The sequence below is a fragment of the Callospermophilus lateralis genome, chromosome 12 (assembly GCF_048772815.1).
Source record: "Callospermophilus lateralis isolate mCalLat2 chromosome 12, mCalLat2.hap1, whole genome shotgun sequence".
In the NCBI taxonomy this organism is placed as follows: Eukaryota; Metazoa; Chordata; class Mammalia; order Rodentia; family Sciuridae; genus Callospermophilus; species Callospermophilus lateralis.
Window position 1 is genome coordinate 10,623,308 of NC_135316.1, and position 72,089 is coordinate 10,695,396.

Sequence of the window (72,089 nt, forward strand, 5' to 3'; positions counted from 1 at the left end):
GGTCAGGAACCTTACAGAGGAAGGCGACGAACTTCATCCTCAATGACTGCTCTTTGGCAATTAGCTTTTGGATGCACACATGGGATCTTTCTTTAGATCCATCAGGTGCTGAGATCTAAGCCACAGCCTCACTCAGGGCCAAGAGGCTGATTCAGAGACATCCCTTTCCAAAGAAAGTAAGCAGAAAGCCACAGGTGATGCCAATTCATTTCCATTTGAAAACTGTTTTCTTCAGGCTTCACAAAGATTTTGCTTGAGGCAGAGACCTTCCTGACATTCATGGCAACAGAACAATAGGTAAGCAAAAGGCCCAAAGCAGGCTTTCTCCACTGAGACTTTCCTGGTCACACTAATTACTGAGTTTTCTGAGATGCTCCCAATCCCTTCAGCTATCCAGTACATGGCCATGTTACAGAGCTTGGATGTGGTACATATCATGAACACAAAACCATGAGCCTTTTCTGGAGAGTGGCCAGACTTCAGGAAGAAAACAGGAACTTAAAAAGGTTTAGGTGTTGCTCTTCGATAAGGCAAGCCACATTCCTTTCATAAATTGGGCAGGATGGATGCTGGGAAGCTTTCTACTAGACAGGACACATAAATTGATGCTTTCTCTTTTCTAATGTCTACAACCACAGACACACTGGGATACACAGACATAGAAACACTTGCCTTGTCAAATGACTTACTAGAGAGAGTTCACTCCAAACCAAACAAACCGCCTTTCCTACCTTTTCTCAGAACTTGAGACAAAACCACAAACACACAACTACAGCAACAAAGGAATCTCCTTCCCCCAAGTAGGTCTGTGACTATCCGGAGTGTACTCTCACTGGTGAGCCTTACAATGTTCCTTCAAAATGTCCTGTCCTGTCTCAGATCTGGTCTCCTTGGCCAACTCTGTGAAGTTGTCAGGAGCCCGTGGTGAGCCACTACTTGATTTCTCTGCAAAGGCCAGTCTTTAAAGCTTTCCTGGCATTTGGCCATCCTCACATCAGTAGATACCAAGAAAGACTGACTCTGTCTTTGGAATATCCAAACAAGTGAGCCCTCTGGGACTGGGACTGGGACTGGCTCTGGGTGCCTGGATTCCTGGATCGCAAGTTCAGAGAGTTCCATCACCAACAAATTGAGATGAGGTCACTACCTTCAGGAACTGAATGAGGTCACTGCCTATGCAACCACTTTGTCCTAACAGTTGCTTCCAAGGGTCCCATGAGATGGATGCTGCCCCAATTTCCTGTGACACTTTCACAAGTTAGAATGGTATATCACCCATAGCCACCCGGGAACAGCTTTCCATCTCCTCTACATTAGAAGCAGAGAGGCTGATTCAGACACAACCCCTCATGCAGACCAGGTTGTTTGCCATGGAAGATGACTTTTTCTCTCTCAGGTCTTTCATAGCTGCCTTCATCTTCTACAGGGATGATCTCCATGGACCTTTGAGGTTCTCAGCAGGTGGTAGATCCCCTACATTCCTATATTGTAAGAAGAACACTGTCCCTGCTCTTCTATAAAGTTAGAATGACGGAACAGTATATGGTTTGAGTTAATAACATGTTCGATTTGGGTTAGAGATCATTTTGCTCGATGAATAATGGAATTGGGAACCTGAGATATTTATAAGAATATAGAGGTTAAATATGTGTATAAAAACAGAAATCTAAGTAAGATTTGAAGCCCAGAAAGGGATTGGGACCTTGATTGGGAGACTTAACTTTGAAATATGTCCTGCACAGATGTCTCAGATAAATCAATATACAATGGCATCAGACCTTTTACCTTGGATGATTGAATGTCGAAGAGAACATCCATTCAAAAAAGGATAGTCAGTAGGATTTGGGAGATAGTCGGTAGATTCAGAAAGATGAGTGAGTATAGGATTTGGACCAAAAGTTATTTAGCAATTGGGTTTCAAGTAGAGAGTGAATGTAAATGTCAGCACAAATGAACAGTTAGTCAAAATGATGAACTGGGGAAATTATGTAGCAAAGGAGATATCAATAGAGACATTAGGATATCAGGCAAAATATAAAGTGAGTGATAGGATTAGACATTTTCAACAGGGTTGAGTTTGAATATATAATCTTAGAAAGAAACAAATATGTAGTCACGATTTTGATTGACATTTGAGAGTATTAAGCAACCTGGACATGGATGTTTTTAGAAATCCATGCTCACTTTAAATTTAGGCTTTGGTACAATCATAAATGTGACCTTTGCTTTATTTTCCCGAAAATTACTGTCATAAAATGTATAATTAGATCAGGTGACATGAGTATTTCTTCCACCATTTCTTGGAGCAATATTTTGAAGACGTATATCTGAGTATTGGGATTACAAAGAGGTTTACCATCTGTCTATGAATATAGAGATATTGCAAGAATAGACCATTCTGTGAATAAATAATATAACTGGTTCCGCTTTAAATAACGGATTCAATTGATATCTGAAAATATACAGGAAATCTTATATTGATATACAATCATTCATTCAACCAGTTATACTTCTAATGGTAATATTAGGGTTAAATTTTATCATGAAGAGTGTGTGAGTTTTGCTTCAAAAGTGATTATGAAAATCGAAAATAAAGTGTTTAGAAAGAAGTCTCATGAAAAGACCAGTCAAGAAACATGTAGGAATACATGTGTTCTGAAGCAGAAAGTTATTGAAAGTGAAACAAATGCCTTTAAATTTGTTAACTTGTGGATGAAATATATATCATATGATGGGAATAAAATGAAGAAATAGTAATGTACCAGTGTTGACTAAAAATGAACATCAAAATACACATCATGTTCCATTGGAATCAACTTGCATTGATGTTAAACTGGGGCAGTTACTGTAGAAATTCTAGGATGCGTATGCACCATTCACTGAAGTTAGTTTTCAGTTCTAGGAAACAAATATGTGTTTCAGGTAGATGAATATTTCTGAGAATAATCATTTGAAAATTTGATTATAAATCCACATACATGAATATAAATTAATTTAGGGAATGTACAATAAGACACATATATTTCATATTTTGAAAAATCCGGAGAGTATATATATATATATATATATATATATATATATATATATATATATATACACACACACACACACACACACACACACACACACAAACACAGACATTAAAAAATTGCGATATATATGCCAATCAAAATACATCATGAAATGTATATCATCCACTGATCCAAAAGTATTCATGTTACTGAACATGGATTTATTTATCATGTTGTTCATCTATGAAGGTCACCCATAGGATGAATTTTCAGTTCCATCTCTGTTTAGGAGGAGTGATCTCTTCTCCCAATTTGTATCTGCAAAGTCAGACACCTCACAAGAATGTACATGTGATAACAGGTACGATTCTATATGTACATATGAAAATACATGTGCTGAATTGGCTACAGAGAAAGGGAAAGAGAAAATCACATATTTGTTAACTTTAAAAACACATGGAGAACTATTTCATCAAAAAATTGACTAGATTTATAACTCCTACCCTATCTAATGCAAAAGGCAAGTCCAACTATACACAATGCCTCTTCTGAACTGCTTGTATTTCTATTCTGTTTGGGTTATTTTTCTCCATCATATTAGAATTAGTAGTCAGAGTCTAGTAGTGTATACGTTAGTGTCAGGGATTCAGTATTTTGAACGGAAAATAGGAAAATGAATTCAATGTGTATGTAAATATGTGCTACACAAAAATCTTCCCACTCTCATCCAGAACAATGCCTTGACTTTACCTTCATTCCAAGTAAAACACAATTATAGTGGAAGAGTTAGAAAATCTGTGTATACATATCTGGAATGGAATATGCTCAAGAGTTCACAAACTTGAATGTGGTAGAGGAGTTTCCAAAATAAGGGACAGCGTAAAACTCCACTAACATGGAGCTCTTCTGGACTAAAGACTTTTTGAGAAACTGCCTATGAGTTTGGGCACTTGAAATATTTGTTGTTGTCAGGAGCTTTAGCTTCCTTTGTAGAGAGACCATCAAAGCTGGGTATGTATTATGTATCTAAGTGACCTGGAGCACATGGTTTCTTATTTTCTAATGAACATGAAGAAGCAGTGCTGAATTCTCTCTTTGTAGGTAAACTGTGGCCACTGGTGCCTAAGTCTCTCTCCGTGTGGACTGTGAAGCCATTCAGTCATCCTTCACTTGTTGTGGTATTTCTTGCTCCTGCACTGGGAGTTTGGTATTTGCTTCATGAAATACAAAGAGTCCAACTGGGACACAGTGCTGGAGGGAGTTCTGTCACGTGTGGTGTGTCAGGGTCTGCAGGATAATGCACCAACCAGGCTTCAATCCCACATAGCTTGCACCCTTGACCAGAGCAAACTGATTCTAAACATTGCCCTGAAACCTCTCCAAATAACAAGATGCCTTTACATATAAGGGTCTGCTGGCTGCACCATGTCAGTCACAAGCAATTTGGAAGGCAATGGCAGATCCACATGGCCCCACCACAGATATTTTATCACACACCTGCAAACCACTTCTCTAGCCCCACTAATCATCCGGCTCCAAATTACTGGCATCTCTGTTCTACACCATTTTGATGAAACCAAGTCAAGCAAGGCACTGTCTGGTATACTCATGATTAGCAACAGGACATCCAAAGATTGTCCAGTGTCACCTGGACATGGGAATTTCAAAAATTTCATGGTATTTATCTAGCCATTTTTCAAGAATGAAGTTGGAGGCACTTTGGGTTTAAATTCATTCAGGAACAATTACATGGTGAGGAAGCTCATTTCAGTAAAAGCTCTGGAGAACTCTCACAGGCACGGCTTCCCAAAGTGTGGCCACAAAGTCACATGAAGCCAGGCCCATTGAGGTCTACAAGTGTGGTCCATGTGTGTTTTGACTCTCCACTATGGCTGCCAAGTTTTTCAGAATAAAATCCTGAGATTTTCATGCAGACATTCCCAGTGATCTGTGGAAAGCCACCGTGAGCCTAGACCTCAGTTTCCAAGGGCGACTCTCATAAATGGCCTCTTAAAATCCGAACACAATTCATGGGAATTCTTCTCTGAGGGCAGTTCTAGAACTCAGACTCTAAGGGGAATCACAAGAGAGTTCAAGCCCAGGTAGATCCAGTCATCTATACCAACCACCATAAAAATGACCACAATTAAAACTAAAACACTCCCACATGGCCCTCATCTTCTTCCATATAGACACTCATCACAACCTCGGGCTGGAGGTTATCATGAGATACGAAGCCCAAGACAGTGTCCAAAATAAGCTCCATTGCCCCTCATTTGCCTAAAATCAGGGTGGCCTGGACATCCTTCCTGTGAACCAGGAGTGATCAAATAGGCCTGCCATTAGTACTGCTCCACTTCTCCAATTTGAGGCCTACTGACTGTGGGGTTTAGATTCCTTATGTGAATTGGAGTCATGAGAAAACACAAGCACCTGTGGGCTAGCATCTTCAGGGCATTGCAGAACTCATTTGAGCCAAAGGATCCATATTGCACTTTCTGGAGGTCAAAACCTTACAGAGAAAGGCGAGAGACTTCATTCACAATAATTCTTTTTTTGCCATTTTGGATTTGGATACACACATGGGATCTTTCTTTATATCCAACAGTTGTTTATGTATAATGTTGTTCAACTAGGAAGCTCACACATAAGTTGAATATTTAATTCCAATAGCGTTTAGGAGGTGTGATCTCTTCTCACAATTTGTATCTTCTAAGTCAGCCACCTCACAAAAATGTACTTGTGATACCTGATAGGATTCAATATTTGCGTATAAAAATACATGTGCTGAATAGGATACAGAGAAAGGGAGACAGGAATTCACGTATTTTTACCTTTAAAAACACATGGAGAACTATTTCAATTAAAAATTGAATAGATTTATAACACCTACCCTTTATCATGCAGAAGGCAATCCAACTATACAACATTCTTCCTCTTAACTGCTTGTATTTCTGTTCTGTTTGGGTTATTTTTCTCCGTCATATTAGGTTTAGTAGTCAGAGTCTAGAAATATGGGTTAGTGTCATGGATTCAGTATTTCAAATGGAAAATAGAAAAATGAATCCAATGTGTATGCAAATATGTGCTACACAAAAATCTTTCCACTCTCATCCAGAACAATGCCTTGACATTACCTTTGCCCCAAGTAAGACACAATTAGAGGAAACGAGTTAGAAAATCTGTGAATAAATACCTGGAATGAAATATGCTCAGGAGTTCACAATCTTGGAGGTGGTCGAGGAGTTTCCAAACACTACACAAACACGGAGCTCTGTGGGCCTAAAGACTTCTTGAGAAACTGCCTCTGAGGTTGGGCACTTGAAATATGTTGTCAGTAGCTTTTACTTCCTTTGTAGTGAGTCCATCAATGCTGGGTCTGAATCTATGTGATCTGAAGGATATGGTTTCTGATTTTCCAATGAACATGAGGCAACAGTGCTACATTCCCACTTTTAGGTAAACTGTGGCCACATGGGGCTAAGTGTCTCCCCATGTGGACTGTGAAGACATTTGGTCATCCTCCAACTTTCGTGGTGCTTCTTGCTGCTGCACTGAGAGTTTGGTATTTGCTTCATGAAATACAAAGATTTCAAATGGGACACAGTGCTGGAGAGAGTTCTGTCACGTCTTATGTGTCAGTGTCTGCAGGAGAATGCACCAACCAGGGTTCTATCCCACATAGCTTGCCCCCTTTTCCATAGTAACCTGAATCTGAACAGTGCCCTGGAACCTCTCCATATAACAAGATGCCTTTACATATAAGGGTCTGCTGGCTGCACCATGTCAGTCACAATCGATTTGAAAACCAATGGCAGATCCACATGGCCCCACCACAGATATTTTATCACACACCTGCACACCACTACTCTAGGCCCAATACTCACCAGTCTCCAACTTACTGGCATCTCTGTTTTACACCATTTTCGTGAAAACCAGTCAATCAATGCACTGTCTGGTACACTCATGATCAGCAACAAGACATCCAAATGTTCTCCAGTGCCACCTGGTCATGGGAAATTAAAAAATGTCATGGTATTTATCTAGCCATTTTTCAACGATGTAGTTGGAGGCACTGAGGGTTTCAATTCATTCAGGAACCATTAAATGGTGAGGAAGCTCATTTCAATGAAAGATCTGGAGAAATATCACAAGCAAGGCTTCCCAAAGAGTCGCCAAAAGGTCACATGAAGCCAGGCCTATTGCAGTCTACAATGTGAGGTTCATGTGTTTTTTGACTCTCAACTATGTCTGCCATGTCTTTCAGAATAAAACAATGTAATATCCTGGCTGAGATTCCCAGTGCTCTGGGGAAAGCAACCCTGGGCCTAGATCTGGGTTTCCAAGGGCAACTCTCATTTGTGGCCAACTCAAATCCCAACACATTTCATGGTAATACATCTCTGAGGTCATTTCCAGAACTCAGTCTCTAAGAGGAATCACACCAGAGTTCAGCCCATGTGGACCCAGACATATCTTCCAACTACCACACAAATGACTACAATTAAAATCAAAACACTCCCACAGGGCCATCATCTTCTTCCATATATACACACTCATCCAAATCTCTGTCTGGAGGTTTCCATGAGCAGCGAAGCCCAAGACAGTGTCCAAAATAAGCTCCCTTGCCCCTCATTTGCATAAAGTCATGGTGGCCTGGACACCCTTCCTGTGAAAGAGGTGTGATCAAAGAGGCCTGCCCCTAATACGGCTCTGCTTCTCCAATTTGAGGCCTACTGACTGTCAGGTATAGATTTTTTATGTGAATTGGAGTCATGATAAAACCAAGAACCTATGTGCTAGACTCTCCAGGGCTTTGAAGAATTCATTTGACCCAAAGGATCCCGCTTCTCACTTGATGGATGTCAGGAGCCTTACAGAGGAAAGCAAGAGACTTCATCCACAGGGACTGCTATTTTGGCCATTTTGGTTATGGATTCACACATGGAAAGATCCATCAGGTGATGAGAATCTAAGCCACAGCCTCACACAGGGCCATGAGGCTGATTCAGACACATCCTTTTCCAAAGCAATTAAGCAAAGAGCCACTGGTGATTCCCATTCATTTCCATTTGAAAACTGTTTGCTTCAGGCTTCTCAAAGGCGTGGCCTGAGACAAAGACCTTCGTGACATTCAGGGCAAATGAATAATAGGTAAGCAAATGGGCCAAAGCAGGGTTTCTCCACTGAGACTTTAAAAGTCACACTGATGTCTGAGTTTTCTGAGATGCTCCAATTCCCTTCAGCTATCCAGTACATTGCCATGTCACAGAGCTTTGAGGTGGTACATATCTTGGACACAAAATCATGAGCCTATCCTGGAGAGTGGCCAGAATTCAGGAAGAAAGCAGGAACTTAGTAAGATAGTAGTTGTTGCCCATCCATAAGGCAATCCGCAGACCATTCATATATTGGGAAGAATGAATGCTGAGAAGCTTTCTACTAGACATGACACATCCATTGATGCATTCTCTTTTCTAATTTCTACAACCACAGACACAGTGGGATACACAGACTTAGAAACACTCGACTTGTGAAAGGACTTATTAGACACAGTCGATTCCAAGCCAAACATTCTGCTTTTCCTGCCTAATGTCAGAATATGAGACAAAACCACAAACTCACACCCACACCCACAAGTCACCTCCTTTCTCCACGTAGGTCTGTGACTATCCGGAGTGTCCTCTGACTGATTGTCCATACTATGTTCCCATGAAATGGCCTGTCCTGTCTCAGATCTGGTCTCCTTGGCCAACTCTGTGAAGTTCTCAGGTGCCAGTGGTGAGCCATTACATGCTTTCTCAGGAAAGGCTCCACTTCATAGCTGTCCTGGCATTTGGCCATCCTCACAACAGTATGTACCAAGAAAGACTGACACTGTTCTTAGTAAATCCAAACAATGAACCCACTGGGACTGGGACTGGGACTGGCTCTGTGTGGCTGGCTTCCAGTTCAGAGAGTTCCATCACCAAGTAAGTGAGGTAGGACACTGATGGCCTGTGGGAAGCCGGTGGTGGCAGTTTGGTTCTGAAGGTTTTCCTGAGAAGCTTTTTTGTTCCGTGTGTGTGATTCTTAAAATAATGTTCGTTTCTTTTGTCAAATGGCTTCTGAATTGTGCCCAGCCAGACTGAGGCATTTGTTGGGCCACAAGGGGAATGAGTGAAGGTAAGTGATAAGGTAAACTGCTCACCCCTGAAGGCAGGGCGAGGGGATGGGTAGCAATTTTAAGATTCCTCTTTTGTTTTGCTTCACTTTGGTTTTAAGCTGACTGTCCCTTGAGAGGGGTAAGATGGAAGAAAAACCGCTCACATCTGAGGAACAGATAGGGAGAAAGGACGGATGGCCATTTCAAGAGGATAGAAACGCTATTATAATGATTTTCTGTTGTTCCACTTTTGTTTAATTCGGGTTCAGTTTTGTTTGGTGTTATCTTCTTGGGTTGTATTATAGTTATAGTAGAAATATTCAAGTAAAAGAGAAGGTCTCTTGAGCTAGTCAAACAGAGATAAAAATTCAAGTATAAAGTTCTCTCGAGCTAGTCAGTCAGAGGAAAAAATCAAGTAAAAGAGAAAGTCTCTCGAACTAGTCAGACAGAAGAAATAATTCAGTTAAAAGAGAAGGTCTCTCAAACTAGTCAGACAGAGGAAAAATTTCAATTTAAAGAGAAGTCTCTCGAACTAGTCAGACAGAGGAAAAAAATCAAGTAAATGAGAAGGCATCTCAAGCTAGTTAGACAGAGAAAGAAAGTGTAAAGCAGAAAAAGCCATCAGAGGGAAACTTACAACAGGAGACTGCTACTAACACCTTTCTATCACCAGAGTGTGTAAGTGTCCAGCCAACAGCACGACCTCTAATTAGACTGCTACTAACACATTCTATCTCCAAAGGATGTAAGTGTCCAACTAATAAGGACACCTTCATATGCTGGGAGGCCCCCAACCCCGGCAGTTGATAGTTGCGATCCTGAGACAAGATCTCAAATATTAACATGCCCTGTATTTAATGCAGGAGGGCATTGAATTCACCATGATTTAAATTTCAAAACAGTGAAGCAGCTAAAAGAGGCTGTAACAACCTATGGTCCTCAAGCACCCTTCACTATAAGCATGGTCGAATCCATTAACAACTTGAACATGACGCCAGCAGATTGGGCTAATATGTGTAAAGCTGTGCTAAATGGAGGACAATACCTGTTATGGAAGGTTGCCAATGAGGAATTTTGCAAGGAGGCGGCTAGGTGAAATGCAAAAGCTGGTTATCCTCAGAGAAATCTAGATATGTTGTTAGGAAAGGGACCTTATGAGGATCAGCAGCAACAAATTGCATATGATCCTGGTGTATACACACAAATTGCTGTAGATGCAGTTAAGGCATGGAAGACTTTACAAGGACATGGAGGTTTACAAGGTCAATTATCTTAAGTAATACAAGGAGATAATCAACTTATGCTGAATTTGTAGATAGGCATATTCAAACAGCTACCAGAGTTTTTGGGAAATCAGAACAAGCAATGCCATTAATAAAACAACTGGCTTATGAGCAAGCGAATCGATGGTGTAGAGAAATCATTAGACCATGGAAACATGAAGATTTAAATACATATATTAAATTAGGTAGAGACATTAATGAACAAGAGCAACTCGTGGTAGCTACAGTAAAACAGGCTTTAGATGCCAGGCCAAGAACATGCTACAATTGTTAACAAACAGGACATTTTAAAAGGAATTGCCCCATAGGGGGAGGCCTTAAAAAAACTAGGTATCAAAAGAGTAGAATACCAGGTATTCGCCCACGATGCCGTACAGGGAGACATTGGGCTAATGAATGCCGTTCTCAAACCACCATAGAGGGTACTCCATTATCAAAAAACGAACAAGGACCAGGTGTTTATCCATGATATTTTGGAGAAAAGCATCAGGCTACGTTGCCAGAAAATGGACAGGGGAGCCCAATGCTCCGGGGCCCAAAACCACAAATATACGGAGCACTGGAGGAACCACACAACCCCATCAGGGTAGCGCACCAGGAAACATTGTCAATCAGATCCCTCATCAGACAAACCAGAGGGAATGCAGGGTTGTACATGTGCACCTCTGCCAGAGCAGTACTAACTCCAGAGATGGGAGTTCAAGTCATTCCCTCAGGGGTAAAAGGACCTCTTCACCAAGGAACAGTAGGCTTATTATTCAGACACAGCTCTTCTACTCTAAAAGGACTTATGATAAGTCCTGGGGTAATTGATCCCGATTATGAAGGTGAAATGAAAATTATAGCCAGTTCTCCAAAGGTTATATCAGTAATTTCTCCAGGAGATAGAATAGCACAGTTACTAATAATACCAAGCCTACATGATAAATTTTCCAGTCGTGCTCTAGAAAGAGGTTCCAAGGGATTAGGCTCCACAGGTGTAGATTGGGATATGCTTTCTTTAAATTTAGATTCTCGCCCCATGCTAAAACTAAATATTGAATGACATGAATTTAATGGGCTACTGGATACAGGTGCAGTACTTAGCATCATCTTTCGTCAAGATGGCCAAAACATTGGCAATTAAAACAAGCCACTAAAACACTTCGAGGCCCAGAAGTGGCGACTAATCCCCATAGAAGAGCAATGGTAGTACATTGAAAGGATCCTGAAGGATGTATAGGAACTATACAGCCATATGTATTGGATCATCTTCCCGTAAATTTATGGGGATGAGATGTCCTAGGTCAATTAGGTTTGACATTAACAAATAACATCAATCCAAATGCACCCACTATTATGGCTAGACAAGGTTTTAGGAAAGGAAAAAGATTAGAAAAACAAGAACAAGGTATAGCAGTACCCATACAAATAGACCAAGGAACAGATGGACATGGGTTGGATTTTCAGAAAGGGCCACTGAGACAGTAAAAATTACTTGGAAATCAGAAAGACTAGTATCGGTTCCTCAGTGGCCAATGACTAAAGAAAGGATACAAGCAGCCCATGACCTGGTCAAACAACAATTAGCGGAAGGACATATACAATCTCTCTATCCCCCCATTATACTCCCATTTTTGTTATCAAAAAGAAATCTGGTAAATGGAGATTATTGCAAGATTTAAGATCCATTAACAATGAGATTGTTATTATGGGACCTGCTCAATTGGGGATTCCTCAATGTTCTGCTTTGTCGAAAACCTAGTACGTTTTAGTTATAGATATTAAAGATTGTTTTTTTTTTTTTCAATTGCAATTCATCCTGAGGATAGTCCACGTTTTGCATTTACTATCCCTGCACTGAATCATGAAGGTCCTGATCAGAGATACGAATGGAAAGTACTCTCTCAAGGGATGGCTAACAGCCCAACTATGTGTCAAATTTATGTTAACAAAATAATCCAGCCACTTAGAAATCAAAATCCTGAACTACAAATATTTCACTATATGGATGATGTATTATTAGCATAGAAAGATAAAAATACATTGCTAGAATGTCATGCCACACTTAAAAACTTTTTAAAAAATTATAAACTAGTGATAGCAATAGATAAAGTATAATTAAATTTTCCAATTAATTATTTAGGAGTTCTATTATCTTCAACCTTGGTCCGTCCACCAAAAATTCAAATATGAGTAGATTAATTCCAATCAATTAATGACTTTCAAAAGTTATTAGGAGATATTAATTGGATAAGGCCTTATCTAGGATTACCAACAGGAGAGTTGGGACTTTTATTTGATATCCTAAGAAGTCCATCAGATCCAAATTCACCCAGAATGTTAATGCTTGAAGCAGGAAAGGCATTAAAAATCATTAAAACATATAAGGAAAATATGCATTTGGATATAATTGATATAAGTTTGCCTTTATTATTTATTGTACTACCAACAAAAAATATTCCTACCGGAGTATTTTGGCAAGAAGGTCAATTATAATGGATACATTTATCTTATTCTCTTAACACTATTCTTACTCGGTATGCTGAGGCTGTAGGACAATTAATACGCAAAGGAATAAAAGCAGCAAAGGGCGTGTTTGGAATTTCTCCCAATTAAATAATTACTCCATATACTCTGAATAAAATTGATGAGTTAGCTAATGAGTTAAATTCTTGGGCAATAATCATTTGCAAATCTAATGATTCATTTGATAACCACTTACCATCTAATCCTTTATTATCTTTTTGGTCATCGCATCCTGTAATTTTTCCAAAAATGACAAGAAAAACACCTTGTTTTGTAATGGTACAGCAGTAATAGTTATACCTTATCAAACTTTTACATTTTTACTACCCAAACAGCTAGCTCAAAATGTAGAGTTTAATGCAGTATTACAAGCTTTTGTGATGCTTAAAGTATGCCTAAAGTATCTGTATTTAATTTATTTTCCCATAATCAGTATATAGTGAGTGCTATGGTATCACTTTGAAGATGCTGGTAGGATTTCCCCTTCCTCTCCTGTTTTCTCTTTTCTTTCCACAATACAAAGTCTAATCTGGGACAGAAAAGATCCGTTCTTTATAGGGCACATCAGGACATATACAGGATTGCCTGGAGCCCTTAGTTTGGGTAATGATTTAGCAGATAAAACTACACATGACATACATATTTTCTCTACAGTAGAAGAAGCTACAAATTTTCATAAAAAATTCCATGTCAATGCTAATACTATACATAATCTCTTTAAAATAACTAAGGAACAAGCTAGACAAATAATAAAACAATGTCAAAATTGTGTGACCATTTTACCACAAGTTAATCTTGGAGTCAATCCTAGAGGATTGATACCTAACCATATTTGGCAGATGGACGTCAAAAACTTGCCAGAATTTGGAAAATTAAAATATTTGCATGTTACAGTTGATACTTCTTCTGAATTTTTGATGGACTCCCTTCATGCCAGAGAAAAAAAACTAAAGAAGTTAGAGCTCATTGCTTACAAAATTTTGCCACAGTGGGCATTCCAAAACAGTTAAAAACACATGTTGCCCCTTGTTATACTTTTACCTCTTTTAAAGAATTTTGCTCATCATTTTGCATTACTCATATAACAGGAATCCCATACAATCTGCAGGGACAAGGCATAGTAAAATGAGCTCATCAAACTATTAAAAAGTACTAATTGAACCAAAAAAAAAAAAAAAAGGAATTGGGAAGGGGTATATATTCCCCAAAGATAAACTTAAAATAACCCTTTTTACTCTAAACTTTTGAAATTTGGATTCATCAGTGCTTAGTCCTGTGGAAAGGCATATGTGTCCAAAAAATGTACATAAGCCCAAGGTACTTTGGAAGGATATTCTAACAGCACAATGGAAATGTCCTGACCCAGTAATTGTCTGGAGTTGGGGGTCTGTTTGTGTGTTTCCACAGGGAGAACAGCAGCCGATTTGGATTCCAGAGAGACTAACTAAAGCAATTTCTGCAGATTAAAAGAATATGATTTAGCTCAAATCCATAACAGCTGATATCCAGAACTCCAGTTTGGCTATTCTTACATCTGTGACAAAACCAGGATGCTTTTTTCAATATCTATTTTATTATTGCCCTTTCCCATGTCATGAAGTTCTATATTTTTTTTTTTTGAGCTCATACAGACCTAGGTTAATGTTTTTCTGATCAGTTCTATTTTTGGACTATAGAGTTTTTAGACATTGCAATGGAGATTTCACCTGTAAAATGTTATAAGGCCTTTACTCTTATACTGTTATGTTATGTGTTGTACTTATTATATTATGTGTGCACACGTGTGTTTTTTGTTATGTGTTTGAATGTATGGATGTCTATATATCATATATGATGAGCGCTCATGAAAAAATGGATCCAAATATTTTTTTAATACACTTGATGTAAATGTTTTAATTTAAATTGGTTAAACACCTGCTGAGGATTGTTTTAAAATGTGTACAAAAAAGGAGGTTAACATATCTGTTTGTTTACTTTCACCTTTTCTTTTCATTATATTTAATAATTCTCTTCAAGACAATGTAAATTGTTAAGAAAATTGTTTTCTTTTAGTACCTTCTGAAATTTTACAAAATTTTTCTTTACCCATTATTGCCAGAATTCCTATCTTCATACCAGTGCCTGTAAAGACAAAGATAAAACCAATCTATAGCTTCTGCAATAGCCATCACTGAACTGCTTGCAGAACTTGCCTGGACTATGTATCACTTGTATGCATTGTGAACTCACCTGCATGCATTGCGAACAATATGTTGGTGCATCAACTTGTGGTAGTGTTGGGGTATTTTTGCTGATGATGTCATCAGGGGTACAATTTTTCCAAAAGGAGTCGTCAATTGGCTTGGTGTATCTTCCTCCCTTCTGCTGTCATGGTCGTTCAGCTAAAATTTGGGGGCCAAGAGAGGTGAGACAAAGAACCTCACCCCCCGCTGGTACAAAGACCTCTCCACTGGTGTGACTGTATATTGGACCTGTAATTAGTGACGGGTAAGATCCAATTCCAATGGTACCAACCTAAGACTGGAGGCTGACACCTTGAGGTCAGCTCATTCGATAATGGGTAAGAACCATATGTACTATTGGACAACCTAAGGCAGGCATGGTCCCTAAGCCACATGCTTGTTGTTTAAACAGAGAGGGGGAGGTGTTGAGAGGCACAGCCCAAGGGGCCAAACAAACTTTCAGACTGCCAGCTGATGATTGGCTCACAGCGGCCCCAGCAACATCAAGCTAATTGGCTCCTCTGCGGTGATGCTCATTGGAGATGCTCATTGAGCAGTTTCCCCACCCTTTCAGACTGCAAGCTGATGATTGGCTCACAGCAGCCCCAGCAATATCTAGCTGATTGGCTCCTCTGTGGTAATGCCATTGGGCTGTTTCCACACCATTACAGACTACGGAGCTGCTCATTGGGGGACTTTTTGGGCTCTGCCCACACGACCCAGCCAATCGACCTCAAGAGCAGGAGTGTGGAGGTTGAGAGCTTGTGGGAAGCCAGTAGAGGCAGTTGGTCTCTGAGTGTATTTCCCGAAAAGCTATATTTTAGTCATGTGTGGTTCTAAAAGTAAGGTTAGTTTCTTTTGACAAGTGGCTCCTGAATTGTGCCCAGCCAGATTGCAGCAATCCTAAAGTGATGGAGAAAAATAACCCAAACAGAATAGAAATACAAGCAGTTTAGAGAGGCATGGTGTATAGTTGGATTTACCTTTTGCATGATAAAGGGTAGGTGTTATAAATCTAGTCAATTTTAAATTGAAATAGTTCTCCATGTGTTTTATAGTTAACAAATATGTGAATTCCTATCTTCCTTCATCTGTAGCCTATTCAGCACATGCATTTTTGTATGTACATATAGAATACTACCTGGTGTCACATGTACATTTTTGTTAGGTGGCTGACGTGGCAGATACAAATTTTTAGAAGAGGTCACTCCTCCTAAACGTTGTTGGAACTGAAAATTAAAACTATGGGTCAGCTTCCTAGTTGAACAATATAATACATAAATCCATGTTCAGTAAAATGAATATTTTTAGATCTGTGGATGATATATATTTCATGATGAATTTCGATTGGCATATATATTGCTACCTTTTAATGTCTATATATATATATACACACACACACACACTCTCCAGATTTTTCAGAATATAAAATATATGTGTCTTATTATACAATCCCTAAATGCATTCATATTCATGAATGTGGATTTATAACCAAATGTTCACAAAGTTATTTTCCGAAATATTCATCCACCTTAAATACATATTGTATACTAGTACTGAAATCAAAATTCAGTGAATGGTGCATAGAAGTCCTAATTTTTCTACAGTAACTGACCCACTTTAACATCAATGCAAGTAGATTCCTATGGGACATGATGTGTATTTTGACCTTCATTTTTATTCAACACTGTTACATGACTATTTCTTAAGTTTATGCACATCATAGAATATATATTTCATTCACAATTTTGCAAATTGATAGGCTTTTGTTTCACTTCCAATCACTTCTTGCTTCAGTACACAAGTATTCCTCTATGTTTTTTGACTGGTATTTTCATGATACTTCTTTTTATTTTAGATTTCAATAATCACTTTTAAAGCAAAACTCACACACTCTTCATGATAAACCATAAACCTAATATTACCATTAGATGTATAAATGGTTGTAATGAATGTATGTATCTCAATATAAGATTTCCTGTATATTTGCAAATATCAATTCAATCCAATATTTAAAGTTGGAACCAGTAATATTATTTATTCACAGTGTGGTCTATTCATTTATTTTATCTATATTCCTAGACACAGGGAACACCTATTTGTACACCCAATACTAATTTATACACCTTCAAAATATTGCCCACAGAAATGGTGGAAGAAATACTCATGTCACCTGATCTACATATGCACTTTATCACAGTAATATTCTGGAAACAAAATGCAAAGTTCACACTTATGACTGTGCCAAAGCCTAAATGGAAAGTGTGCATGGATTACTAACAATATCCATGTCCAGATTGCCTAATGCTCTCAAATGTCAATCCTATTGGTGACTAAATATTTGTTTCTTTCTAAGATTTTATACTCAACCTCTACCCTGTTGAGATGTCTAATCCTATCACTCAATTTATACTTTGCCTGATTTCTTAATATCTCCATTGATATCTGCTTCCCTATATATTTTCCCCAGTTCATCATTGTGTCTGACTCTTCACATGTGGTGATATTTACATTCACTCTCTACCGCAAACCCTATTGCTAAAGAACTTTTGGTCCAAATCCTATACTCACTTTTCTTCCTAAACTTACTGACTATCTTCCTAATCCTACCAACTATACCTATATGAGTGGATGTTTTCTTCTACATTCAATCATCCAATTTTCAAGGTCCTATGTCATTGTATATCGATTTATCTGAGACATCTGTTCAGAAGATATTTAAAAGCTAAGTATCCCAATCAAGGGCCCAATGCTCTTCTGGGCTTCAAATCTTACCTAGATTTCTGTTTTTATACTTATATTTCACCTATATATTCTTGTAAATATTACAGGTTCCCAATACCATTATTCATCCAGCAGAATGATTCCTAAGCCAAATCAAACCTGTTATTACCCTAACCATACACTGTTCCCTCAATCTAACATTACAGAACAGCAGGGACAGAGTTGGTCTTACAATACAGGAATGTAGGGGATCTTCCACCTTCTGAGATCCTCATAGAACCATGCAGAAATGATTTCTGGAGAAGTTGTAGGCAGCAATGAAGGACCTGAGGGAGGAAAACTCAACTTCCATGGTAAACAACCTGGTCAGGATGAAGGGATGTGTCTTTATCAGCCTCTATCAACTTAATGTAGAGAAGACTGACCAAACCAGGCCTGTGTGGAGAGCTGTTCTCGGGTGCCTATGGTTGATATACCATTCTAACATGTGAAAATGTCACAGGAAGTAGGGGCACCCTCCATCTCATGGGACCATTGGAAGCAACTCTTAGGACAAAGTGTTTGCCAAGGCAGTGACTTCATTCACTTCCTGATTGAGGTTACTTCACATAACGTCCTGGGTATGGAACTCTCTAAACGTGGGATTCAGAAAGCCAGGCAAGCACAACCAGTCCCAGTCCCAGTCCCAGTGGTCTCATATTTTTGGATTTACCAAGGACAGAGTCTGTCTTTCTTGGTACCTACTGATGTGAGAATGGCCAAAAGACAGGAAAGCTAAGAAGAGGGGCCTTTCCTGAAAAAGCAGGTAGTAGCTCACCACTGGCTTCTGACAACTTCACAGAGTTGGCCAAGGAGACCAGAACTGAGACAGCACAATCCATTTTAGGGAAACATAATATGGCCCACCATTCAGAGGACACTCCGGATAGTCACAGACCTACATAGGGGAAGGAGGCGCCTTTGTGGGTGTGGATGTGAATTTCTGGTTTTGTCTCATGTTCTTAGAATAGGTAGGAAAGGCGTTTTGTTTGGTTTGTAGTGGACTGTTTCTAGTATGTCCTTTGACAAGGTGAGTGTTTCTATTTCTGTGTATCCCACTCTGTCCGTGGTTGTAGTATTAGAAAAGAGAATGCATCAAAGGATGTGTCCTGTCTAGTAGAAAGCTTCCCAGCATTCATCCTGCCAATTTATGAATGGACTGTGGCTAGCCTTATCAATGGGAAAAACCTACTATCTTCTTAAGTTCCTGTATTCTTCCTGAATTCTCCAGAATAGGCTCATGGTTTTATGTCCAAGATATGTACTACCTCCAAGCTCTGTCATATGGCCATGTACTGGATAGCTGAAGGGAATGGGAGCATCTCAGAAAACTCAGATATCAGTGTGACCAGGAAAGTCTCAGTGGAGAAACCCTGCTTTGGGCCATTTGCTTGCCTATTGTTCTGTTACCCTGAATGTAAGGAAGGTCTTTGGCTCAGGCCACCCCTTTGTGAAGCCTGAAGAAAACAGTATTCAAATGGAAATGAAGGGGCATCACCTGTGGGTCTTTGCTTAATTGCTTTGGAGAGGGATGAGTCTGTATAAGGCTCTTGTCCCTTTGTGAGGCTGTGGCTTAGATTTTCAGCACCTGATGGATGTAAGGAAAGATCCCATGTGTGCAACCATAACCAAAATTCAAAAAGACCAGTCTTTGTGGATGAAGTCTCTCACCTTCCTCTGTTAGGTTCCTAAACTCCATCAAGTGTGAATAGGGACCCTTGGGTCAAATGAGTTCTTCCAAGCCCTGCAGATGTGCTAGTGCTTTCTCATGACTTCAAATCACATAAAGAATCTATACCTGACAGTCAGTAGGCCTCAAATAGTAGAAGCAGAGCAGTATTAATGGCAGGCTTATTTGATCAATCCTCGTTCACAGGAAGGGTGTCCAGGCCACCCTGACTTTAGGCAAATGAGGGGCAAGGGATTTTATTTTGGACACTGTCTTGAGCTGCGCCACTCATGGAAACCTCCAGCCAGAGGTTATGATGAGTGTCTATATAAAAGCAAATGAGGGCCATGTGGGAGTATTTTGGTTATAATACTGCTCATTTGTGTGGCACTTGGAAGAGATGACTGGGTCCACCAGGGATTGAAGTCTTGTGTGATTCTGATTATGGACTGTGTTCTGGAACTGACCTCAGTGAAGTATTGCGATGAATTGTGTTGGGATTTAAAAGGCCACAGATGATAGTCACCCTTGGAATCTGAAATCTAGGCCGAGGTTGGTTTTCCACAGATCACTGGGAATATCAGCCAGGGTATCACATGATTTTATTCTGAAAAACTTGGCAGCCATAGTTGAGAGTCAAAACACACATGGACCTCACATTGTAGACCTCAATGGGCCTGGCTTCATGTGACGTTTTGGCCACTCTTTGGGGAGCCTTACCTGTGAGAGTTCTCCGGAGATTTTATTGAAATGAGCTTCCTAACCATTTAATGGTTCCCGAATGAACTGAAACCCACAGTGCCTCCAACTTCATCCTTGAAAAATGGCTAGATAAATACCCTAAAATGTTTGAAATTCCCATGACCAGTTAGCACTGGTGAAACTTTGAATGTCCTGTTGCTGATCATTAGTATATCATACAGTGCAAGGGGGCAAGCTATGTGGGATAGAGGCCTGGTTGGTTCATTCTGCGGACCCTGACCCACCACACCTGAAAGAACTCCCTCCAGCACTGTGTCCCATTTGAACTCCTTGTATTTCGTGAAGCAAATACCAAACTACCAGTGCAACTGCAAGAAACACCACAAAAAGTGGAAAATGACCAAATGGTTTCACAGTCCCCACAGGGAGACACTTAGCCCCCAGTGGCCACAGTTTACCTACAAAGAGAGAATTCAGCACTGCTGCCTCATGTTCATTGGAAAATAAGAAACAATGTCCTTCAGGTCACATAGATGCAGAACCAGCTTCAATGGTCTCACTACAAAGGACTACAAAGCTCCTGAAAACAACATATATTTCAAGTGCCCAATCACAGATGGAGTTTCTCAAGAATTTTTTAGGCCAGCAAAGCTCCATTTTTGTGGAGGGTTTACCCTGTTCTTTACTATTTTAAACTCCACCTCCAAGTTTGTGAACAACTGAGCATATTCCATTCCATATATGTATTCACAGATTTTCGAACTCTACTCCTCTAATTGTGTTTTACTTGGGGCGAAGGTAATGTCAAGGCACTGTTCTGGATGAGAGTGGGATGATTTTTCGTAGCACATATTTACAAACACATTGGATACCTTTTCCAATTTTCCATTCGAAATACTGAATCCCTGACACTAACCAATAGCCCTCAAGACTCTGACTACTTATCCTAATATGATGGAGAAAAATAATCCAAACAGAATATAAATACAAGCAGTTCAGAGGAGGCATGGTGTATAGTTGGATTTGCCTTTTGCATTATATAGTGTAGGAGTTATAAATCTAGTCAATTTTTTGTTGAAATTGTTCTCCATGTGATTTTATAGTTAACAAATATGTGAATTCCTGTCTCCCTTTCTCTGTAGCCAATTTGCACATGTATTTTTATATGCAAATATAGAATCCTACAAGGTACGAAAAGTACATTCTTGTGAGGTGGCTGACTTGGAAGATACATATTGTGAGAAGAAATCACTTCTCCTAAAGGCTGTTGGAAGTGAAAATTCGACCTTTTGGTGAGCTTCCTAGTTGAACAACACTATACATAAATCCATGTTCAGTAAAATGAGTATTTTTGGATCCGTGGATGATATATATTTCATGGTGAATTTTGATTGGCATATATATTTCTACTTTTTAATGTCTGTGTGCGTGTGTGTGTGTGTGTGTGTGTGTGTGTGTGTATATATATATATATATATATATATATATATATATATATATATATATATATATAGAATCTCCAGATTTTTCAAAATATGAAATACATGTGTCTTATTATACATTCCCTAAAATCATTCATATTCATATATGTAGATTTATAATCAACTTTTCACAAGATAATCCTCAGAAATATTCATCCACCTGAAATACATATTTGCTTCCTAGTACTGAAAACTATCTTCAGTGAATGGTGCATACAAACCCTAATATTAATACACTAACTGACCAAGGCTAACATCAATGCAAATTGATTCCTATGGGACATGATGTGTATTTTGAAGTTCATTTTAATTCAAAACTGGTACATTACTATTTCTTCAATTTATGCACATGATAGGATTTATATTTCATCCACAAGTTCGCTAATTTAGAGGCATTTGTTTCACTTTCAATCACTTCCTGCTTCAGAACACATGTATTCTTCCATGTTTCTTGACTGGTCTTTTCATGAGACTTCTTTCTAAACACATTATTTTCCATTTCCATAATCACTTTTGAAGCAAAATTCACACACCTTTCATGATAAACCATAACCTTAATTTGACCAATAGATGTATAACTAGTTTGAATGAATGTAAGTATATCAATATAAGATTTCTTATATATTTTAAAACATGAATACAATGCATTATTTAAAGTGGAACCAGTTATATTATGTATTCACAGTGTGGTCTATTCATGCATTATTTCTATATTAATAGACACAGGGTACACCTCTTTGTACCCCCAATACTAACTTATTCATCTTCAAAATATTGCTCCCAGAAATGGTGGAAGAATTACTCATGTCACCTGATCTACATATACATTTGTCACAGTAATATTCTGGACACAAAATGCAAAGGTCACACTTATTATTGTACCAAAGCCTAAATTGAAAGTGAACATGGATTAATAAACACAGCCATGTCCAGGTTGCCTAATGCTCTCAAATATCAATCAAATTGGTGACTACATATTGTTCTCTTCCTAAGATCATATATTCAAATTCAACCCTGTTGAAAATGTGTAATCCTATCACCCACTTTATACTTTGCCTGATTTTGTAATGGCTCTATTGATATCTGTTTTCCTACATATTTTCTCTGGTTCACCATTGTGACTGACTCTTCACATGGGCTGACATTTACATTCACACTCTTAAAGAAACCCTATTGCTAAAGAACATTTTTTTTCCAAAACCTATTCTCACTCTTCTTCATTAACCTAACAATGAACTTCCTAAACCTACCAACTATCTCTTTTGACTGGATGTTCTCTTCTACATTCAATCATCCAAGTAAACATTGGGCGAGCTTCGGAGGAAGAGACCACCAAAAGATTATCTCATGCAACAGCAAAGGGTTTATTGGGGGTCCAGCATGCAGGGGATCAGAGCTCACTTGAACAGAGCAGAGAGCCCTGAGAAGAGCTTAAGCAGAGCTTATATACTTTCCTTGGGGAGGGCAGGGAGGGAAGTTTATTGATGGGTCAGGGTGAGTGGGTGGTTTGCGTTCAACCGGGTGAGGGAGTACATTCTGCAGTTTGGCAGTTGGGGACATGACATTCTGGGAACAAGATTAGCAAACAGTTCTCAAGATTTCAACAGTGTTTTGTTAAGCATACAGAAAAACAGGAAGTGAAAAGTACCTATTTTATTAACCTTTCATTCCCCATTTCTTCTTCTTGCTACTTTTAATCATAAAAGTGATCATTGGGGGATGTCATATTCTATGTCTGCTAGTGAGGTATTACCATAATTTTAACTTGTCCAATTTAAGCTTGGAGAAAAGAAATTACATGGTTGAGCAAACAAGGTTTTATAGTTAGCAATAATATAAAAAGCTGTTTTTGTTTCTGTTTTTTTCTCTGTTCTGGGCAAGTTAACTTTTCAAGGACAACTGGGTGGGGGAGAGCTTTTACTTCCCTTTCTTTTTTTCCCCCTGCCAGCTGTTACCATGGAGCCCAGATGGTAACTTCTTTATCTTAGAAATGTTGCCATCTCTGTGAAGCCCCAGCTCAAGGCCAGAGGAATTGTTCACATATTTTGTGAAAACCTAGTAAGGGCGTGTCTAGCTTAGGAGTGCTGATTTTTTTTAGCCAGTGGCCAAGTGGAACAGGGCAACATTAAAAGAGGAAGGTTATCTACACTGAAATCGTTTATAGGGACTTTTTTGCTTAAAGTCCTAATGTCAGCCATGGTGAAGACTCCTGGAGAAGGTCAGTGAAAACTTTTCTGTAGGCCTGGTACAGAGGGGGGAGATGGAGAAGTCGGGGCTTAGAGCAGCTTCATGGATCTGAGAATGAGAAAGGAGAGATGTAAAAGAATAATGGGAAAGGGGTTTGGGATATTCCTAGCAACAAAACTTGAGCAGTTTTACAGGTAGAGCAGAGGGGAAGAAGGGAGTGAGCATCCACAAAGCCTCTGGGGGACTTTAAATTTTTAGTAACCTGTTTCAGTGATGAAAAAGCAACTTTAAAGGCCATTTTAATTACATTTGGATAGGGGTCTGAGGGCTATCCTCAGCTGGTTTGAGCTATGGGTTAGCTGGTAAGAGGACCTGGTGGGACCCAGTGCGGGCAGTGACAAGAGAAGAGAGGAGTGAGTCGGTGGAGGGGTACCTCAGTACCTGCTTCTCAGCCAGGGGGCAATGGTCTGAGAACCGGTGTTGGTTTGGGTTTTTGATATAGTAATTGAAGGGAAGAAATCAGGTTGCTGAGTTTGGAGTGACAGCAGATAGTCTGGAGAAGAAGGCTGAGGGTGAGGATCTATTGGAGAAGCATAGTTCAGGATGTGAGCGAAGGAGGGAAAAGGCCTCCACATAGGGGAATCTCCTTTTACCCTTTTGAGCACTTGCAGAAGTTAAAAAGGTCACACAGTATTTGACGATCTAAAGACCCCTCTGGGGGCCATGGGTTTTGGTTATCTAATTGGTCATATGGCCAATGCTGTGTACAGAATTTGATGAGTTCGGGTTCCATCAGGCACCCCCTGTATGCTCACATCCCCATGACTTACAGAAGAAATTGGCTTTTCCCCCACACAGCTGTTGCTGTTTGTGGCTTTGATTGTCTGCCGGGCAAACATAGTAATCTAGGCTAGTCAACCTGCACCTGGCTTACCTGTCCTTACATCCATAATGTTTGTTTCCATTATCTATGGTATGGAAGGTATTTAATGGAATTTTAGTGGGATCCTCTTCATCAGGGATATCCTAATAGGAAAGACCTATAGCCAGCTAACAAATGTCTGGGTGGAGAAATGGCCACCAGGTCCCAAAGTGGGCTATATGTGAGATAGATTATACTTCTTGTCCAGTAGGATTTGTGATCAGCCATCTCTGCTGAAAGGGCTGATGAGGGTTAGGACTACTGGTGGTCAAGGGGAGACTCTATAGCCTCATCCACCTGGCGAATACACAATTTGAAAGGGTTACCAGTCTTTTCCAGTTTCCAGGCAGAGTCTGGACAGGGTGCAGGCTTGAGATGAGAGGCCTGGATCCAGGAAGTGATTCTGTCTACATTTACCACTCTAGGTGTTATATGTAGCACCTGCTATGGTCCTTTCCAGTGGGGTTCCAGGGATGACAACTGATGTTGTCTTACATAGACAAAGTCTCTTACTTGATATTGATGTGGAGTCCCCTCATCTCCAGGTTGGTAGGCAGTGGCCAGCTGTTTTCACAGGTATCGCTGAGTTCTTTCAAGAGCTTTAACTCTGTCAAGCAAGGGGGTGTGGAAGGGATTGTTAGGTCTTAGAGTTGGGGTTAGGTCCCTTACTGGAATAGGGGCCCCATAGGGAATTTCATAGTGGGTGAGGTTACACAAAGAAACAGAGGAAGAATTTCTTGCATGAAACATTGCATAAGGCAGAAGCATTGTCCAATCTTTTATGCCAGTCTCTAAGCTTAATTTCATTAAGGTCTCTTTAATGGTTCTATTCATTCTTTCTACCTGTCCTGAACTCTGTGGTCTATAAGCACAATGTAATCCCCAGGGTACTGGCTAACCCCTACGGTACCTGGGTCACGAATGCAGGTCCATTATCAGACCCTGTTACCTTAGGCAGGTCGTATCTTGGAAAAAAATCTTCCAGGATCTTCTTGACCACCATTTGTGCTGTTTCTTTCTTTTTTTTTTTTTTTGGTGGGAAAGGCTTCAATCCATCCTGAAAATGTATCTACAAAGACTAGGAGATATTTAAGTCCATACCTTGCATGCTTAATTTCAGTAAAGTTCACTTCCCAGAATTGTCCTGGTATTTTTCCTCCTAGGTGCTTTCCTCCAGGAAGCTTGGAAGGGTAAGTATTAACCAATTGATGGACCCGACAGGCTTTTGTTACCCATTCAGTCCTTTTGCTGTGATTTGGTTAGTGGAAAACTCTGTTCTTGATCCTTTAGGAATGCCTGCAGTTTCTTTGAACCAAGTTGAGTGAGTTGATGTACATTTTCTACTGACATAGTTAGAGCCATGACTATAGGAGTTTTTACTGAAGGATTTAGAAATCCCACTTGGTTGCCTTCAGGGTTAAAAGTTATTTTGGCCCAGAGCTTGGTGAGCAGATCTCTGCCCATCAATGGGGCCAGGCATTCTGCGATTACTAGGAAGGATTGATGGATTTTCCTTTTCCCAGGTCCATGGTCCTCTTAGTTGTCCAAGCCCGATACTTACTGCCATTTGCCCCTTGAACTAGAGACCTTTTATTTGATAGATGGCCCAATGGGGCCTTAAGGGCTGAGTATATTGCCCCTGTATCCACTTCAAAGTTTACTGGGGTCCCCTACACTTCAAAAGTTACCCTGAGCTCGGGGAGGGGATGTGAGCCCCGACTTTCGGAGTCATCCTCAAGAGTCAGAATGGCTGGCTGGAGTGGCTGTCTCTTTCTTTCTAGGGCACTCTTTGACCCAGTGTCCTTTTTCTTTACAGTAGGCACAGTGATCTGAGGCAAGCAGTGGCCTCTGGCGTGGGCCCAGGTATCCCTTCCTGTCTCCCTGTTTCTTAATTTCTGGCCTATTTGTTGTTGTGACCAGGACCTTAGTCAGCGCCTTATTCTGTCTTTTGTTTCTTTTATCCTCCCTTTGCTCCCTTCTCTTCCTCAGTTTCTCTCTTAAAGTATACCTTCTCGGCTTCTCTGACTAAATCTCTCAAAGTCATATCTTGTAATCCATCTAAGCATTTTAACTTTCTTTTAATATCCGGGGCAGCTTGCCCAATAAAAGCCATTGTGACAGATGCCTTTTGATCCTCTGCCTGAGGATTGAAAGGAGTATATCTTCTATATGCCTCTATAATTTTCTCTAGAAACATAGAGAGAGGTTCTTCAGGCCCTTGAATAATCTCTCTTACCTTGGCCTAATTAGTTGGTCGCCTAGCGGCCGCACGAAAGCCCACTATTAGAGCACGGCGATAAGTGAACAGATGCTCCCTACCTTCAAAGATTTTGGGACCACAGTTGGGTTGGTTCAAAGGAAAGCTGGCTTTGATTATCTTGGGAAGTTGTGTCAGTCACGCATCTGGTCAGGGTATATTTTTTTCCAGCTTCCAGGAGTATTCTATTTTGATCCCCTGTCATGAAGACAGTCCCTATGAGTTGTTGGCAGTCATCCCAAGTAGGCTAGTGTGAAAACATCAATGACTCAACCAGACCTGTGTGCCAGGTGGGGTCCTCAGAAAAAGGGGGATTGTTATATTTCCAATTATGTACGTCTGAAGAGGAGAATGGCCAAAACTGGTAGGCTTGCATTTTTTCCCCCATGGCCATGGTCAATCATTGGCCCATAGGGATGGAGGGGGAGCTTCATGGGAGTTCCAGGGTTTTCAACCATTCGCTGCTGGCGAGTTCCTATAACCGGACCAGCTTCTTCAAGGGAAGGAAGGGCTGTGTGTGCCACTGGGGAGCTATCTGGAGGGCGCTGTGCTCCTCCAATTGCAGAGAGGCTGAGTCAACAGCAGGGGAATCACTTAGAGGGTGTTGGGGGTTGGGGAAAGAGGGCAGGGGATAAGGAGGGGGAGGAGAATCCAGTAGAGTCAAATCGTGTGACCCAGGGAGAACAGAGGGTGCAGAAGGAAGAAGAGCAGAGGGTTTGAGAGATCATGAGGGAAGGAGTAGGAGCAGGGGCACCGGTAAGGAAAGGCTTCACCCATGGAGGAGGAGATTTGCAGAGGTCCTGCAAAGTTCAGATATATGGCTGTTGATCCAGATGGCTATGTGGCCCTAGCTAAAAGACAATATCTCTGACTTTTTATATTAGTGGGAAGTAGAAAGATCCTTCTAGAGGCCATCCAACTCCAAAGGTGGGCCATTCTGAGGCACAGAGCGTCTTCCAGGTCCAGTGTTTTACTAAATAAAAAAGATTCTGAGCCCTTTAGTGGACTTTGGGCCAGTGATCAATGGTCAGGGACAGAGGCATTGAAGTGCTCTGTCCCATAATGAAAGATACACAAACAGTGAAAGCCATGACACATGGGGTCTCACATCCGCCGCTGCTGGATTTCAGTGGAACCTCCATATAAAAAGGTCGGGCGAGCCTCGGAGGAAGAGACCACAAAGAGATTGTCACATGCAACAGCAAAGGGTTTATTGGGGGTCCAGCATGCTGGGGCTCAGAGCTCAATTGAAAAGAGATGAGAGCCCTGAGAACACCTTAAGCAGAGTTTATATAATTTTCTCAGAGAGGGCAGAGAGGAAAGTTTATTGATGGGTCCGGGTGAGTGGGCAGTTTGCGTGCACACGGGTGAGGGAGTACATTCTGCAGTTTGGCAGTTGGGGAGAGCACATTCTGAGAACAAGATTAGCAAAGACTTCTCAAGATTTCAAAAGTGTTTTGTTAAGCATACAGAAAAACAGTAAGTGACAAGTACCTATTTTATTAACCTTTCACTACGGACTATCCCTTTTTGACTGGATGTTCTCTTCTACATTCAATCATCCAAGGAACAAGGTCCTATGCCATTTAATATTGATTAATCTGACACATCTGTGCAGAACCTAATTCAAAGCTAAGTATCCCAATCAAGGGCCCAATTCTCTTCTGGGCTTCAAATCTTACCTAGATTTCTGTGTTCATACATATATTTCACCTATATATTCTCATACATATCACAGGTTCCCAATACCATTATTCATCCAGCAGAATGATTCCTAACCCAAATTGAAAATGTTATTAACCCTAACCGTACACTTTTCCCTCAATCTAACATTACAGAGAGGAGGGACAGAGATAGTCTTACAATAGAGGAATGTAGTGGATCTTCCACCTGCTGAGAACCTCAAAGGTCCATGGAGAAATGATCTCTGGAGAAGACGTAGGCAGCTATGAAGGACCTGGGAGAGTAAAAGTCATCTTACATGACAAACAACCTGGCCAGGATGAGGGGTTGTGTCCAAATCAGCCTCTCTCGTCCTAATGTAGAGAAGATGGACCAAACCAGGCCTCTGTGGAGAGCTGTTCCCGGGTTCCTGTGGTTGATATACCAATCTAACTTGTGAAAGTGTCACAGGAAGTTGGAGCAGCCACCATCTCATGTGACCCTTGGAAGCAACTGTTAGGACAAAGTGGTTGCCAAGCCAGTGAACTTATTCAGTTCCTCAAGGAAGTGACCTCACCTCACTTCCTTGGTGATGGAACTCTCTGAACATGGAATCCAGGAAGCCAGGCATCCAAGCCAGTCTCAGTCCCAGTCCCTGTGGGCTCACTTGTTTTGATTTACCAAGGACAGAGTCAGTCTTTCTTGGTACCTACTGATGTGAGAATGGCCAAATACCAGAAAATCTCTGAAGAGGGACCATTCCTGAGAAAGCAGGTAGTGGCTCACCGCTAGCTCCTGACAACTTCACAGAGTTGGCCAAGGAGACAAGATCTGAAAAAGGACAGGCCATTTTGGGAGAACATAGTATGGTCCAGAAGTCAGAAGACACTCCGGATAGTCACAGACCTACTTGAGGGAAGCAGGTGCCTTTTTGGGTGTTGGTGTGGGTTTGTGGTTTTGTCTCATGTTCTGAGAATAGGTAGGAAAGACGGTTTTGTGGTTTGGAGTGAAATGTTTCTACTAAGTCGTTTCACAGGGCGTGTGTTTCTATGTCTGTGTATTTCACTGTGTCCGTGGTTGTAGACATTAGAAAAAAGAATGCATCAATGGATGTGTCCTGTCTATTAGAAAGCTTCCCAGCATTCATCCTGCACAATTAATGAATGGACCAGGGCTTGCATAATCAATGGGTAACACCTGCTATATTCCTAAGTTCCAGTTTTCTTCCTGAATTCTGGCCACTCTCCAGAATAGGCTCATGGTTTTGTGTCCAAGATATGTACCACCACCAAGCTCTGTCACATGGCCATATACTGGATAGCTGAAGGGAATGGCGAGCATCTCAGAAAACTCAGATATCAGTGTGACTACTAACATCTCAGTGGAGAAACCTTGGTTGGGCCTTTTGCTTAACAATTGTTCTTTTCCCCGGAGTCAGGAAGGACTTTGCCTCAGGCCAACCCGTTTGTGAAGCCTGAAGAAAACCGTTTTCAAATGGAAATGAATGGGCATCACCTGTGTCTCTTTGCTTAATTGCTTTGGAAAGGGATGTGTCTGAATCAGGCTCTTGGCCCTGTGTGAGGCTGTGGCTTAGATTGTCAGCACCTGATGGATGTAAAGAAAGATCCCATGTATGAATCCAACACCAAAATGGCCAAAAGAGCAGTCATTGTGGGTGAATTCTCTTGTTTTCCTCTGTAAGGTTCCTGACCTCCATCAAGTGAGAATAAGGATCCTTTGGGTCTAATGAGTTATTTAAAGCCCTGCAGAGGCTAGCCCATTGGTGCTTGGGTTTTATCATGACACCAATACACATAAATAATCTAAATTCCACAGTCAGTAGGCCTCAAATTGGAGAAGTGGAGCAGTATTAAATGCAGGCCTATTGGATCACTCCTGTTTCACAGGAAGGGTGTCCAGGCCACTCAAACTTTAGGCAAACGAGGGGCAAGGGAGCTTATTTTGGATACTGTCTTGTACTGTGCTCCTCATGGAAACCTCTAGCAAGAAGTTATGTTCATTGTCTATATGGAAAAAAATGAGGGCCATGTGGGATTTTTTTGGTTTCAATTGTTTTCATTTGGTGGCAGTTGGAAGAGGTGACTGGGTCCACCTGGGCTTGAACACTGGTGTGATTCCCCTTAGAGACTGAGTTCTGAAACTGACCTCAGAGAAGTATTGCCATGACTTGTGTTGGGATTTTAGGAGGACACGCATGAGAGTCGCCCATGGAAACTGAGATATAGGCCCAGGGTGCCTTTCCACAGAGCACTGGGAATCTCAGCCAGGATATCACATGATTTTATTCTTAAAGGCATGTCAGCCATAGTTGAGAATAAAAACAAACATGGACCTCACATCATAGACCTCAATGAGCCTGGCTTCATGTGACCTTTTGGCCACTCTTTGGAAAGCCTTGCCTGTGAGAGTTCTCCGTAGCGTTCATTGAAATGAGCATCCTCACCATTTAATGGTTCCCGAATGAATTAAAACCCACAGTGCCTCCAACTTCATCCTTGAAAAATGCCTAGATAAATACCATAAATTTTTGAATTTCCCATGACCTGGTCGCACTGGGAACCTTTGGATGTCCTACGTCATTCATGATTGTATCAGGCAGTGCCTTGATTGACTGGGATTCATAAAAATGGTGTAGAACAGAGATACCAGTAATTTGGAGCCTACTGAGTGGTGGGCCTAGAGCAGAGGTGGGAAGGTGTATGATAAAACATCTGTGTGGTGCCATGTCAATCTGCCATTAGCTTCCAAATGGCTTGTTATTGACATGGTGCAGCCAGCCGAATGTTCTATGAAAAGGCATATTGTTATATGGAGAGGTTTCAGGGCAATGTTCAGAACCAGGTTGCTATGGACAAGGGGGCAAGCTATGAGGCATAGAAGCATGCTTGGTGCATTCTCCTGAGAACCCTGACCCACCGCACAAGACAGAACTCCCTCCAGCACTGTGTCCCATTCGAACTCCTTGTATATCGTGAAGCAAATACCAAAGTCCCAGTACAGCAGCCAAGAAACACCATGAAAATTGGAGGATGACCAAATGGCTTCACGGTCCCCACAGGGAGACACTTAACACACAATGGCCACAGTTTACCTACAAAGAGAGAATTCAGCACTGCTGCCTCATGTACATTGGAAAATAAGAATGCATGTCCTCCAGGTCACATAGATGCAGACCCAGCTTTGATGGTCTCACTAGAAAGAAAGCAAAAGCTCCTGACAACAATATATATTTCAAGTGCCCAACCACATAGGCAGTTTCCCAAGAAGTCTTTAGGACACCAGAGCTCCACGTTTGTGGAATGTTTACCGTGTCCCTTACTTTGGGAAACTCCACTAACACCTCCAAGGTTGTGAACTCCTGAGCATATTCCATTCCATATATGTATTCACAGATTTTCTAACTCTTCTCCTCTAATTGTGTATTACTTGGGGCGGAGTTAATTACAATAAATTTTTCTGGAAGAGATTGGGAAGATTTTTGTGTAGCACATATTTGCATACACATTGTGTTCATTTTTCAATTTTCCATTCAAAATACTGATTCCTTGACACTAACCCATAGCCTACTAGACTCTGACTACTAATCCTAATGTGATGGAGAAAAATAACTCAAACAGAATAGTAATACAAGCAGTTCAGAGGAGGGGTGGTGTATAGTTGGGCTTGCCTTTTGCAATATATAGGTTTGGAGTTATAAATCTAGTCAATTTTTAATTGAAGTAGTTCTCCATGTGTTTTTAAAGTTAACAAATATGTGAATTCCTGTCTCCCTTTCTCTGTAGCCTATTCAGCACATGTATTTGTATATGCACATATTGAATCCTACCTGGTATCACACGTACATAATTGTGAGTTGGCTAACTTCAACCTATGGGGGAGCTTCCTAGTTGAACAACATTATATATGAATCCATGCTCAGTAAAATAAATATTTTTGGATATGTGGACGATATAAATTTCACGATGAATTTTGATTGGCATATATATTGCTACTTTTTAATTTCTCTGTGTGAGTTTTGTGTGTGTATATATATATATATATATATATATATATATATATATATATATATATATATATATATTCTCCAGATTTTTCAAAATGTTAAATATATGTGTCTTATTATACACTCCTAAATTCATTATTGTTCATGTATTTGGATTTCTAATCAACTTTTCACAAGATTATTCTCAGAAATATTCATCCACCTGAACTACATATCTGTTTCCTAGTACTGAAAACTAAATTCAGTGAATGGTATATACAAATACTAATATTTCTACAGTAACTTACCCAGTTTAACATCAGTGCAAGTAGATTCCTATGTTCCATGATGTCTATTTTGACGTTCATTTTTATTCAACACTGGTATATTAGTTTTCTTCATTTTATGCACATCATACGATATATATTTCTTCCACAATTTAGCAAATTTATAGGCATTTGTTTCACTTTCAATCACTTCCTGCTTCAGAACACATGTATTCCTCCAGCTTTCTTGACTGGTTTTTTCATGAGACTTCTTTCCGAACACATTGTTTTCGATTTCCATAATCACTTTTGGGGCAAACTCACACACCCATCATGATAAACCATAACACTATTATTACCATTAGATGTATAACTGTTTGGAATGAATGATTGTATATCAACATAAAATTTCTAATGTATTTTCAGATATCAATTCAATCCAATATTAAAAGTGGAACCTGTTATATTATTTATTCACAGTATGGTCTATTAAGGCATCATCTCTATATTCATAGACCCAGGGTCTACGTATTTGTATCCCCAATACTAATTTATAAGTCTTTAAAATATTGCTTTCAGAAATGGTGGAAAAAATACTCTAGTCACCTGATATACATATACATTTCATCACAGTAATATTCCTGACACAAAATGCAAGGGTCACACTTATGACTGTACCAAAGCCTAAACTGAATGTGAGCATGTATTACTAACAACATCCATGTCCTTGTGAAGCCAGATTTAAAGTTAGGTAGTCAGTGTAGTTAGGTAAATCCGGTCTAATATCGAGTGAAATCTAAAATGGAGGCCATGCTGGGAATGACTCAGGGAAAACGCAGGACAACTCATGGAATGTTAATGAAGTCCTGTAAAGGCCCTAGGCCAAAGTCCACCTCAAAGAAATGTTAATGGAGCCCGGGAAAACAGCCCCTACAGACTTGGAGATAGCCCATCCCAAAAGGTGATAATTAAGCCCACCTGTAGGCCTCCAACCTACATTCCATCACTGAAAGAACTATAAAAAGGGGAAAGAACAGCCCTTCCACGGATTCCACGTCTTGGGTCCCCTTCTTCCTCCAGGAGAAGTCTTTTTTGCTGTCCTTTAATAAACTTCTGATTTCTATTCTGACCTTGCCTCGGCGTGCTTCTTTGGTGTTATTCTTCAACATTGGGGAAGCAAGAACTCATCACCGGTCAACTGCGGTTTCATATTGGAGGTCCCATACCGAGATTCTACACCAAGGTAAGTGCACGCACCCCATGTCTGTTTGAGGTGTATCTTTCTCTCTCTTTCTCTCTGGAGGGTAAGGTGGGCACCCATCGGCTACTTAAATGCAACTAGTGCAGCCGCCACTCTTCAAGACTCGGGTGAGAGGTTTCTCGGCCTAGGCAGCTCTTAATCACCTGTTCGATACAGAGCAGACATGTTGGGTTCTGCCAAAGCCGCTACCAACTTTTCTGTCTGGGCCCGGAGAGCAATTGGCGTGAGTACACAGTGTCCCGAATCCTGATCTGCCTCGGATGCGTGGAGGTGGGGAAGGAGTTTGGAACAACTGCGGAATTCCGGTCTGGGCTACTCTCAGACAATTCTTAAGGTTCCTTTCTCTTGAGCCTCCTCCCGACAGCCCCCAGGGGTATCTAGGGTGATCGGTAGATGAATGACACTGAGGGATAGTCCCAATCACATTTGCCTCCGTATGGGCTACGCAACACTCCAAACCCCGCATCCAATCCCTCCTGAATGCTCCCCTTCCTTCACAGGTCAGAAATGTTAGCAATTCGGGTTGAGACTGAGAAAGGCATGAGATAATTAGTAAAATCTGCCTAGGTTCCCTAAGGTGCATAGGTAACTTTCAATAGTCTGTTTTACCGCCCAATGTTTAAAATGGGCTGTGTTCTCTTTAAACTGCTAGAGAGGCATTTTTAGAATCAACTCCTCAGGTAATCTGCTAATCTACAAAGCAAAGGCAACAAAAGAGAGCATGTTTCTCTTTACAATGGGTTTTTAGTGGCCAGGAGGATACAGTAATGCCCTTAAGTCTGAATCCTCCCAGGGTCTCTGGCACAGGGCAAACTGAGACCCTAGCACTTTGCTAAAGGGGACCAGAAACCCCTTGGCAAAGCAAGGTGAGAGACGGGTTTTCTGGACCGTTTAGGAAGCTCAAACCTAGGGAGACGTCCCTAATGAGAACAGTTTTCTCTGGCGCAGCAGCGTGGGCTCCTGAGTCCTGTTTTCTTCTCACTCAGACGGGAGCTTCTCTCCAATACGCCAGGTGCACCACTAGCCTGGGTATTGAAAAATTGGGACAGTTTGATAAAATTTACAAAACGGAAATGGTGTGAGGTGCTGTATGTTCAGATTTTCGTTGCTCTAAGGGAAGATCCTAAATTATGCCAACAGTGTAAAGTAGACTTAGCTATGATATCTGCAATCAAGAGAGAAATTTGAGCCGATCAAAGTACATACCCTCTTCCCCCTTCAAGACCTAAGGCAGATGAAAACTGACTCTACTGGAAAAGTTAGGAGATATGCCAGATTGCCTGGGATTGGGTCTATCCAAAGGTGCTAATCCTATAAGTAAAGGGGAAACTGAGGATTTCTCAGCAGCTGCCAGAGCCACCTTCGCTCTGGGGAAATTCCTCATTCTTTCCCTGCACTGCAAGGATTACTCCACCTGAATGCAGTAAAGTCAGTCACACTGAGGCCCTTAATTTTACACCTATAGTTGCCCCTATGTGAAAACATCTGGTCCACTCATGGGAAAATCTATGGTGCCACTGATAGGAGTCATAATTAAATGGAAGTTCAAAACCTGGAGAGATATTTTCTTATCTAGTTGTCTGATTGTTTCTTGGGGATAATCTAGGCTAAATGTGTGTCTAAAAGATGTTTCATTGTAACATCTGGTATCTAAATGAGTTTGAAGCATTGCACAATCTTGCAGTAAAAAGTTAGGGTTAGGTAATTATTTAGTTTGTGATTTCAGATAATTCATGCCAGAGAACTTACATACTTAGGATAGAAAATTAAATTAAAAGAACTCTACTTCCAAGTTGGCAAGTAACTCCCAATCATTCAGTTTTATTTTTTTCATCAATTTTGAACTGGGTAGCCTGAAAAGATTTCACTAGGTGTACCAGTGCATTAATTTGGGCAAGGATAGTAAATTATGATTTGGTATCTGTTCCCCTTAGTGTGTAAGATTCAGGAAAAGAAAATGTTGGATTGGGACGTTGGTCTGGCTTATTGAAATAACATTGAATAGCAACAGTCTTGGAAATTTTTAAAGCTTAATTTTGGATATACATGTAGTATGTAGTTCTTTTAAAATTTTTTCAGGTGATTTAATGTAACTTAATACTACTTTAGAAACTTCAGAACAAAGAAAGTGGCTTAATGATCCTGAAGGGATCTCTTCTGATGGTAGCTTTATATTATTAAGCATGATCCTATTTTCAGTTTTGTGTGAGCAAGTTTTTCTAGTGTAGAAAGATGTAAAGGTATGAAATTTTATAAATTGTATCTTAAACTTGTATCATAATTTTCAACATCCAAACCTGGAAATTGTGACTTATGGTTAAAATGCCTTAGGCATGAGGTTTGTGCTCAAAATTCCAGTTTTCCCAGACCTCAGCCAGGACTTAAGCTGATATGCAAATAGAAGAAGCCTGGAGCACTCAGTAGGAGACAGATCTGAGGCCCAAGAAGAAAAAATAGTAAAAGTGTCTTTTTATGGGAACTCAAACTAGATTAAACCAAAGAGTAATTACAGGCCGGTCAATTTTTTCTAGGACTTTTGCTTTTTTCTTAGATTCTGTATTTTTTTTGAGCTCATGATTTTGATCCTACAGACAAGTTAATGTTTTTCTGATAAGTTCTATTTTTGATCAACTATGGAGTTTTTAAACATTGCAATGAGATTTCACCTGAGAAAGCAACAAGGCTTTTACTATTGTGTTACATGTTGTATGTCAGTATGTCTGTATGTGTGTATGTATGTTCATATATCATGCAGTGATACGCCAATTGACAGATTGAAAAATTTTAAAAATGGATCCAAATATCTTTGATTCACGTGATTCAAATGGCTCAATTTAAATTAGGTAAACAGATGAAAGTAAAGATGTCTTTAAAATTAAGCTCATTATAAGTTTTTCTAGGTGTTCAAAAATAAAACCTAACACAATGTTGATGTGTATAAAATAATCTGATTAAATTCAAAATTTACAAGTATTGTTTCAAAATGTGAACAGGAGGTTAACAGATAAAAAAGAAACTAGAAGGTTCTAGGTATGGATTTCATAGAGGGAAAATGTGTTTCTGGATAAGAGTCTATATGATTAAGTAATTAAAAGAGTTTAAGTAAATGATAAGAAGAAGGTCTGTGTAAGTTGCTTACAAATATAAGTTTTTGAGCAAGTAATCTTAAAGAAATTAAACAGCTGGTTAAACAAGTGCTATTGTTTTAGAGAATTGTGCTGTTATCTCTTTAAAAGCTAAACTTGGTTAATATAAAAACATCAATGTAATTGGTGCTATTAGTGTGTTCACATCTTCCAGGTATACAAGTCTGTTAGGTAGAAGCTTTAGAAAGAGCATTATATCAAGCTGTGTTCTAAAGTTGTATGGTAATTTTAGGCTTAAAAGAAAGACATGTTTGAGATATAATTAAATCATTTGTGTTCTACAACTGGGCTTGTTATCAATAAGATATGTACAGTTCTATGTTACCTTTTTACACTGAGATACAACAAGTGAATTTTTAAGTTAATGAGGGCTTAATCTGTGTAAAGGTTTTATTGTAAAACACAAAAGTACTTTGCTACTTTTCTACAAAAGGTTAGAAGCTTTCAGCCTTTCTTTTATTCATGTTTTAGTTGTGATATTATGTTATGTTTGCTCAAGTTCACAACAATTTATGTAGGCTTTGTAAAATAATGTTTAAAAAGCAAAGATCAGTTTCAGAACTATAGTATTTAAGATCTATGAAGAGCCCCACCTTACTTGAGATAAGGCTCTGTCTCATCTCACTGCATGTGAAAGTGACTATGAAAGAAGTAGGCTAGATTTCAGTACTTTTAAAGTTGTGTCCAAAAGTTGTTTTTTGTCAAGATTACTAGGATCTCAAACAGGGGATATAATATATAACTCCGCCAAAATTCAAGGTAGCTATTATATGAACTAAATATGTTTTTACTCTTGATAATTATCTTGTAGTTTTCAAAATGGCTTAAAGATTGTCTGTTAATGTTTTGCAGAGGTACTGATTTAAGAACTCACAACCTGGGTTAATGTAAGATAAAGAGTTATCACCTACAGGATAGAGAGATAGACATTAAAGCCCAGTGCTCTTAATATAAGGCTGTTAAAACTTATTTGCTGGATGTTTAAGATTAAGTTTTAAAATAAAAATTTGGCTCTTGCCCTCTGAGTCAGTCTGAGTCAGGGGATAGGGGACTTTTCCAAAGAGCTTTGCAACTCTAGGCCACATAACCTCCCGATCAGGGAGATTAATGAGACCAGTGGAGTACAGAAAGCCAATCAGTGCATTTGCTGTGAAGAGGAGGGTCATCAGAAAAGGGAGACACCCCTGATGCTTCCGAGGGAAGCCACATGGTCAAGCAAGGCCTGGACCCATCCTAGCGCAAATGGCACTAGCAGATCTGAGAAGCTGCTGTAAGTTCCCGAGGACTCCCAAGGAAACTCAGCTGACTGTTAACAATAGATGGAAAAAAAACTCAGTTTGACTTGCTTCATCTTAAACACTTAGCAAAGACAGTCAAAGCCAAAACACAGCTATTCCTGGGCATTTTTAAATAAAATAATAGTTAAATGTAACTTCCATAAATAAGTAAACTGGAGGCTTCAAAAGAGATTCTCAGACAGGAATGCCTGATAACCATCAAAAGGAACTGCCAGAGTAGTTTTTAGTTCAAGGCCTTTATTTGCTAGTATAGTTATCCAGCCCTAAGTAACAGAATTAAATATTTCTCTATTAGACACAGAGGTCATACTAGTAAAAGGATTTTGCAAGTCAGATGACATTAAGTTATTAAACTGTATCTTAAGGAAAAGGACATCTGTAACCCTAAAAGTTAAATGTTGTGTTTACATCCCTGACAATTCTGGCAATGTGACAAATATCCTTAAAGATTTACATGCTCAGATAGAAGCCATGTCCTCAGCAACTTTGTCATGGAAACAATATCTTAGCTCCTGGTTCTTGGTACTTCCTGGTGGATAACATTGTTAGTCTTTGTCTTTGCCATCATACTCATTGGCATATTCCTGTGCTATGGGATTTATTGCTGCATCAATCTGGTTCCAGTACTAATGAATTCTTGTTTCTCTTATAGACCACCCATCACTAAAATGGCCCTCCAGTCTATTACTTCTCAATCAGACTTCTATCATCTATCACAACATTGACTCGATTTTTAAAGGGGGACTCCAAACTGCTTGCCCCACACCGTCCCTTTTCAGCCTGAAGAAGCCAGAGAGATTTTCTTCGCCCCCCATCCTTACAGCAGTAAGGAGTTCCCAAATTAGAGGGGGGAATGAAGCCAGATTTAAAGTTAGGTAGTCAGTGTAGTTAGGTAAATCCGGTCTAATATCGAGTGAAATCTAAAATGGAGGCCATGCTGGGAATGACTCAGGGAAAACGCAGGACAACTCATGGAATGTTAATGAAGTCCTGTAAAGGCCCTAGGCCAAAGTCCACCTCAAAGAAATGTTAATGGAGCCCGGGAAAACAGCCCCTACAGACTTGGAGATAGCCCATCCCAAAAGGTGATAATTAAGCCCACCTGTAGGCCTCCAACCTACATTCCATCACTGAAAGAACTATAAAAAGGGGAAAGAACAGCCCTTCCACGGATTCCACCTCTTGGGTCCCCTTCTTCCTCCGGGAGAAGTCTTTTTTGCTGTCCTTTAATAAACTTCTGATTTCTATTCTGACCTTGCCTCGGCGTGCTTCTTTGGTGTTATTCTTCAACATTGGGGAAGCAAGAACTCGTCACTGGTCAACAGCGGTTTCACTGGTTCCCTAATGCTCTCAAATATTATTCATATTGGTGACTACATATCTGTTTCTTCCTAAGATTATATATTCAAACTCAACCCTGTTAATAATGTCTTATCCTACCACTCACTTTGTACTTTGCCTGATTTCCTAATGTCTCCATTGATATCTGCTTTCAAATACCTTTTCTCCAGTTCTTCATTGGGAATGACCCTTCAAATGTGCTGACATTTACATTTACTCTCTCACCAAAACCGTATTGCTAAAGAACTTTTGGTCCAACTCCTAGACTCACTCAAATGGGTTCTTCAAAGCCCTGCAGAGGGCAGCCCAGAGATTCTTGGGTTTTCTCATGACTCCAATTCACATAAAGTATCTAAACCCCACAGTCAGTAGGCCTCAAATTTGAGAAGCAGAGCAGCATTAATGGCAGGCCTATTTGATCACTCCTGGTTCACAGGAAGGGTGCCCAGGCCACCCTGACTTTAGGCAAATGAGGGGGAAGGGAGCTTATTTTGGACACTGTCTTGGACTGTGTCCCTCATGGAAACCTCTAGCAAGAGGTTATGATGAGTGTCTACATGGAAGAAAATGAGGGCCATGTGGGAGTGTTTTTTTTTTAATTGTGGTCACTTGTGTGGCGGTTGGAAGAGATGAATGGGTCCACCTGGGCTTGAACTCGGGTGTGATTCCCCTTAGAAATGGAGTTTTTTAAATGACCTTAGAGATGTATTGCCATGAATTGTGTTGGGATTTTTGGAGGCCATGCATGAGAGTCGCCCACGCATGACAATACGCCTCAAATTGGAGAAGCAGAACTTAATGTCCAAATCCTTTACTCACCCTTCTTTTTAATCGTACCGTCTATCTTCCTAATCCCAGATAAATACCATGATATATTTGAAATTCCTATGACCAGGTGGCACTGGAGAATCTTTGGATGTCCTGTTTCTGATCATGAGTGTACCAGACAGTGGCTTAATTGACTTGGTTTTATGAAAATGGTGTAGAAGAGGGATGCCAGTAAGTTGGAGCCTGTTGAGTAGTGGGCCTAGAGCAGTGGTGTGCAGATGTGTGATAAAACATGTGTGGTGGGGTCATGTGGATCTTCCATTGGCTTCCAAATGGCTTGTGACTGAAATAGTGTAGCCAGCAGACCCTTATATGTAAAGGCATCTCGTTATATGGGGAGGTTTAACGTCAATTTTAAGAAACAGGTTGCTATGGTCAAGGGGACAAGCTATGTTGGATAAAAGACTTGTTGGTGCATTCTCCTGGAGAACCTGACCCACCACACGTGACAGAACTCCCTCTAGCATTTTGTCCCAGTTGAACTCATTGTATTTCGTGAAGTAAATACCATACTCCCAGTGCAGCAGCAAGAAACACCACAAAAAGTGGAGGATGACCAAATGGCTTCACAGTCCACATGGGGAGACACTTAGCCGCGAGTGGCCACAGTTTACCTACAAAGAGAGAATTCAGCACTGCTCTCTTATGTTCATTAAAAAAAAAAAGAAACCATGTTCTCCAGGTCACATAGATGCAGACCCATCTTTGATGGTCTCACTACAAATGAAGGTAAAGCTTCTGACAACAATATATATTTCAAGTGCCCGAACTCAGAGACAGTTTCTCAAGAAGTTTTTAGGCCAGCAGAGCTCCATGTTTGTGGAGTGTTTACCCTGACCCTAACTTTTGGAAACTCCTCTTCCACCTCTAAGGTTGTGAACTCCTGATTATGTTACATTCCATATATGTATTCAAAGATTTTCTAACTCTTCTCGTCTAATTGTGTCTTATTTGGGGTGAAGGTAATGTCAATTAATTGTTCTGGATGAGAGTGGGAATATTTTTGTGTGGCACATATTTGCATACACATTGGATTCATTTTATTATTTTCCAATTAAAATACTGAAACCATGACACTAACCCATGCCCTACTAGACTCTGACTACTAATCCAAATATGATGGAGGAAAAATAACCAAAACAAAATAGAAATACATGCAGTTCAGTGGAGGCATGGTGTATATTTGGACTTGCCTTTTACATGATAAAGGGTAGGTGTTATAAATCTAGTCAATTTTTGGTTAAAATAATTCTCCATGTGTTTTTAAAATTAACAAATATGTGAATTCCTGTCTCCCTTTCTCTATAGACTATTCAGCACATGTGTATTTATATTCACATATAGAATCCTACCTGGTATCACACGTTAATTTTTGTGTGTTGTCTGACTTGGAAGATACAAATTGTGAGAAGAGATCCCTCCTCCTAAACGCTGTTGAAACTGAAAATTCAGCCTATGGGTGAGCTTCCTAATTGAAAATCATTATACAAAAATCCATGTTCAGTAAAATAATTATTTTTGCATATGTGAATTATATATATTTAATGATGAATTTCGATTAGCATATGTATTGCTACTTTTTATAGTCTGTGTGTATGTTTTGTGTATATATATAATATATATATATATATATATATATATATATATATATATATATATACTCTCCAGATTTTTCAAAATATGAAATATATGTGTGTTATATACACTCCCTAAATTTATTCATGTTCATTATTTAGATTTATAATTGATTTTTCACAAGATTATTCTCAGAATTATTCATCAACGTGAAATATATATTTGTTCCCTAGTACTGAAAACTAACTTCAGTGAAAGCTGCATACAAATCCTAATCTTTCTAGAGTAACTGACCCAGGTTAATATCAATGCAAGTAGACTCCTATGGGACATGATATATAATTTGACGTTCATTTTTATTCAACACTGGTACATTACTATTTCTGCAGTTTATGCACATCATAGAATATATATTTTATCCACAAGTTCACAAATTTTTAGACATTTGTTTCAATGTCAATCACTTCCTGCTTCAGAAAACAAGTATTCCTCCATGTTTCTTGACTGGTCTTTTCATGAGACTTCTTTCCAAAAATATTATATTTGATTTCCATAATCAGTTTGAAGCAAAACTCACACACACTTCAGGATAAACCACAACCCTAAAATTACCATTAGATGTATAACTGGTTGAAATGAATGTATGTATATCAATATAAGATTTCCTGAATATTTTTAGATATCAATTTAATCCATTATTTAAAGTTGGAACAAGTAATATTATTTATTCACACTATGGTCTATTCATGCATTATCTCTATATTCATAGACACAGGGTACCTCTGTTTTTACCCACAATACTAATTTATATTTATTCAAAATTGGCTCCAAGAAATGGTGGAAGAAATACTCATGTCACCTGATCCACATATACATTTTATCACAGTAAAATTCTGAACAAAAAATGTAAAGGTCACACTTATGATTGTACCAAAGTCTAAATGGAAAATGAACATGGATTACTAAAAACATCCATGTCCAGGTTGCCTAATCCTCCCACTTGTCAATCTTGTTGGGGAATACATATTTGTTTTTTCCTAATATTATATATTCAAACTTAATCATATTGAAAATGTCTAATCCTATCACTCACTTTACACTTTGCATGATTTCCAAATGTCTCTATGGATATCTGCTTTCCTATATATTTTCCCCAGTTCATCATTGTGACTGATTCTTCACACGTTCTGACATTCATATTCACTCTCTACCCGAAACCCTATTGCTAAAGAATTTTTGGTCCAAATCCTATACTCACTCTTCTTTTTAAACTTACCAACTTTCTTCCTAATACTACCAACTATCCCTTTTAGCCTCGATGTTCTCTTCGACATTCAATCATCCAAGGTACAAGGTCCTATAACATTTTATATCGATTTATCTGAGACATCTGTGCAGAACATAATTCAAAGCTAAGTATCCCAATGAAGGTCCCAATGTCCTTCTGGGCTTCAAATCATACCTAGATTTCTGTTTCCATACTTATATTTTACCTATATATTCTTGTAAATATCGCAGGTTCCCAATACCATTATTCATCCAACAGAATGACTCCTCACCAAAATCGAACCTGTTATTAACCCTAACCATACACTGTTCCCTCAATCTACCTTTACAGAAGAGCAGGGACAGAGTTTGTCTTACAATACAGGAATGTAGGGGATCTTTCACCTGCTTAGAAACTCAATGGTCCAAGCAGAAATGATCCCTGGAGAAGTATTAGGCAGCTATGTAGGACCTGAGAGAGCAAAAGTCATCTTCCATGGCAAACAACCTTGTCAGGATGAACGGTTTTGTCTGAATCAGCCTCTCTATTCTTAACGGAGAGAATATGGACCACACCAGGACTATGTGGAGAGCTGTTCCTGGTTCCATATGGTTGATATACCATTCTAACTAGTGAAAGTGTCAGAGGAAGTAGGGTAGCCTACATCTCATGGGACCCTTGGAAGCAACTGTTAGAACAAAGTGGTTGCCAAGGCAGTGAACTCATTAAATTCTTGAAATAAGTGACCTACCTTACTTCCTTGGTGATGGAACTCTCTGAATTTGGGATCCAGGAAGCCAGGCACACAGAGCCAGTCCCAGTCTCAGTCCCAGTGGGATCACATGTTTGGATTTACCAAGGACAGAGTCTGTCTTTTTTGGTACCTACTGATGTGAGGATGGCCAAATGCGAGGAGAGTTCTGAAGACGGGCCTTCCCTGAGAAAGCATGTAGTGGTCAGAACAGGCACCTGACAACTTCACAGTGTTTGACAAGGAGACCAGATCTAAGACAAGACAGGCCATTTCGGGGGAACATAAAATGGCCCACCAGTCAAAGGACACTCTGGATAGTCACAGACTTACTTGGGGGAAGGAGGTGCCTTTTTGAGTGTGTGTGTGAGTTTGTGGTTTTGTCTCATGTTCTGAGAATAGGTAGGAAAGGCGGTTTGTTTGGTTTGGAGTGGACTATTTCTAGAAAGAACTTTGACAAGGCAAGTGTTTCTGTGTCTGTGTCTCCCACTGTGTCCATGGTTGTAGACATTAGAAAAGAGAATGCATCAATGGATGTGTCCTGTCAGTAGAAAGCTTCCCAGCATTCATCCTGTCCATTTTAGTAATGGACTGCAGGTTGCCTTATCGATGGGAAACACCTACTATCTTACTAAGTTCCTTTTTTCTTCCTGAATTTTGGCCACTCTCCAGAATAGGCTCATGGTTTTGTGTCCAAGATATGTACCACCTCCAAACTCTGTGACATGGCTATGTTCTGGATAGCTGAAGGGAATGGGAGCATCTCAGAAAACTCAGATATCAGTGTGACCAGAAAAGCCTCAGTGGAGAATCCCTGCTTTGGGCCTTTTGCTAACCTATTGTTCTTTTGCCCTGAATGTCAGGAAGGTCTTTGCCTCAGGCCACCCTTTGTGAAGCCTGAAGGAAACAGTTTTCAAATGGAAATAAATTGGCATCACCTGTGGCTCTTTGCTTAATTGCTTTGGAAAGCCATGTGTTTGAATCAGCCTCTTAGCCCTGTGTGAGGCTGTGGCTTAGATTTTCAGTGCCTGATGGATCTAAAGAAACATCCAATGTGTGCATCCAAAACCAAAATGGCAAAAACATCAGTCATTGTGGATGATGTCTCTTGCCTTCCTCTGTTAGGTTCCTGACCTCCTTCAAGGGAGTATAGGGATTTTTTGGGTCAAATGAGTTCTTCCAAGCTCTGCAGAGGTGCTTGGGTTTAATCATGAATCCAAATCACATAAGGAATTTATATCTGACAGTCAGTAGGCCTCTAATTGGAGAAGTAGAGCAGTATTAACGGCAGACCTATGTGATCAATCCTAGTTCACAGGAAGGGTGTCCAGGCCACCCTGAGGTTAGGCAAATGAGGGGCAAGGGAGCTTATTTTGGACACTCTCTTGAGCTGCGCCATTCAAGGAATCCTCCAGCCAGAGGTTATGATGAGTGACTATATGGAAGAAGATGAGGGCCATGTGGGATTGTTTTGGTTTTAATTGTGGTAATTTATGTGGTGGTTGGAAAAGATGACTGGGTGCACCTAGCCTTGAATACTGGTGTGATTCTCCTCAGAGACTGAGTTCTGTAACTGACCTCAGAGTAGTAATTGCTTTGAAAATGGTTGTGTCTTAATTAGCCTATTGGCCCTTTGTGAGTCTGTGACTTAGATTATCAGCACCAGATGGATCAAAAGAAAGATCCCATGTGTGCATCCAAAACCAAAATGGCCAAAAGAGCAGTCATTGTGGATTAAGTCTCTCGCCTTTCTCTGTAAGGTTCTGAAAGAATAAAAGAAATTGAAATTGAAATTGAAATGTAAAGAACCAGGTTTGTAAACTTTCCAAGCTGCACTTTCCTGTGGCAGTTTAGACAATTCCCGGATCTGCCCATTAGATGTGTGTTGAAATCTTCCCTGACTACCTAGTTACTTAACAACCCTTGCCCAGAATACCTGCAGCTCAGCAAGTATACATCTCAGGGATTCAACCAATCAGTTTAAATGTATACCCCGTCTTAGGGCTGACCAATCACCACCTGCCCGAATTGTTCCCGCAAATGAATGTGCTAATCATGCTTTAGAGTTGTTATTTGATTTTCCCATGGTATATGATGAATTGCTAAAGGAGGCTATGATGTATGTAAAGTCCCTGTCCTCTCTAAAGAATGTATATAAACTCTGCTCAAGTTGTTCTCAAGGCTCTTTGTTCTTTGATCCTCTAAAGTGAGCTCTGAGCCCCAGCATGCTGGACCCCCAATAAACCCTTTGCTGTTGCATGAGAAAGCCTCTTGGTGGTCTTCTCCTCTGACGTTCGCCCCACCTATTCATCTGGAGGCCCCAGGTGAGATATCCGGCAGCGGCGGACAAAAGACCCCAATGGGCTCCTTTTGGGGTAAGTAAGGCACCTCTTTCTGGTTTTGGGTTTCAGGTTATGGATTGGCAAAGTGGCTGTCAGTGAAGAGCATTAGCTCTCTCTGATGGTGGCTGACAGATGTGTCACAGAGCTACAGGCCACATTCCTGGGGGACACTCCAGAGGACTAGAGAAATCAAGGAATACTAATTTCCTCAACTTGGTTATATTTTGCTTCAGGATTCGGTTTGCCAGCCCATCAGGTTTTGCCGGCTACTCAGTTTTGGTCATTGTTCTGAACTCATGTTGAGTTTACGGGCTGTCTTTATTGTCTAAACCATCAGGTTTTGCCAGGTACTCAGTTCTAATCTTTGTCTTGGACTCATGTTAAACGTTTACTGTTTGTCTTTGTCTGTGTTGCGTTTGTGTCTTCACTGTCCCTGTTTGAGTAACTCTCATTATGGGAAAAAGCACTTCCACTTCTCTGTCCCTGAACCTTGATCATTGGACTGATGTCCGCTCAAGGGCCCAGAATCTTTCTTTTTCAGTAAAATGCCGTACCTGGCAGACTCTCTGTGCTTCTGAATGGCCCATTCTCGGAGTCGGGTGGCCCCCAGAAGGATCCTTCTACTTCCCTCTAATCCGAAAAGTCAGCAATATTGTCTTTCAGCCTGGGCCACGTGGTCACCCAGATCAACAGCCATATACCCCTTCCCCCAGCATCCTATCATTCAAACCTTCCACTCCTCCCCCTCTTCCTTCCATTCTCCCTGAGTCACAAGACTGGACACTCTTCCCCCTCCTTATCCTCTACCCTCGCTCTCCAACCCCCAACACGTTCCAGATGATATTCTCGCTGCTGACTCAGCCTCTCCACCGCTAGAGGCAATTGGGCCAGACCCAAGCCCTCCAGGGGACTTCTCTGCAGCAGCAGCAACCCCTCCTCCCCTGGAGGAAGCTGGGCCACCTAAAGGAACCCGCCGGCGACGGATAAGAGAAAACTTGGAAGCCCCTATGATGCTTCCTCTCCGTCCCTACGGGCCAATGAACCGATCCAACTGGCACCCAAACACCTTTGAAGGTAGGTAGCATCTGTCCACTTATCGCCGGACTCTAATAGCGGGTCTCCGAGTGGCTGCCAGAGGGCCGACTAATTTGGCCAAGGTAAGAGAGATTATCCAAGGGCCTAATGAGTCTGCCTCTATGTTTCTGGAGAGAATTATGGAAGCATATAGGAAATATACTCCTTTTGATCCTCAGGCAGAGGATGAACAAGCATCTGTTGCAATGGCCTTTATTGAGCAGGCTGCCCTAGATATTAAGAGAAAGTTACAAGGTCTAGATGTATTACAAGATAAGACCTTGAGAGATTTAGTAAGAGAAGCTTGGAAAGTATATTATAAGAGAGAAACTGAGGAGGAAAGAGAACAGAGGAGAGAGACGGAAAGGGAACAAAAGGAGGATGAAAGGAGCAAAAGGCAGACTAAAGCATTGACTAAGGTTCTGGTCAGAGCACCAAATATGCCAGAAGTTAAAAAGCAGGGAGACAGAAAGGGATACCTGTGCCCCCGCCAATGGCTGCCCCTGGCCTCAGATCAGTGTGCCTACTGTAAATAAAAAAGGACACTAGGCCAAAGAGTGCCCCAAAAAGAAGCAGAGATGCCAGCCCGCCGGGCTGACTCTAGAAGAGGAATAGGAAAGTCGGGGCTCGGATACCCTCTCCAAGCTCAGGGTAACATTTTAAGTGGAGGGGACCCCAGTGAACTTTGAAGTGGATACAGGAGAAGTATAATCAACCTTTAAGAACCCACTGGGCCCCCTATCAAATAAATGGTCCCTTGTTAAAGGTACTAATGGCAGTAGATATTGGGCTTGGACAACTAAGAGGACTATGGACCTAAAAAATGGAAAAGTCCACCACGCTTTCCAAGTAATCCAAGAATGCCCAGCCCCATTGATGGGCAGGGATCTGCTTACCTAACTCTGGGCTAGAATAACCTTTAACCCTGATTGTCCCCAAGTGGAGTTTCTAAAGCCTTCAGTAAAAACTCCCATAGTCACGGCTTTGACAACATTCGTAGAAGATGAACATCAACACTTCGCGCCTCCTAGGACTGATCAAACAGGCAAACTACCCCAGAAATGGATAAAAGATTATCCTAATGCCTGGGCAGAAACTGCTGGGTTAGGTCTAGCCATATAACAACCTCCAATAGTAGTAGAATTAAAAGCCTCTACCTCTCCAATCAGTGTTAAACAATATCCTCTAATCAAAGAAGCTAAGGATAGGATAAGGGCCCATATTCGAAATACCTGCCTCTTGGGGTCTTAAGGCCCTGTCATTTGTCCTAGAATATCCCCCTGCTACCAGTAAGAAAGCCAGGAACTGGGGACTACCGGACGCTTCAATACCTAAGAGAGATCAACAACAGAGTGCAGGACATTCACCCCACGGTACCGAATCCATATAATTTGCTTAGCACTCTGAATCTGGAGCGGAAATGGTACAGTGTGTTAGACTTAAAAGATGCTCACTTCTGCTTGCCCCTACATAAGGACAGTCAGTTGCTGTTTGTTTTTGAGTGGATAGACCCCGAAAAAGGAACATCTGTCCAACTATCCTGGACTAGACTCCCACAGAGGTTCAAAAACTTTCCCACTCTCTTTGATGAACCCCTCCACAAGGACTTCAATGACTTCAGAACTGCACACCCCGATGTCACCATACTCCAATATGTGGATGGTCTGCTACTGGCAGCCGACACCAAAGAGAACTATGAGTCTGGGACCCAAGCATTATTTTCCAAGCTTGATCGGCTTGGATATAGGGCTTCTGCCAAAAAGGCGCAAATTTGTCAGCAAGAAGTAATCTTCCTGGGTTATTCTCTTAGGGGTGGCAAAGGATGGCTCACTGAGCCCACAAAATGAACCTTTGTGCAGATACTGCCCCCATCTAATAAGAGACAACTCAGAGAGTTTCTTGGGACTGCCGGCTTTTGCAGGTTATGGATTCCTGGGTTCGCGTCTCTGGCTGCCCCTTTATACCCCTGATAAAGGGGGATGCCCACTTCCAATGGACCCCTGAGCACCAACAAGCTCTTGATAATGTCAGAAAAAAGGTGCTGCTATCTGCTCCGGCCTTAGCACTCTCAGATATAGAAAAACCCTTCACTCTCTACATCGAGGAAAAGAAAGGAATAGCACGGGTTGTGCTAACTGAGACTTTGGGACCTTGGAAAAGGCCGGTAGAATACTTATCAAATAAACTGGACCCAGTGGCTAGTGGGTCGCCACATTGCTTAAGAGCTATAGCAGCGGCAGCCCTTCTAATAAAAGATGCTGATAAATTAACGTTGGGACAGAAGCTAACGATTATAGTCCCCCATGCCCTGGAGTGCATCATCTGTCAGCCTCCAGAGATGTGGCTATCAAACTCTAGAATAACCCCCTACCAGAGCCTCTTGCTTGACAAAGAGAGAATCACGCTGGGACCCGCTGCTCCACTCAACCCGGCTACACTGCTGCCAGAAGAATCATCAGGACCTGTCGCTCATGAGTGTCAACATATACTGGCAGAGGAAACCAGTATACGACGAGACTTGAAGGATCAGCCACTGACTTGCCCTGAACTTGTATGGTTTATGGATGGCAGCAGCTTCCTCCAAGATGGTAAGCGGTGGGCTGGAGCAGCAGTAGTTAGCAAAATTAATGTCATCTGTTCCTCTGGTCTCCCAGAAGGGACATCAGCCCAAAAAGCAGAACTGATTGCCCTTACGAAAGCATTGGAACTAGCAACAGGCAAAAGGGCCACCATATACACTGATAGCCGCTATGCATTTGCCACTGCAAATGTGCACGGGGCTATTTACCAGCAAAGGGGGTTATTAACCACCACCTGGAAAGAAATAAAGAACAAAGATGAGATCCTCCAACTTCTCTCAGCAGTGCAGGGCACTAAGGAACTAGCTATAGTGTACTGCCCAGGGCACCAGAAGGGAAACGACCCTGTGGCGGTTGGAAACAGAAGGGCAGATGAGGAAGCTTAATTGGCAGCCCTAAATGGAGTGACTGTGTTAACTTTTTCCACACCAGGGGAAACAACATTCAGGAGACTTGACCGCACCGGAACATTCAGGCAACTTATCATCTGAGGAGACAGATACAGAACTCTGGGATCCTACAGAGCCAAGTTTACAATTTCAAAAAGCCCACCTTTATGTCAAAGACATACACCAGCTCACCCACTTAGACTCAGAGAAGATATAGGCACTCTTAAAGGACCAGAGAAAGGACTTATTATTGACTGACTCACAGAGGAAAGAAATAGCTGAGCTGGTGACTAGAGCTTGTCAAGTCTGCCAATTAGTTAATGCTTACCCATCCAAGCTTCCTGCAGGGAAGCGCTTATGAGGAACCAGACAAGGACAATTCTGGGAATTGAACTTTACTGAAATTAAGCCAGCAAGGTATGGACTTAAATATCTCCTAGTCTTTGCAGATACTTTTTCAGAATGGGTCGAAGCCTTCCCCATGAAGAAAGAAACGGCTCAGATGGTAGTCAAAAAGATCCTAGAAGACATTTTTCCAAGGTTCAGCCTGCCTAAGGTAATAGGGTCCGATAATGGACCGGCATTCATTCCCCAGGAAAGACAGGGATTTGCCAGGACCCTGGGGATTAATTGGAAGTTACATTGTGCTTATAGACCCCAGAGCTCAGGACAGGTAGAAAGGATGAATAGAACCATCAAAGAGATCTTAACAAAATTAAGCTTGGAGACTGGCATAAAAAATTGGACTATGCTCCAACCTTATGCACTGTTTTGTGAAAGAAATACCCCCTCCGCCTCTTTGTGTAACCTCACCTCTTATGAAATTCTCAATGGTGCCCTTCCTCCAGTAGGGGACCTAACCCCAACTATGAGACTTAATGATTCCTTCACACCCCCTTGCTTGACAGACTTAAAGCCCTTGAACAAACCCAGCACCCAGCGATACCTGTGAAACATTTGTCCTCTGCTTATCAGACTGGAGACGAGGGAACCCCACATTGATATCAAGTGGGAGGCTTCATCTACGTGAGATGGCGTCAGGTGTCATCCCTGGAACTCCACTGGAAAACACCATACCAGGTGCAGCTTATAACACAGACAGTGGTGAAAGTGGATGGGATCACTTCCTGGATCAATGCCTCCCATCTCATGTCTGAGCCCTGTACAGACTCTGGCTGGAAACTGCTACAGACTGGTATCCATCTCAAGTTGCGTGTCTGTCATGTGGGTAGGGCTATGGATTCTTCCCATGACCACCAGCAGTCCTAATCCCCATCAGCCTGTTCAGCAACAAGGGCAAGTAATGAATCCTAATGGGCAAGTAGTGTGATCTATTTCACAAACAGTCACCTTATGGACTTGGTGGCCATCTCTCCACCCGGACATTTGTCAGCTTGCAATAGGATTCCCTGACTGGGATCTCCCTGACATAGAGGACCCCACACAGATCCCACTCAAACCCTAACCAGGGCAACATAGACCACCTTAACCCATGAATTATGGATGTCATCTCCCCCAGCTCAGGTGTAAACTAGCCAGTCTTGACTATTATGTGTGCCCACCTGATTTCCAAAGTCATAAAACAGGCCCAAACCTGTGGAGGACCCAGTGACTTTTATTGTAGATCTTGGGGTTGTGAACAAACGAAAGCTGAATGGTGGAACCCAAACTCCCCAGAAAGTATGATTCTGGTAGGATGAAATGACACCTGGATTAATCCCAAGAAATGTGCCGCTAGCCCAGTGGTGTCAAAAACTCGCTGTGGAAAGAATACTCTATGTTACCCCCTCAATATAACTTTCACTTCCAAAGGAAGGGGCTACCTCAGAAAAACCTGGCCCTTGGGAAATACGTGGGAAATGCGATTCTATATTTATGGCCCAGGTGATGACTTTGGTCTCTGGTTCACCATCCGGCTTAAAAAGAAAGAAAATCCCACAGCAATAGGACCCAATCCCCTCAAGCCATGAATTAAGCCTCCTAAACCTTCCATGCCTAGATCTACCAGAATCCCTCTACCATCTCATACTTCCTGGATTCCGTCTTTGCCTACTTCCCCAGTCGAGAGTACAGCTGACTCCTCCCCCTGGGAACTAATTAAAGGAACCTTGATGGTACTGAACTCCACACAGTCAGAACTCCTTGAATTTCAGCCCAGTTATTTGACAGCCCTGTAAATTATTATGTAATGGTGCAGATACTCCCCAGGGTACTATATCATAATGCAGAATCATTTGATGGTCTACTAGGGGGACAAACAACCTGATATCAAGGGTAGCCATTGTCCCTTACTCTAGCCATCCTATTTGGGATAGGAGCTGCTGCAGGAGTGGGTATGGGAACAGCTGCTATGATCCGTGGGTCACAACAAATGGCCCAATTAGAAACAGCAATAAATCAAGACTTGAAGACGTTAGAGACCTCCATCACAGCTTTGCAGGAATCCTTAACCTCTCTCTCTGAAGTTGTTTTACAGAACAGGTGAGGATTAGACCTCCTCTTCATGAGGGAGAGGGCCTCTGTGTTGCACTGGGAGAAGAATGTTGTTTTTATGCTGACCATACTGGAGTTGCAAAATAATCCATGAGTAAAATAAGAAAATACCTTGAAGAGTGCCAGAGAGAAAGGGAGATTCAACAAGGGTGCTTTGAGTCATGGTTAACCCAGTACCCCTGGTAACTACACTAATATCAGACTTAGCTGGACCCCTTATCATCCTTATGGTGTTGCTAACTGTGGGATCTTGTTTGCTTAACCGCATAATTTCCTTTCTCCAGGCTCAGATTAGGCAGGTGAAACTCATGATAATCAGACAGAAATATGCTGCACTGCCAGAAATAGAATGTGAAACCCCAAAATAATTATGATTCCTTACTTTTAAGATTAAAAGTATTCAGAAAAAGGGGTGGGAAATGAAAGAATAAAAGAAATTGAAATTGAAACGTAAAGAACCAGGTTTTGTACAGTTTCCAAGCTGCACTCAGAACCTGAAATTCCTGTGGCACTTAAGACAATTCTCGGATCTTCCCATTAGATGTGTGTTGAAATCTTCCCTGACAACCTCGTTACTTAACAACCCCTTCCCAGAAACCATGCAGATCTGCAGGTATACATCTCAGTGCTTCAACCAATCAGTTTAAATGTATACTCCTTCTCACGGCTGACCAATCACCCGCTGCCCAACCTGTTCCCGCCAATGAATGTGCTAATCATGTTTTAGAGTTGTTATTTGATTTTCCCGTGGTATATGATGATTTTCTAAAGGAGGCTATGATGTATGTAAACTCCCTGCCCTCTCTAAAGAATGTATATAAACTCTGCTCAAGTTGTTCTCGGGGCTCTTTGTTCTTTGCTCCTCTGAAGTGAGCTCTGAGCCTCAGCATGCTGGACCCCCAATAAACCCTTTGCTGTGGCATGAGACAGTCTCTTGGTGGTCTTTTCCTCCAAAGTTCGCCCAACCTTTTCAGTTCCTGACTTCCATCAAGTGAGAATAGGGATCATTTGGGTCAAATGAGTTCTTCAAAGCCCTACAGTGGATAGCCCATAGGTGCTTGGGTTTTCTCATGACTCCAAATCACATAAAAAATCTACACCTGACAGTAATTAGGCCTCAAATTGGAGAAGCAGAGCAGTATTAAAGACAGGCTTATTTGATCACTCCTGGTTCAAAGGAAGGGTGTTTAGGCCACCCTGACTCTTGGCAAATGAGGGGCAATGGAGCTTATTTTGGACACTGTCTTGGGCTGCACCCCTCATGGAAACTTCCAGCCAGAGGTTATGATGCGTGTCTATGTAGAAGAAGATGAGGCCCATGTGGGAGTGTTTTGATTTAAATTGTGGTCCTGTGTGTGGCGGCTGGAAGAGATTACTGGGTCCTCCTGGGCCTGAACTCTGGTGTGACTCCTTTTAGACACTGTGTCCTGGAACTGAGCTTAGTGAAGTATTGCCATGAGTTGTGTTGGGATTTGAGGAGGCCATGCATGAGAGTTGCCCTTGGAACCTGAGATGTAGGCCCAGGGTAGCTTTCCACAGAGCACTGGGAATCTCAGTCAGGATACCACAAGATTTTATTCTGAAAGACTTGGCAGCCATAGTTGAGATCAAAACACTCATGGATCTCAATTGTTGACCTCAATGAGCCTGGCTTCAGGTGACCTTTTGGACACTCTTTGGGAAGCCTTGCCTGTGAGAGTTCTCCAGAGTTTTCATTGAAATGATCATACTCACCATTTAATGGTTCCTGCATGAATTGAAATCCACTGTGCCTCCAACTTCATCCTTGATAAATGGCTAGATAAACAGTTTAAATTTTTGAAATTCCCATGAACAGGTGGCATACAGAACCTTTGGATGTCCTATTTATGATCATGAGTGTACCAGACAGTGCTTTGATTGATTGGGTTTAATGAAAATGGTGTAGAACCGAGATGCCAGTAATTTGGAGCTTGATGAGTAGAGGGACTAGAGCAGCGGTGGGCAGGTGTGTGATAAAACATCTGTGATGGGGCCATGTGGATCTGCCTTTGGATTCCAAATGTCATGAGACAGATATGGTGCAGCCAGGAGACCATTATAAGTAAACACATCTTGTTATATGGAGAGGTTTTAGGGTAATTTACAGAATCAGGTTGCTATGGTCAAGGGAGCAAGCTATGTGGTATAGAGGCCGGTTTCATGAATGCTCATGCATACCCTGACCCACCACACGTGATAGAACTCCCTCCAGCACTGTGGCCCAGTTGAACTCCTTGTATTTCATGAAGCAAATACAAAACTCCCAGTGCAGCAGCAAAAACACCAGGAAAAGTGGAGGATAACTAAATGGCTTCACAGTCCACAAGGGCAGACACTGAGACCACTGTGTCCCAGTTGAACTCCATGTATTTCGTGAAGCAAATACCAAAGTTGCAGTGCAGCAGCAAGAAACACAATGAAGAGTGGAAGAGGAACAAATGAATATACAGTCCAAGCGGGGACACACTTAGCCCCAAGTGACCATAGTATACCTACAAAGAGAGAATTCAGCACTGCTCCCTCATGTTCATTGGAATATTACAATTTATGTCCTCCAGGTCACATAGATGCTGACCCAGCATTGATCGTCTCACTAGAAGGAAGCAAAAGCTCCTGAAAACAACATATATTTCAAGTGCCCAAACTCAGAGGCAGTTTCTCAAGAAGTCTTTAGGCCAGCAGAGCTCCGTGATTGTGGAGTGCTTACCCTGTCCCTTACTTTTGAAAACTCCTCTACCACCTCCATGGTTGTGAACTCCTGATCAAATTCCATTTCAGATATGTATTCACATATTTTCTATCTCTTTTCCTCTAATTGTGTCTTACTTGGGGCGAAGGTAATGTCAAGGGATTGTTCTGGATGAGAGTGGGAAGATTTTTCTGAAGCACATATTTGCATACACATTGGATTCATTTTCCTATTTTCCATTCAAAATACTGAATCCCTGACATTAACACATACCCTACTAGACTCTGACTACTAATCCTAATATGTTGGAGAAAAATACCTCCAAAAGAGTAGAACTACAAGCAGTTCAGAGGAGGCATGGTGTATAGTTGGGCTTGCCTTTTGAATTATGTAGGGTAGGAGTTTTAAATCTTGTCAATTTTTTTTTTGAAATAGTTCTCCATGTGTTTTAAAAGTTAAGAAATATGTGAATTCCTGTCTCCCTTACTCTGAAGCCTATTCAGCACCTGTATTTTTATATGCACATTTAGAATCCTACCTGTTACCACACGTACATTCTTGTGTGGTGGCTGAATTGGCAGATACAAATTGTGACAAGGGATCACTCCTCCTAAACGCTGTTGGAACTGAAAATTCAACCTGTGGGTGAGCTTCCTAGTTGAACAACATTATACATAAATCAATGTACAGAAAAATGAATTTATTTGGATCTGTGGATGATATATATTTCATGGTGATTTTAAATTGGCATATAGTGCTACTTTTTAATGTCTGTGAATGTTTGTGTGTGTGTATATATATATATATATATATATATATATATATATATATATACACTCTCCAGATTTTTCAAAATATGAAATATATGTGTATTATTTTACACTTCCTAAATTTTTCATATTCATGAATGTGGATTTATAATCATCTTTTCACAAGATTATTCTCAGAAATATTCACATACCCTACTAGACTCTGACTACTAATCCTAATATGATGGAGAAAAGTAACGCAAACAGAATAGAAATACAAGCAGTTCAGAGGAGGCATGTTGGATAGTTGGACTTGCCTTTTCCATGATAAACAGTAGGTGTTATAAATCTAGTCAATTTTCAATTGAAATAGTTCTCCATGTGTTTTTAAAATTAACAAATATATGAATTCCTGTCTCCCTTTCTCTGTAGCCTATTCATCACATGTATTTTCATATGCACTTATGGAATCCTACCTGGCATCACATGTACATTTTTGTGAGTTGGCTGACTTGGTAGATACAAATTGTGAGAAGAGATCACTCTTCCAAATCGTTGTTGGAACTGAAAATTCCACCTATAGGGGAGCTTCCTAGTAGAACAACATTATACATAAACTCATGTTCAGTAAAAAAATATTTTTGCATCTTTGGATGATATATATTTATAGATGAATTTTGATTGGCATATATATTGCTACTTTTTAATGTCTGTGTGTGTGTTTTGTGTAAATATATATATATATATATATATATATATATATATATATATATATATATACTCTCCAGATTTATGAAAATATTTTTGAAAATATGAAATATATGTGTCTTATTTACACTCGCTAAATTCATTCATGTTCATGGACTTGGATTTATAATCAACTTTTCACAAGATTATTCTCAGAAATATTCATCCACCTTAAAAACAGATTTAACTAATATTTCTACAGTAACTGACCAAGTTTAACATCAATGCACCTCGATTCCGATAGGACAAGCTGTGCATTTTGACGTTCATTTTTATTAAACCCTGGTACATTAATATTTATTCGTATTATGGACATCATAGGATATATATTTCATCCACAAATTCACAAATTTATGGGCATTTGTTTCACTTTCAATCAATTCCTGCTTCAGAACACATGTATTTCTCCAGGTGTTTTGACTGGTCTTTTCATGTGACTTCTATCCAAACACATTATTTTCGATTTCCATAATCAATTTTGAAGCAAAACTCACACCCTTTATGATAAACCATAACCCTAATATTACAATTAGATGTATAATTGGTTTGAATGAATATATGTACATCAATATAAAATTTTCTTTATATTTTCAGATATCACTTCAATCCATTTTTTAAAGTTGAAACCAATTATATTCTTTATTCACACGATTGTCTATTCATAAATTTTCTCTATATTCAGAGACACAGGGTGCACCTATTTGTACCCCCAATACTAATTTATATGTCTTCAACATATTGCTTCCAGAAATGGTGGAAGAAATACTCATGTCACCTGATCTACATATACATTTTTTCAGTGTAATATTCTGGATACAAAACGCAAATGTCACACTTATGATTGTACCAAATCCTAAATAGGAATTTAGGACATCCATGTCCAGGTTGCCTAATGCTCTCAAATGTCTATCCTGTCGGTGACTACATATTTGTTTCTTCATAAGATTATATATTAAATCTCAAGCCTGTTGAAAATGTCTAATCCTACCACTCACTTTATACTTTGCCTGATTTCCTAATGTTTCTATTGATAAATGCTTTCCTACATATTTTTTTCCAGTTCATCACTGTGATCAACTCTTCACATGTGCTGACATTTACATTCACACTCTAACCAAAACTCTATTGCTAAAGTACTTTTGGTCCAAATCCTATTCTCACTCTTCTTTCTAAACCTACACTATCTTCCTAATCCTACCGACTATCCCTTTTTGACTGGATGTTTTCTTAGACATTCAATCAACCAAGGTACATGGTCCTTTGCCATTGTATATCGATTTATCTGAGATATCTGTGCAGAACATTGTTCAAAGCTAAGTTTCCCACTACAGTGCCCAGTGCACTTCTGGGCTTCAAATCTTATCTAGAATTCCGTTGGCATACTTATATTTCACTTCTATATTCTTATAAATACCACAGGATCCCAATATTCTTATTCATCCAGCAGAATGATTCCTAACACAAATCGAGCCAGTTATTAACCCTAACCATATACTGTTCCCTCAATCTAACTTTACAAAAGAGCAGGACTGAGTTGGTCTTACAATACAAAAATGTAGGGAGACTTTCACCTGCTGAGAAGCTCAAAGGTCCATGCAGATATGATCCCTGGAGAAGATATAGGGAACTATGAAGTACCTGAGAAAGAAAAAGTCATCTTCAATTGCAAAAAACCTGGTCATGATGAAGGGACGTGTCTGAATCAGCCTCTATCTTCTTAATGTAGAGAAGATGGACCAAACCAGGCCTGTGTAGAGAGCTGTTCCCAGGTGCCTATGGTTGATATAACTTTCAATCTTGTGAAATTGTAACAGGAAATAGGGGCATCCTCCATCTCATGAGACCCTTGGAAGCAACTGTTAGGACAAAGTGGTTGCAAAGGCAGCAAACTCAATCAGTTCAATAAAGAAGTGACCTCACCTAATTTCTTTGGTGAAGGAACACTCTAAACTTGGAATCCAGGAAGCCAGGCACCCAGAAGCAGTCCCAGTTCCAGTCCCAGTGGGCTCACTTGTTTAGATTTACCGAGGACAGAGTCCATCTTTCTTGGTAAATACTGATGTGAGTATGGCCAAATGCCAGGTGAGCTCTGAAGAGGGGCCTTTCCTGAAAAAGCAGGTAGTGTCTCACTGCTGGTCCCGGACAATTTCACAGAGTTAACCAAAGAGACCAGATCTGAGACAGGAGAGGCCGTTTTGGGGGAACATAAAATGGTCCACCAGTCAGAGGACTCTCCAGATAGTCACATACCTACTTGGAGGAAGGAGGTGCCTTTGTGGTTGTGGGTGTGAGTTTGTGGTTTTGTCTCATGTTCTGAGAATAGGTAGGAAAGGCAGTTTCTTTGGTTTGGAATGGACTATGTCTACTGAGTCCTTTGACAAGGCATGTGTTTCTATGTCTGTGTATCCGACTGTGTCTGTGGTTGTAGACATTAGAAAAGAGAATGCATCAATGGATGTGTCATGTCTAGTAGAAAGCTTCTCAGCATTCATCCTTCCTAATTTATGAATGGACTGTGACTTGCCTTATGGATGTGCAACACCTACTATCTTCCTAAGTTCCTGTTTTCTTCAGAGAATTATGGCCACTCTTCAGAATAGGCTTATAATTTTATGTCCACCATATGAACCACCTCCAAGCTCTGTGACATGGCTGTGTACTGGATAGCTGAAGGGAATGAGAGCATGTCAGAAAACTCAGATATCATTGGGACCAGGAGAGTCTCAATGGAGAAACCCTGCTTTGGGTCTTTTGCTTACCTATTTGTCTGTTGCCCTGAATGTCAGGAAGTTCTTTGACTCAGGACACCCCTTTTTGAAGCCTGAAGAAAACAGTTTTCAAATGAAAATGAATGGGCATCACCTTGGGCTCTTTGCTTAATTGCTTTGGAATGGGATGTGACTGAATCAGCCTCTTGGCCCTGTGTGAGGCTGTGGCTTTGATTCTCAGCACATGATGGGTCTAAAGAAAGATCCCATGTGTGCATCCAAACAAAAATGGCCAAATGAGCTGTCATTGTGGATGGAGTCTCTCGTCTTCCTCTGAAATGTTCCTGCCTCCATCAAGTGAGAATAGGGATCCTTTGGGTCAAATGAGTTCTTCAAAGCCCTGCAGAGTCTAGCCCATAGGTGCTTGGGTTTTCTCATGACTCCCATTCACATAAAGAATCTAAACCCCACAGTCACTAGGCCACAAATTGGAGAAGTGGAACAGTATTAACTTCAGGCCTATTTGATCACTCCTGGTTCACAGGAAGGGAGTCTGGCCCTTTAGGCATATGAGGGGTAAGGAAGCTTCTTTTGGACATTGTCTTGGGCTGTGTCCCTCATTGAAACCTCCAGCCAGAGGTAATGATGAGTGTCTATATGGAAGAAGATGAGGTCCATGTGGGAGTGTTTTGGTTTTAATTGTGGTCACTTGTGTGGCGGTTGGAAGAGATGAATTGGTCCACCTGGACTCTAACTCTGGCGTAATTACTCTTAGAGACTGCATTCTGGAACTGATCTTTGAGAAGTATTGCATGAATTGTGTTGGGATTTTAGGAGGCCACGCATGAGGGTAGTCCTTGGAAAATGAGTCTTGACTCAGGGTTGCTTTCCACAGAGCACTGGGAATCTCAGCCAGGATATCACATGATTTTATTCTGAAAGACTTGGCAGCAATAGTTGAGAGTCAAAACAAACATGGACCTCATATTGTAGACTTCAATGGGACTGGTTTCATGTGAACTTTTGGCCACTCTTTTGGAAGCCTTGCTGTGAGAGTTTTCGAGAGCTTTCATTAAAATGAGTTTCCTCAACATTTAATGGTTCCTGAATGAATTGAAACCCACAGTGCCTCCAACTTCATTCTTTAAAAATGGTTAGATAAATACCATAAAATGTTTAAAATTCCCATGAGCAGGTGGCACTGGAGAACCTTTGGATGTCCTGTTTCTGATCATGAGTATACCAGAAGGTGCCTTGATTGACTGGTATAGAAAATGAAAATGGTATAGAAAAGAGAATGAAAATGGTATAGAAAAGAGTTGCCAGTAAGTTGGAGCCTGCTGAGTAGTGGACCTAGAGAAGTTGTGGGCAGGTGTGTGATAAAAAATCTGTGGTGTGGCCATGTGGATCTGCCTTTGGCTTCCAAATAGATTATGACTGATATGGTGCAGCCAGCAGACCCTTCTCTGAAAAGGCATCTTGTTATATGTAGGAGTTTCAGAGCAATGTTAAGAATCAGGTTGCTATGCTCAAGGAGGCAAGCTGGTGGGATAGAAGCATGGTTGGTGCATTTTCCTGCAGACCCTGACCCACCACATGTGACAGAACTCTCTCCAGCACTGTATCCCAGTTGAACTCCTTGTTTCATGAAGCAAATGTCAAACTCCGAGTGCAGCAGCAAGAAACAGTCGAAAAGTGGAGGATGACCAAATGGGTTCACAGTGCACACGGGGAGACACTTAGCCCCCAGTGGCCACAGTTTACCTACAAAGAGAGAATTTAGCAATGCTGCCTCATGTTCATTGAAAAACAAGAAACCATGTGCTCACAAAGGTCACAAAGATGCAGACCCAGCTTTGATGGTCTCACTACAATGGAAGCTAAAGCTCTTGACAACAACATATATTTCATGTGCCCAACCTCAGAGGCAGTTTCTTAAGAACTCTTTAGGCCAGCAGAGCTCCATGTTTGTGGAGGGTTTACATTGTCCATTAATTTTGGAAACTCCTCTACCTTCTCCATTTTTGTGAAAATTCAGCAGTTTCCATTGCAGATATGTATTCACAGATTTTTCTAACTCTTCTCCTCTAATTGTGTCATACTTAGGGCGAAGGTAATGTCAAGCCATTGCTCTGGATGAGAGTGGGAAGATATTTGTGTAGCACATATTTGCATACACATTGAATTCATTTTCAATTTTCTATTCGAAATACTGAATCCCTGACACTATCCCATACCCTACTATCCTCTGACTACTAATCCTAATATGATGGAGAAAAATACCCAAACAGAATAGAAATACAAGCAGTTCAGAGGAGGCATGCTGCATACTTGGACTTACCTTTTGCATGATAAACGGTAGGTGTTATAAATCTAGTCAATTTTTAATTGAAATAGTTCAACATGTGTTTTTAAATTAAACAAATATATGAATTCCTGTCTCCCTTTCTCTGTAGCCTATTCATCACATGTATTTTTATATGCACTTATAGAATCCTACCTGGTATCACATGTACATTTTTGTGAGGTGGCTGACTTGGCAGATACAAATTGTGAGAAAGAGATCATTTCTCCAAATTGCTGTTGGAACTGAAAATTCCACCTATAGGGGAACTTCCTAGTAGAACAACATTATACATAAACTCATGCTCAGTAAAATAAATATTTTTGCATCTGTGGATGATATATATTTAAAGATGAATTTCGATTGGCATATATATTGCTGCTTTTTAATGTCTGTGTGTGTGTTTTTTTGTATATATATATATATATATATATATATATATATATATATATATACTCTCCAGATTTTTCAAAATATGAAATATATGTGTCTTATATACACTCTCTAAATTCATTCATGTTCATGCATGTGGATTTATAATAAACTTTCCACAAGATTATTCTCAGAAATATTCATCCACCTTAAATACATATTTGTTTCCTAGTACTGAAAATTAACTTCAGTGAATGGTGCATACAAATGTTAATAATTCTACAGGAACTGATCCAGTCTATCACCAATGCAAGTAGATTCGAATGGGACATGATATATAATATGACGTTCATTTATATTCAACACTGGTACATTATTATTTCTTCAGTTTTTGCTCATCATAAGATATATATTTCATCCACAAGTTCACAAATTTGTAGGCATTTGTTTAAACTTTAATCACTTCCTGCTTCACAACACATGTATTCTCAGGGTTTCTTGACTGGTCTTTTCATGAGAGTTCTTTCCAAACACATTATTTTCGATTTCCATAATCACTTTTGAAGTAAAACTCACACACTCTTCATGATAAACCAAAACACTAATATTGACATTAGATGAATAACTGGTTGGAATGAATGATTGTATATCCATATAAGATTTCCAGTAATTTTTCAGATATCAGTTCATCCCATTATATTAATTTGGAACAAGTTATATTACTTATTCACAGTATGGTCTATTCATGCTTTATCTCTATATTCATAGACATAGGGTACACCTCTTTGTACGCCAAATACTAATTTTATGTCTTCAGTATATTGCTACCAAAAATGGTGGAAGAAATATTTATGTCACCTGATCTACATATACATATTATCACAGTAATATTCTGGACAAAAAATGTAAATGTCACTCTTAGGATTGAACCAAACAAAGCCTAAATGAAAAGTGAACATAGATTACTAAAAACATCCATGTCCAGGGTGCCTAATGCTCTCAAATGTCAATATTATTGGTGACTTCTTATTTGTTTCTTTCTAAGATTCAACCTCAAGCCTGTTGAAAATGTCTAATCCTCTCACTCACTTTATACTTTCCCTGATTTCGTAATGTGTTTATTGATATCTTCTTTTCTACATATTTTCCCCACTTCATCATCGTGACTGACTCTTCATATGTGCTGACATATACATTCACTCTCTAACTGAAATCCTATTACTAAAGAACTTTTGTTCCAAATCATATACTCACTCTTCTTCCTAAAACGACCGACTATCTTCCTAATCCTACCGACTATCCCTTTTTGACGGGATGTTCTCTTCTACATTCAATCTTCCAAGGTACAAGGTCCTATGCCATTGTATACCAAATTATCTGAGACATCTGTGCAGAACATAATTCAAAGCTAAGTATACCAATCAAGGGCCCAATACCCTTATGGGTTTAAAATCATACCTGGATTTCTGTTTTCATACTTATGTTTCACCTCTATATTCTTGTAAATATCCCAGGTTCCCAATACCATTATTCATCCAGAAGAATGATTCCTAACACAAATCGAAATCAAACCTGTTATTAACCCTAAACATACACTGTTCCCTCAATCTCATTTTACAGAAGAGCAGGGACAAAGTTGTTCTTACAATACAGAAAAGTAGTGGACCTTCCACCTGCTGAGATCCTCAAAGGTCCATGCAGAAATGATACCTGGAGAAGTTGTAGACAGGTATGAAGGACTTGAAAGAGCAAAAGTCATCTTCGATGACTAACCACCTGGTCAGGATGAAGGGATGTGTCTGAATCAGCCTCTCTCTTCCTATTGTGGAGAAGATGGACCAAACCAGCCCTGTGTGTGTGCCTATGGTTGATATACCATTCTAACTTGTGAAAGTGTCAGAGGAAGTAGGGGCAGCCTCCATCTCATGGGGCCCTTGGAAGCAACTGTTAGGACCAAGTGGTTGCCAAGGCAGTGACCTCATTCAGTTCAAAAGAAAGTGTCATACCTCATTTCCTTGGTGATGGAACTCTCTGATCTTGGTATCCAAGAAGCCAGGCACCCAGATTCAGTTCCAGTCCCAGTCCCAGTGGGCTCACTTGTTTGGATTTACCAAGGACAGAGTCAGTCTTTCTTGGTACCTACTGATGTGAGGATGGCAAAATGCCAGGAGAGCTCTGAAGAGGGACCTTTCCTGAGAAAGCAGGTAGTGGCTCACCACTTTTTCCTGACAACTTCACATTGTTGGCCAAGGAAACCAGATCTGAGAGAGTACAGGCCATTTCGGGGGAACATAGTATGGCCCACCAGTCAGAGGACACTCCGGATAGTCACAGACCTACTTAGGGGAAGGAGGTGCCTTTGTGATTGTGGGTGTGTGGTTTTGTCTCATGTTATGAGAATAGGTAGGAAAGGCGGTTTGTTTGGTTTTCAGTGAACTGTTTCTAGTAAGTCGTTTGACAAGGTGAGTGTTTCTATGTCTGTGTATCCCACTGTGTCCGTGGTTGTAGACATGAGAAAAGACAATGCAACAATGGATGTGTCCTGTGTAGTAGAAAGATTCCCAGCATTCATCCTGCCCAATTTATGAATGGACTGCAGCTTGCCTTATGGATGGGCAAAACCTACTACCTTCCTAAGTCCCTGTTTTCTTCCTGAATTCTGGCAGCTCTCCAGAATAGTCTCATTGTTTTGTGTCCAAGATATGTACTAACTCCAAGGTCTGGGACATGTCCATGTACTGGATAGCTGAAGAGAATGGCCAGTATCTCAGAAAACTCAGATATGAGTGTGACCAGAAAAGTCTCAGTGGAGATACCATGCTTTGGGCCTTTTGCTTACCTATTGTTCTGTTGCCCTGAATGTCAGGAAGATCTTGGGCTCAGGCTACCCCTTTGTGAAGCCTGAAGAAAACAGTTTTCAAATGGAAATAAATGGGCATCACCTGTGGCTCTTGATAAATTGCTTCGGAAAGGGATGTGTCTAAATCAGGCTCTTGGCCCTGTGTGAGGCTGTGGCTTAGATTCTCAGCACCTGATGGATCTAAAGAAAGATCCCATGTATGAAACCAAAACCAAATTCGCAAAAAGTTCAGTCATTGTGAATGAATTCTATTGCCTTTCTCTGTTAGGTTTCTGAAATCCATCAAGTGAGAATAGGGTTTAACTTCTTGTATATTGTGAAGCAAATACCAAACTCCCAGTGCAACAGCAGGAAAGACCACGAAAAGTGGAGGATGACCAAATGGCTCCACAGTCCACATGGGGAGACAATTAGACCCCAGTGGCCACTGTTTACCTACAAAGAGTGAATTCAGCACTGCTGCCTCATGTTCACTGGAAAATAAGAAACCATATTCTCCAGGACACATAGATGCAGATCCAGATTTTATTGTCTCACTACAAAGGAAGCTAAAGCTCCTGAAAATAACGTATATTTCAAGTGTCCAACCTCAGAGGCAGTTTCTCAAGATGTCTTTACACCAGCAAACCTCCATGTTAGAGGAGTGTTTACCATGTCCCTTACTTTTGGAAACTCCTCTACCACCTCCAAGGTTGTGAACTCTGAGCATTTTCCACTCAAGATATGTATTCACAGATTTTCTAACTCTTCTATTCTAATTGTGACTTACTTCAGGCGAAGGTAATGTCAAGGATTTGTTCTGGATGAGAGTGGGAAGATTTTTGTGTAGCATATATTTGCATACACATTTGATTCATTATTCTATTTTCCATTTGAAATACTGATCCCTGACACTAATCCATAACCTACTAGACTTTGACTACTAATCCTAATATGATTGAGAAAATAACCCAAACAGAATAGAAATACAAGCAGTTCAGAGGAGGCATGGTGTACAGTTGGACTTGCCTTTTGCATAAAAAAGAGTAAGTGTTATAAATCTAGTCAATTTTCTGTTGAAATAGTTCTCCATGTGTTTTTGAAGTTAACAAATATGTGAATTCCTGTCTCCCTCTCTCTGTAGCCTATTCAGCACATGTATTTTCATATGCACATATAGAATCCTACGTGGTATCACACGTATATTCTTGTGAGGTGGCTGACTTGGCAGATACAAAATGTGAGAAGAGATTACTCCTCCTAAATGCTGTTGGAATGGAAAATTCAATGTATGGGTAAACTTCCTAGTTAAACAACATTATATATAAATCTATCTTCAGTAACATGAATATTTTTGAATCTGTGGATGATGTATATTTCCTGGTGAATTTCAATTGGCATATATATTGCTATTTTTATAGTCTCAGTTGTGTGTGTGTGTGTGTGTGTGTGTGTGTGTGTGTGTATGTGTGTATATATATATATATATATATATATATATATATATATATATATATATACATATATATACTCTCCAGATTTTTCAAAATATGAAATGTATGAATCTTATTATACACTCCCTGAATTCATTCATGTTCATGTATGTGGATTTATAATCCACTTTTCACAAGATTATTCTCAGAAATATTCATCCACCTGAAATACATATTTGTTTCCTAGTACTGAAAACTAACTTCAGTGAATGCTGCATACAGATCCTAATATTCCTACATTAATGGACGCAGTTTAACATCAATTCAAGTAGATTCCTATGGGACATGATGTGTATTTTAACGTTCATTTTTATTCAACACTGGTACATTACTATTTCTTCAATTTCTGCACATCATCGTATATATTTATCATCCACAAGTTAGCAAATATATAGGCGTTTGTTTCACTTTAAATCACTTCCTGCTTCAGAACACATGTATACCTCCAGGTTTCTGGACTGGTCTTTTCATGAGACTTCTTTCCAAACACATTATTTTCAATTTCCATAATCACTTTTGAAGCAAAACTCAAACACTCTTCATGAAAATCCATAACCCTAATATTTCATTCACATGTATAACGGGTAGGATTAAATGTATTATGTCAATATAAGGTTTCCTGTATATTTTCAGATATCAATTCAATCCATTATTTAAAGTTGGAACAAGTAATATTATTTATTCACAGTATTGTCTATTCATGCATTATCTCTATATTCATAGATAAATGGTACACCTATTTCTACCCAAAATACTAATTCATATATCTTCAAAATATTGCTCCCAGAAATGGTGGAAGAAAAACTCCTATTACCTGATCTACATATACTTTTTATTATAGTAATATTCTGGACACACATAGGAAAGTTCACACTTATGATTGTACCAATGTAAAGGTCGGGCGAGCGTTGGAAGAAGAGTCCACGAAGAGACTGTCTCATGCAACAGCAAAGGGTTTATTGGGGGTCCAGCATGCTGGGGCTCAGAGCTCACTTGAATAGAGAAGAGAGCCCTAAGAACAGCTTAAGCAGAGCTTATGCAATTTACGTGGTGAGAACAGGGAGGGAAATATATTGATGGGTCAGGTCGAGTGAGTGGTTTGCATGCCAATGGGAGAGGGAGTACATTCAACAGTTTGGCAATTGGGGACAGCACATTCTGGGAACAAGATTAGCAAGCAGTTTTCAAGATATCATCATTATTTTGTTAAGCATACAGAAAAACAGGAAGTTAAAAGTACATATATTATTAACCTTTCATTCCCCACTTCTTATTCTGGTTAATTTTAATCATAAAAATGAGCATTGGGAGGTCTCACATTTTATGTCTTCTAGTGAGATATATTGTTGTCTGATTACCATAAGTTTAACTTATCCAATTTAAGCTTGTAGAAAGGAAACTAGATGGTTGAGCAAACAGGGTCCTACAATTAGCAATGAAATGAGGATTATTAATGGACTGGCCAGGGCTGATAAAAGCGTAGTTAACCAGGGGGACTGTGTGAACAAAGACTCAAAACACCCTTTTTGTGCCTCTCTCTCTTGTTGATGCTCTTCTAGGCGTCTTCTTAATTTACTCATAGATTTTTTTACAACTCCAGTATGGTCGGCATAAAAACAACTTTCTTCCCTCAATGCAGCACGAAAGCCCCCTTCTCTCATGAAGAGGAGGTCCAACCCTCGCATGTTCTGTAAAACAATTTCAGAGAGAGAGGTTAAAGATTCCCATAAAACTGTGATGGAGGTTTTTAATATCTTTAAATTTTGGTCTATTGCTGCTTCTCATCGGATCATTTGTTGTATCACATGGACTAGGTCAGTGATTCCTGTGCCCACCCCTGCAGCAGCTCCTTTTCCTAATAGGATGGCTAAAGTGAGGGATACAGGTTCCCAGAGGAACCGGGTTGTATGCCCCCCTATTTGATATTTAAATTAACCTGCCTCATGATAGAGCACTCTGGGAAACATTTGAACATTACATAATTAATCACATCTGTTGACCATTTTATGAAAACATAAACAATGTTTAAGTATATAGAATTATACTGTTGTAAGGACGGACAAGTCAAGGCACCTAAGATAACACGGAAGACAGCAAAACAGACCTATTTGGTTGCAACGGATTTAGAGGGCATTGCTTCTGTTGTAATCAATTAGTCACCTGATCTCCAAGTTTAGGTAGTTTCAGAATTTTGTACCGAACATGTAAGGGAAGGGTCTCAAAAGTTCACAGTCTGCAGAAGTTCACAAAAAGAAGTTTTCGTTTCTATTTTTTTTTCCTCTGTTCTGGGCAAGTTAACAGAGGAAAGGACACCTGGAGGGGGAGAGCTTTCTTCTTCTCTTTTCTTTTCTCACTGCCAGCTGTAACAATGGAGCTCATTTGGTAACTTATTTATCTTAGAAATGTAACCATCTCTGTGAAGCTCCAGCTCAAGGCCAGAGGCCTTGTTCACATGTTTTGTGAAAAACTAGTAAGGGGGAGTCTAGCTTAGGAGTGCTGATTTTTTCATCCAGTGGGCCAAATAGAACAGGGCAACACGAAAAGGGGAAGTTTATCTACATTGAACTCTTTTATAGGGACTCTTTGGCTGAAAGTCCTAAAGTCAGCTATGGTGAAGACTGCTGGAGAAGGTCAGTTAAGACTTTTCTGTGGGCCTGGTATAGACGGGGAAGACGGGGAAGGTGGGTCTGAGAGCAGCACCTTGGGTCTGAGCATGAGGAAGGAGAGATGTTAAAGAATAATGGGAAAGGGGTTTGGAATTTTCCAGGTAACAAAACTTGAGCAGTAGAACAGATAGAGCAGAGAAGAAAATGGGAGTGAGTATCCCAAAAAGCCTATGAGGGACTCTAAATTCTTAGTAACCTGTTTTCAGTGATGACAGAGCAACTTTAAAGGCAATTTTCATTACATTTTGGATAGGGGTCTGAGGGCTCTCCTTAGCTGGTTTGAGCTTTGGGTTAGCTGGTAAGGGGACCTGGTGGGACCTGGTGAGGGGACTGACAGGAGAAGAGAGTAGTGAGTGGGTGGATGGGTACCTCAGTACTTGCTACCTCAGCAAGTGGGCAATTGTCTGAGAACCAGCGGTTTGGGTTTTTGATCTAGTAATTGGAGGGAAGAAATCAGGTTGCTGAGGTGGGAGTGACAGCAGAGAGTCTGGAGCAGAAATCTGAGGGTGAGGATCTATTGGATAAGCATAGTTCAGGATGTGAGCGAAGGAGGGAAAATGCCTCCACTTAGGGGAATTTTCTTCCACCCTTTTGAGCACTTGCAGAAGTTAAAAAGGTCACGCAAAATTTGAGGATCTAGAGACCCCTCTGGGGGCCATCGGTATTGGTTGTGTAATTGGTAATATGGCCAATGCTGTGTACTGAATTTGATGAGGAGTTTGGGTTCCACCATGCACCCCTGTATGCTCACATTCCCATGACTTAGAGAAGAAGTTGGCATTTCCCCCACACAGCCATGTCTGTTTGTGGCTTTGATAGTCCGCTGGGCAAACATAGTAATCTAGGCTAGCCAATCTGCATCTGGCTCACGTGTCCCTACATCCATAATGTTTGTTTCTATTACCTATGGTACGGAAAGGATTTATTGGAATTTTAGTGGTATCCCCTTCATCAGGGATATCCCAATAGGAAAGACCTATAGCCAGCTGACAAATATCTGGGTGGAGAGATGGCCACCATGTCCCTAAGGGGGCTGTATGCAAGATAGAGCATACTTCTTGTACAGTAGGATTTGTGATCAGCCATTACTGCTGAACAGGCTGATGAGGGTTAGGACTACTCTTGGCGAAGGGGAGAGTCTGTAGCCTTATCCACATGGCGTATACACAATTTGAAAATGTTACCAGTCTTTTCCAGTTTCCAGCCAGATTTTGGACAGGGCGCAGGCTTGAGATGAGAGGCATGGATCCATGAAGTGATTCCGTCGACATTTACCACTGTAGGTGTTATATGTAGCACCTTATATGGTCCTTTCCAGTGGGGTTCCAGGGATGACACCTGATGTCGTCTAATGTAGACGAAGTCTCCTAGTTGGTATTGATATGGAGTCCCCTCGTCCCCAGGTTGGTAGGCAGTGGCCAGATGTTTCCACAGATATTGCTGATTTCTTTCAAGAGCTTTAAGTCTGTCAAGCAAGGGGGTGTGGAAGGGATCGTTAGGTCTTAGAGTTTGGGTTAGGTCCCTTACTGGAGGAGGGACCATAGAGAATTTCATAGGCAGTGAGGTTACACAAAGAAACAGAGGAGTATGAGTATTTCTTGCATGAAACAGTGCATAAAGCAGGAGCATAGACCAATCTTTTATGCCGATCTCTAAGCTTAATTTTGTTAAGTCTCTTTAATGGTTCTTTTTATTTATTTTTTACCTGTCCTGAGCTCTGGTTTCTATAAGCACAATGTAATTTCCAATTAATCCCCAGGGTCCTGGCTAATCCCTGACTTACCAGGGCAATGAACGCCAGTCCATTATCAGACCCTATTACCTTAGCCAGTCCGTATCTTAGAAAAATATCTTTCAGGATCTTCTTGACCACCATTTGTGCCATTTATTTTGTTGTTGTTGTTGTTTTTTTTTTTTTTTTTTTTTTTGTGGGGAAGGCTTCAATTCATCCTGAAAATGTATCTACAAAGACTAGGAGATATTTAAGTCCATAACATCCTGGCTTAATTTCAGTAATGTCCACTTCCAAGAATTGT